At 44.5% G+C, this 70,756-nt stretch overlaps 4 protein-coding genes across 6 annotated transcripts; 1 reads left to right on the top strand and 3 right to left on the bottom strand.

Annotated features, from left to right (window-relative positions):
• The first annotated feature begins 12,615 nt into the window (after positions 1 to 12,615).
• On the top strand, positions 12,616 to 15,898 carry LOC124671499. Its single transcript, XM_047207867.1, has 4 exons — positions 12,616 to 12,688; positions 13,095 to 13,310; positions 13,451 to 13,686; positions 13,790 to 15,898. Exons 1-4 carry the CDS (start codon positions 12,616 to 12,618, stop codon positions 15,896 to 15,898), a joined length of 2,634 nt encoding a protein of 877 aa, XP_047063823.1.
• Positions 15,899 to 19,171: 3,273 nt separating this feature from the next.
• On the bottom strand, positions 19,172 to 42,303 carry LOC124674735 (BEACH domain-containing protein C2-like). 3 transcript variants are annotated; one of them, XM_047210786.1, is made up of 32 exons: positions 42,002 to 42,303; positions 41,273 to 41,938; positions 39,433 to 40,220; positions 37,996 to 38,712; positions 37,513 to 37,647; positions 32,513 to 32,617; positions 32,282 to 32,395; positions 32,065 to 32,141; positions 31,793 to 31,874; positions 30,451 to 30,783; positions 29,044 to 29,666; positions 28,492 to 28,576; positions 28,031 to 28,225; positions 27,132 to 27,683; positions 26,913 to 27,056; positions 26,198 to 26,689; positions 25,084 to 25,232; positions 24,815 to 24,884; positions 24,626 to 24,709; positions 24,489 to 24,545; positions 24,342 to 24,410; positions 24,163 to 24,249; positions 23,970 to 24,086; positions 23,358 to 23,507; positions 23,166 to 23,250; positions 22,966 to 23,086; positions 22,240 to 22,336; positions 22,050 to 22,163; positions 21,144 to 21,510; positions 19,969 to 20,759; positions 19,756 to 19,878; positions 19,172 to 19,606 (listed from the first exon to the last, which is right to left on the bottom strand). In XM_047210786.1, exons 1-32 carry the CDS (start codon positions 42,192 to 42,194, stop codon positions 19,538 to 19,540), a joined length of 7,851 nt encoding a protein of 2,616 aa, XP_047066742.1. In that variant the 5' UTR covers positions 42,195 to 42,303; the 3' UTR covers positions 19,172 to 19,537. The 3 variants fall into 3 exon arrangements, with proteins under 3 accessions (XP_047066742.1, XP_047066739.1, XP_047066740.1); XM_047210783.1 differs by having other exon boundaries at positions 41,273 to 42,303; XM_047210784.1 differs by having other exon boundaries at positions 29,044 to 29,663; positions 41,273 to 42,303.
• A 5,574-nt stretch (positions 42,304 to 47,877) lies between these two features.
• On the bottom strand, positions 47,878 to 51,960 carry LOC124674319. Its single transcript, XM_047210355.1, has 7 exons — positions 51,644 to 51,960; positions 51,094 to 51,238; positions 50,881 to 50,972; positions 50,309 to 50,402; positions 49,376 to 49,473; positions 48,117 to 48,382; positions 47,878 to 48,028 (listed from the first exon to the last, which is right to left on the bottom strand). Exons 1-7 carry the CDS (start codon positions 51,929 to 51,931, stop codon positions 47,878 to 47,880), a joined length of 1,134 nt encoding a protein of 377 aa, XP_047066311.1. The 5' UTR covers positions 51,932 to 51,960.
• Positions 51,961 to 52,491: 531 nt separating this feature from the next.
• LOC124675900 (serine racemase) lies at positions 52,492 to 55,174 on the bottom strand. The gene is made up of 7 exons (XM_047211975.1): positions 55,023 to 55,174; positions 54,382 to 54,574; positions 54,205 to 54,291; positions 53,890 to 54,120; positions 53,349 to 53,422; positions 53,085 to 53,271; positions 52,492 to 52,843 (listed from the first exon to the last, which is right to left on the bottom strand). The coding sequence occupies exons 2-7, from the start codon at positions 54,567 to 54,569 to the stop codon at positions 52,597 to 52,599; spliced, it is 1,014 nt and encodes a 337-aa protein (XP_047067931.1). The 5' UTR covers positions 54,570 to 54,574; positions 55,023 to 55,174; the 3' UTR covers positions 52,492 to 52,596.
• Between the last annotated feature and the right edge of the window lie 15,582 nt (positions 55,175 to 70,756).

Raw genomic sequence — 70,756 nt, 5'->3', positions numbered from 1 at the left:
TAGTAGATTTAGGGAAAGAAAAATAGGACCACCGTAGTAGATTTAGAGAAAGAAGAGCGAGAGGAGGAACACCGAGTCCATGGAGGAACACCGAGTCCATGGAGGAACGCCGAGTCCGTGGGTTAGGGTTAGGGTTTTTGCTTTCTTCATTTCAATTGTTATCCATCTAGCAATCTGTTATATGATCATGACAAGATGAATGAAATATAATTGCTTTCTTAATTTTGTAGTGACATTGAGCTATGGCGGACGGCACCTTCGTCCGAGATGAGGAGGGGGAAGAAGCGGTGCAGAAATTGATATATGAGAGTGCCCGTGGGGCTGATGGAGATGAAACAGATTTTGCCGACTTTCCGAATGATTTCGGCGAGGGACTTGAGTCCGAACAAGTTAGAAGAGACAACGAAGTTTCCATAACAAACTCCGCCGAGGTGTATATTTATGTATCAAGTCTATGTTCATATCACTAGATGCATTCATTTATTTGTATTTCACTTATTAACGAATAATTTTTCTATTAGCCTTCTGGATCATCGAGCAAGTCTGTTAAAACAAAACGAGGCCCGACGCGAGTTCTAAAGGGCGAGGGTAGGTTAGCCCTCACGGCATTTAAGGAAAATGGTGAACCGGTGCATCCCAAAGATCACCGCACCAAATTTACAAGTCAAGCTGGAGTTCTTGTTAGGGACCATGTACCGATCGGCATTCGAGAGTGGCATAAGCCGAAGAAAGCGGAGAATGAAGCTAGTTATGTCAACGACGCGATGAAAAAGTTTCTTTGGGAAACTCTGCGACACGCTTCAGCCTACCGGAAGACATGACGGAAGGCCGGAAGAATAAAGTCAAGGAATGGACTCTCAAGAAGATGGCCATACAATTCCGGACTTGGAAGAAAAATTTATGGGACAAATATAAGAATGAAGATCCAGTATTCGATGATAATCTAGTGAAGATAAAGGATCACTGGCAAGAATTTAAGAGGTATAAGCAATCGTCTACTTTTGTGTCCCGATCGGTCACAAATAAGAAAAATGCTGCAAATAAGACAATTTGGCATCATATGGGGTCAGGTGGCTACAAGACTGCCATTCCGAGGTGGATAGCGTATGAAAATGAACTGATGGCTGCAGGAATCACTCCACGAGACATGGGACTGGCCCGAACGGTCCAAGTTCGGTTGTTCGCGCATGGGGCAGGGTTGGACCCAAAGACAGGGCTGATCGTTGCGAAGGGAAAATGGAAGGAAAAGATTGAGCAAATCGTACCGAAGCTTGTAGCTGCAATTGAACAGGTTCGAAAGGGAGAGTACATTCCCGATAGAGAGAATGACGAGCGACACTCGCTCACGGGGAATCCTGAACACGTTGGACGGGTACGAGCTCGCCCGAGTCTCGCCATGAAGGAAGCGTTCCCAGAGTCCGCTGACACTTATAGAAGCCGTTCGCGGAAGAAGAAGAAGGACGCCGACATTGTAACGGAATTGTAAACTAGGGTGGAGGCGCTTGAGAAAAATCAGAGGCCACCTGACCAGCCGATGTTCCTACAGGATCCTCAAGCCGATGCCGCCCCATCTCAGCGAAGAAGCGAGTGTGGGTTCCACGCATCTTGACGGATGTGGAGGAAGCTACCCCGTGGATTATGTCACGGAGAAGACAGATTGCGAGCTCTATATGTTATTCAGAACCGCGTCTGTTAAGGTGGCGGTCGGTTATGTTTACCCAAGTGAAGAAGGAGCAACGCACCACCATATGCCCATTCCACCTGGCTGTGTTCGTGTTGGGGTGGATGAAGTTGTTCCGGCTTTTGAAACAGTGGAGCTTGATATTCCTAGAGGTGACGATGATAGGACACTTGCCGATGTCAAGCACGGTTTCGCTCTATGGCCCAAGAAACACATCGTCCTTACGCAAAGGCCACCGACTCCTCATAGCAGATCCACATGAGCATCAAAGGCCTTCGACTCCTCCTCCTAGCGGTCCACATGAGCAGCAAAGTCCACACCTACCCGAGAGGGACCCCGGCGTGAGTCCACCACCTCGAGATCCTCCGCGTAAGACAGCGCACTGGTAAGCGGAATGGTACGCCGCCTAAGAAGAGATCTAGAAAGGAGAAACCACTCGCCGCCTATTGAGAAGTTACCTTGGGAAAAAACTCCCGAGGAAAACCAGGAAGCCGTTGAGTCCCAGCTGAGGGCCTTTTTTGCTAAGAAAGAGCCAGAGATACCTTTTGAGAAGACACTAGATCCGGTGAAGGTTCGTCATACAGTAGAGAATCTGTATAACCCTGAACCATCGCCGCCATCTGACTATAGGCGTTCTATTGAAAGGTCGTACGACCAAATGATGGAGGCAAAAAACCCCACTACCAGCTCGGGTATCAGGGAGATAAAAGGGATACACCAAGTCTACCAGCTCGGAGAACAACCCGTTAAATCGGTCCCCCCTCTAAAGGTGTTTGACGAGAAGGCCGTTCAAAGTTCTCGACAAATCTCAACCGATTACGCCATGGCTAAGGTAGTATATCAATATGTTCAAGGGAAAGATTTGGTCGAGAATCTCAGCAAGCTACCAACAAGTATGCGTAACTTGCATACGTGGTACGGTGTTGCCGCAAAGGGAGGGATGGAGACTATCATGGTGCGAGTTAAGGAAGAGCACTACTTCCAAGAATACTCCGTGAGCGTTGACTTCTGCGAGCTTTTCCGGTTATACAATCTTCGGGCCCTCGACAAATCTATCGTCGGTTGCTATTGTACGTAAGTGATTTATTTATATAATTTGAGAAGTCTTTAGCTCAGCTCCTTGATTATCTGCAAATTATAATCTTTTGTGCGCTATGTTATGCAGATTGAAGATGCTCGAATGCAAAAGGGATGAAATCAAGGACATTGGGTTCATTGACCCGGACACAATGCATGTCAAGACCATAGAAGAACCCCTCTATAACAGGGATACACCGGAGACTTTGCTAAGGTTTTTGAAGCGACAACGTGACAAAAAGACAATACTTTGGCCTTACAACTTCCGAGTGAGTGTTACTCTCTTATAACACATTCTATTTTGCTCACTTATATATATGACACTACATATTTAAACGTGCGCAGGTTTCACTTTATTCTTATCGTCATTAAAATGTACGAAGGAGAAGTTGAAGTCTTTGACTCACTAACCAAAGAGCCTATACTATACAAGTCTTGTTTTCTTATGCTCAAAAGGTAATTCAAATTCTTATCGGTTTTTTTGTTAGTTTCCTGATATCAACTGATTGATAACTCTTTTGTGCATTTTCTTTTGTCGGGCAGCGTATGGGAAACTTTTATCAATGAAGATCAGTCCCATGATTGGAAACCGAAGCTGATATGGCGTGCGAACAAAGTAAGTAGTACTACCTAGGTCCACACACCTTTATCATACTTCATTATTGTTTGACTGAATTATATTCTTGTACAGAAATGCGCAAAACAACCACCGGGGACTAATCTATGTGGATACTACGTTTGCGAGTACATCCACAGAATTGTCGACGAGAGAGCGAATAATGAAAGAAATAGAGAGGTACGAAAATAATATTCACAAATTTATTTTCTTACCATAAGTTGTGCTGAGTTTCGAGTAATAATTGTTTGATTTGTGATTTGATATAACACACATAGCTCATGTATTCATCTTATTCTTTTACGGTTGAGAAGAAAGCGGGAGAAGATCGGAATCGAGGAGCGCTTCAAAGCAATCGGCGAGGAATTGGCGGGATTTTTCCTTCGGGAAGTCATACCACCATCCGGAGAGTACCACTATGCATAAAGATCTTCTCCAGCTCCTCGATTGCTTTGTGTGTATATATAGTTTGACTCGGAGTGTACCACTATGGTACATGTGTGTAATAGATCGAACTTCATGCTTGTACTATGGTGCATCGACTTGATTTGCATCGGAGAGTACTACTTATGCAATTACATGTGTGTTATATTATATGCACCAACTTTATATGCATCACCTTGATCTTCATGTACTACGTAAACCCAAACGCATTTCCGGTGCATCGACGCGATATGAAACGCTCCGATACCCCTAAACCCCTGCAGAAACCCTAAACCCTGAATTCTCTGCCGCGGCAGAGATTCATGAATTTTCCTGCCGCGGCAGCCTACCTTTGCCACCGGTTTGTAGTACAAACCGGTACGAAAGGTCCATCGCCGTGCGCTCTCCTGGGCGCCCACGTGGAGGCCCATCTATACCGGTTCGTAAGGAACCGATACGAAAGGGTGGGGGCCTTTTGCACCGGATATTTTATACCGGTTGCTAAACCGGTGCAAATGGCCCTCTGGAACCGGTATTGATAAGCGTTTTTCCACTAGTGGCACCTATTTTCTTCAGTATTAAAAAATATTATTTGAAAATCTTAGAAAAATTAAAATGATTTTTTCATGTACATGTTATGTTGATATTTACTTGTGTAAGTTTTTACGGAAAAATACGATTGTATGTGGCCTTCAGGAAAGTTACAAAATGTTCAAATGACATTATAATGATTGGTTGTGTACTGTTCACGAAATAGAAAATTCTATTTTCACATTTATGTGTAGGTTACACATGGTCTTTCCTATGCCAAAATCTGCGTAAATAAGTGTCAACATCGGATATACATAAAATTTTGAAATAGCATTTTATAAAAAATAATTCATAATGACCTAGGTTCACATCGTTCGCGTGGAAATAGCTGGCAGGGCCTACACCTGGGATAACAACTAGGAAAACTAATCATGTGTAGACTAGATAGGATTTTCTGCGCTACTTATTTTGATTCAAATTTTCCTTTAACTACCGCTGAAGGCTCCTTTGATTCATAGAATTTGTATAGAAATTGTGTTCAATTTTATGGAAAAAAAATTAGAGAAATTGTTTGATTCATAGGAGCATGTTCTATAGGAATTAATTATATAAAAATCTTGTAGTGTAGATTCTATAGAAAAAATAGGTCATGCTGACGTGGACCCACTATTCACTAGTAGAAAACGGCCTTTACTTTCGGTTTGTGAGGGTTTTTAGTCCCGGTTGTCCATCCGAGATAACGCAATTGGGACTAAATGCACACCCCTTTAGTTTTAGTTGTGGACTAAAGGCCCTCCACGTGACCGCGGTGGAACGGTTGGGCTGGAGGACCTCCTACACGTGTTATTGTTGTTCTATTTTTCTGGAGGACCTTTATTCAAAAAATCTATTTTTTCAGAATTTTTAGTGTTTTAGTTATTTGAATAATTTAGTATCTGATTACACTTAATCTTTAGTCAAAGTACTTACTCGTGGTTAAACTTTTCAATCTGTCACCCATCTTCAAACTACTCCAGTCCAAACACGCTTAACTTTTGAGTTCCTTTCGAAAAAGCTTCCAAGTACACCAACACACCATATAGATCATTTGAAAGGATTTTTAATTTTGAACTTTCTATAATTTTTTTTTGTATTTTACAAATCTAAAAAAGGCGATCCATAGAGTGTGGAGCAAAAAAGCCAGGAAGTCTTTAGTCCCGGCTGGAGACACCAATCGGGACTAACTAAAGATTTTTGCACCGGGCCGCAACCTGTCGCAACCCTTTTAATCCCAATTGGTATCTCCAACCGGAACTAAAGGTTCCGTTTGATCCGGGAGTAAAGCTGGCCGCGCCCCGTGCGGCGTCCTAGCCGTTGGAATCGAGACTAGTGCTTACATTAGTTCCGGTTCCAAATGTGTTCGAGACTAATGCTCCGGGCTATTCCGAACGATTTTTCTACTAGCAATTACTGTACCTATTGCAGTACACCTAGAGGCCCATGAAGCCGAGGAAGCATTGGCCAAGCCATTCCTTTCCGGTGTCGACATGCAAGATGAGGAGATAGCCTGAGACTTGAGCTGGCGCATTAGGGCATGTACAATGGGGACGCTTAGATGCAGACGCTAGGATTAGAATCCCGGCCGGCCGGCAGTTACGCCTTCAGATCCTAGCGTCTGGCTTGACATCGGCTCAAAGTTTTGCGGCGAGCGCTTAGCTTTTTCTGTTCAGGATAGAGAAGGAATCGTATGATTTTTACATGCATTCTCCTGCAAGTAAGCGCTGGAACAAGCGCCCCGCGTTGAATGGGTCAGCCCTTAGTACATAATATAATTTCGTTGTCATTATTTTAATTCACTTAAGCGCCTCTCTAAGCAGCTAGCATTGTACATGCCCTTAGGCAGCGACATCGTGTTGGCTTAATTCGAGAAGGGAGCGCCCGCGCGCGACCCCGTGGATGTCCTGATGGCACGGGGACCGGGCCGCATTGGCCATCACTCTTGGGGTTGGAGAGGCACATGTTTTTCTTCCTTTAGATATGTCATTCATTTCTAGCGTTGATGATTTTGGCGAATATACTCATGGAAGATCAGATCGAAACGACGGTTTTCGGTGCACACTTTGGTAGCGGGAGTAGCTCGGTTGTCCAGCTCTGTGTGTCATGTTATCTGCTTACCGGCGTCTTGTATGTCTTGTGGTGTTTTGTGTGGCTTGCCGTTGTTTAGGTTTTCGCTTGGATTTCCTCTAACTAACCAAGTAGTGTGAGTCTCTCGACCATTTTCTATCTGTTCGATGGATTTAGCGGCTCTCTTGCTAACATTAAAAAAGATGTATCAGAGATTTGAGCTCATTCTTAGATATCTAAATAACCTTTGGATCTTAGGAGAAATAAAAGCTAAGAAGAAGTCTAGGGATAGAAATGCAACAGAGGGAGATAGGAACACCGAACACTGCATACTTTCATCATGCAATGGTTAATCAGAGAAGGGGAGAGAAGCTTATTTATGTCTTAGATTGCCCTGACGGACCGGCTACTGAAATAAAAGATATAATTAAAATTGCCTATGGTTATTACTCCCTCTACAATGGTTTATTGGGCTTCCAAGAATAAGCTCCAGGACCAAGGCGGTCGCTGATTGGGGCAGATAATCCCATCCTACGAGTTGTATCTCCTTAATTTTCCCTCGTTAGCTGTGGAGTAGGGGAGTTTGACTCATGCGGCCATAAACCAATGTAATTAAATCACCTATTAATTAGAAAATCTGGCCTAATTTTCTGATATTTTCCTAGTTTTATAATAAGCCCAATAAACCAGTATAGAGGGAGTATAAGGATCTCTTTGGTTTTTAGGAGAAACCTTACATCAATTTGAGGAATGACTTTTTGTATGAAGATGATAAAGTGAGTGTAGAATAAAATATTATATATAGTGTTTTTTTCCTGAAAAAGAGGTTAAGGAAGTCTTTGCCTCGCATGCTTATGGTGCTCGAAGCTGCTGCAAGAGAGAAAACTGGATGGATGTCTCCACGTGAAACAGTGTAATACAGCTGTGAAACCGATGTCCGCAGTCATCCAAACACTACTACTGAGATCGATGTCTCCAAAACCAGATCATCAATTTCTTAACCTGGAAATAACAGGATATCGTTCTATCACGGCACGGCTTCCCCACTACCAGGCCGCGCGCCACTCGTGAGTCGTGAATGTTCTTCTGCGAGCATGGTAGGACACTCACACCGCCACCTTCGTGCTGCAATGATGGCTCGCCGCTGTGGTGGATCGTATCGAAGTCGACCTGATGAACTGAGGGCATCTCCAGCGGCGGCGTGACGCAAATGACTGGAAATATGTCTGGCCCTGCTCTAGCGGGGCGACGCAAAGTGACAGGTCCGTCCGCGGAGACGCAAACCTAGCGGGTTAGGTTTGCGTCTCCGCGCTCGCGCCGAGTGTCCACCGAAAAAGACGTAGGACCCGCGCGTCAGTGGCAGGGAGGCCGATATTATTCCCGCCACTGGCCATTCCCCGCGCGAAAAAGCAAACTAGACTGGCGCTAACAGTCCAGAAGCGATGGACGTCCTCGCCGCCGCAGCCACCACTATGGATGCGGAGCAAACCCTCGCACACGCCGCCGCCCCACACTCCCCCGTAGGCACGACCGTAGCCACAATGGAGGCTCCGGTGGAAGCAAAGCGGGCCGCCACCGGCGGCGGCCGGGAGGCAAAGCCGAAGGCGGCAAAGAAGGTGCTCTCCCCGGAGGAGAAAATGATCGAGGCCGCGAAACGTCGCGGCCGATGCAAGAACCAGAAGATGAAGACTGCCGCGGCCGCCAACCAGCAGGCGATGCAGAGAGGGCTACATGCTCGTCAAGAGAGAGGGGATCGCCGGCGTCGCTCCTCCGGCCTCGTCGGTGAGCTCGGTAAGTTCCCAGCTTCGTCCTGGAACTCATGCTCCCTTCCAGGGCCACCAGGCGTCGCGGTTCGCCTCCGGCCTGCCGCCGTTGAAGTTGACCGGGGCAGCGGAGCAGTTCAACGGGGCGGCGGTTCCCGACCTCAACCGGACGACTAAAAGCGGTGACTCCTGCCCGGGCGCGACACAGAAGACGCGCCAGGTGCCGGAGGAGAGCATGCCACAGCCTTGCATCCTGTTCGACGAAATGGCGCCGCCTGCCCCGACAATGGACGACCCGATACGTGAGCTCTCTCAATGTGTGCTACTGCCGTGTATCATGCGTCTGACGTTCGGTCATTTGTAGGCCTATTGGAAGTGCCGGAATGAATCAGACATCGAGGCCATGATCTTCGGCGGTGGGTTCATTGGCGATGATCGGGCCGGGACAAGCCCGTAGGATGACTGGGCGCCAACGGAAGATGATCGGGCGGAGGACATCGAAACCGCACGCATGTTCGCCACCCAGCAGACGCAGCCAACACCCGTGTCCATCGACGACTTCGACGACGCGTCAACACAGCCTGGCATTGCTAGGAAGAAGAAGGGGGAGAGCCGCATGACACAAGGCTTCGTCGACGACGAGGATAAGTGTTTGTGCGAAGCATGGCTGGCAACGAGCCATGATTGTATTAATGGCGCGCAGCAAAAGGGCAAGGTCTATTGGGCAAAGGTCTTGCAGCAGTACAACAAGACCAGGATGCACCCGCCCTACCATATCACAAGCCCTCGGACGGAAGAGTCCCTCCGAAAAAGATGGAACTACATCAAACAAGAGACAAGCAAGTTTTGCTCGGCGGTCGAACATGCTATTAACAACCCCGTAAGCGGCGCTGGCGTCATGACAGTGGTAAACACGATACAACCATCATCATTCTACACTATTTGCATCATTGTATGTACATCATTGGCGGCCATGATTGCAGGTATCCCGCGCCTTGGAGAAGTTCAGGGCGACGCATAAGAAGGGCTTCCATATGGTCCATTGCTGGGACGTGCTGAAGGACGCCAACAAGTGGATGACAAGCTTTGCGCCGTACAACGAAGCTATGAGAAATGGGACAGCGATCAACCTCGACGGCGAAGGGACGACGATCAAGGCCGTCCAGCCCTTCCACCTCGTCCCCGAGGCCACAAGGCTACCAAGGCCGATCTACAACGGGAGGCGCAGGCCCTTGCGTTCACCCAGAGCATGGAGAAGATGATGGCCGACAATCGTGCCACCTTGGCTGCTAGGGACGAGAAGAGGCGTCTGGAAAAAGAGGCCGCAACTGCCATCTACCACAACCTCACGAAAGAAATAATTGAGGTCCAAAAGGCAGACGCCGATGCCAAATTGCTTGACGCTGAGGCTAGGAGGATGGACGCCCAGGCCAAGATCCTTGCAGAGGACACTAGGATCATGCTAGCCGACTTGAGCAGCGTCGACGATGACACCAGGGCCTGGTTCATGAAGAGGCGCGCCGAAATTCGGGCGCGAGACGCCTGATCGCCGGCGCCATGCGCCCGGAACCTTGGCCTCCTTTTGGACATTTTTATTGATGTTCAGGCTTTTGTGTCCCTTTTGGACTCCACTTTGCGCCGCACGATATGCAAAGTGGGATGAACTTGTTTCAGCCGTCAAATTGCGGCTATTAAATTTCGTGCAAAGTTGACGTTGGTTCCTATTTTTTGAATTCTGGTCTGCGCCGAAAATGCGTCGCCCCGCTGGAGCCAGCCTCAGAAGCAAACGGACGCGCGACAATTTCCGCGTCCATCTGGCGACAGAAACGAACGCCCGCGAATATTTTAGGTGTGAAATGCGTCACGACCCTAGAGATGCCCTGATGTGGTGGATCGTACCTAGGTCGACCTGATGACCTGTGGTGGCACGTACGTTGCCGGCAATCATGCACCAGACGACGAGGCCCGGCCGACGTGCCCCCGGTTCCACGGTGCAGCGATTCGGTCAGCAGGTTTCTCTCGCCGACAACCGGGATGAGGAGACAGCCCGAGACGTGTCTCCAAGGGGGCCGGCGCATCAGGGAGCGACAACGCTCTGGCTGACACCGCGCGGGCGAGAACTCGTAAACAGCGACGCCGTGGATCGAACTGCTTGGACGTGCATGGTTGGAACCTCGTGGAACTAATTATCTTGGGCTAGCGACGAAAAAACTGTGGCAGTAGTACTTTTGTTTCGGAGGTGTTCCCTGCCAAAAAAAAAAGAAGACAAATACTCCTATCAAACAGTTACCAACTATTCTCTCCTTTCTAAATGCGAAAAAAGTACCGCCACTTTGTGTAAATGTGAAAAGTTCTAGCAAACAGATTGAGGGCTCCTTTGATTCATAGAACACAAAAATCGTAGAAATTGAAAAAACATATGATTAGGATATCATACCTAGTTAAATTTTATAGGAAGACGAGTTCGTTTTGATTGTGTCAAAGAAATTTTCCATTAGATAACCTCATGTTTTTTCTATAGGATTTGCACAACAAGATTTTTATAGGATTATTTTCTATATGATATGTTCCTAGGAATTAAACAACTAGTGTAGAAAAAAAATTATAGGATCTAAATCCTACACAATTTCAGTACAAATCCTATGAATCAAATGAGCACTGGAGATCGTCTTGCCTGGCAGCCTAAGATCACATATGAGAATCGAAGTGCATTTGTCCCAGGGGCTAATAACAAACAATGTGGATTTTTATAACGGGATTTATGAAGTCAACGACTGAACCAAGATTGTTTAGCATGGTCTTTTGAATACATGCACTGCGCCAACTTGAGCAGTCTAAAAGAAAATTGGCCGTTATCAAAAGCCTTTTGATATCATAGAGCACCATGCAATGCTGGAGATTATGAAATGCAAAAGGTTTTCCTGGCTATGCAATGGGTCAAAAGAAATTTTTATCTCCATGCTCCTCTTTTGTGCCTTTAAATGGTGTGATGAGGGGAAATTCCATTTAAAAGAGGAGTAAGATAAGAAGATACTTTATCTCCTATCATGTATGTGCTTGGAGGATATTTGTTGCAACAACATTGTGTCTGACTTACTAGGAAGGAAGGCTTAATTTACCAATCCTAGCTGAAGACTATTACACTGTAATTAAGTATGTTGATGATTTTTTCCTCTAAAAATTAATGTGTCCTTTTGAAGAGGATCAGTTGGTTGCTTTCAAGTGGCTTTTAAATCATTTTACAGGTGTTGCCGGTCTAAAGATCCATTATCACAATTCTTCTTTGATTCGCATTAATTTTTCAGAGGGGAAAGGTCATCACCTGGCTCGGGTTTTCGAGTGTCAATAATGGATCCATGCCTTTCACATATTTAGGCCTAGTCGTGGGAACAAAGAAAACATACACAAGTTAGAGAGTTCTCCCAAATTATTTGATAGGATTGAGAGGGGGTTGTCAGCTATTGTCTCTTTTCTATTATATGGGGATAGTTCCATTCTAGTGAACTCAGTCGTGTCATCTTTACCAACTTATATCATATGATTTAACTCTTGTAAACAGATTGCGAATCGTTTTCTAGTTGATGTTCCGCACAATGTGTAAATTGTTAAAGCAATTATTGGTTAGTAATTAAGCCAAAAATACTTTGCATAGAATTATAGTTAGTACTCAAGAAGAAGAAGGCATTTGCTTGCCTTCATATCAAGTGTAAAAATCCCCTCAAAACTTGTCGAGTCGTTTCGAAAGGATCCATCTTGTATTGATGCATATAGTTGGTTAGTTTTCCTTTTTTTACTTCGTATCAACATTTATGTCTACAAATCAACCGTCTCTGGGATTTTAGAATGGAAGAATGTGCCACGCATCTATATTGTTCATGCTAAGATTAGTAGCTATTTATTTATAATTTAGTTTTAAAAAATGTTATTAAAATTTATTTTAACTTTAACATTTATTTTTATATAGGTGAACAATTGTACGATATTGTGAAAAATTTTAAAATACTAAGTTTTTGTTTTCTAAAACATGCACTTCTTTCAAAACATGAACATTATATTTTTTTGCGAAATAAAACATGAACATTATAAACCATGAACATTTTTTACACAGCATAAAAAAATTAGTGCATAATAAATACAACCGAAAATAGAAAAACGTAAAACAAAATAAAAACGAAAAACAAAGAAAGGAAAGATAAAGAAATAAAAACAAGAGGAAAAAAGAATAAAAAGTCGCGCCTCGGCTGGCCCGGTCTATTGGCTCCTGTTTGCCCTTTTTTAGGAGGCCCTGTTTGCTGCTACATTTGCCAGATTTCTTACCCTGGTGGGCGGTGGCTGTATCTCTCGATCTAGAATGCAGCGCAGACATCTCTTTCTCTTCGCTCCGTCGAATCCAGTCTACAGAGAAACCAAACAAAAGAGCAATGGCGGGTGGCGGCGGAAAGAATAGCGGCCTCCTGAAGATGGAGATTGAATGGGATGCGAAGGGAAAGGGTGGTAAATCCGCAAAAGCGAGGAGAGAAAGTCGGATGATCCAGCAGAGCGCTGAGAGAAAATTGGAGACCCAGTCGGCCACGGTGACGGTTTGGGCTGAGATCTACTCCTTTCTCCATCTTATCTCCAAGAACATGAAGCTATAAGCCGAGTCAAGGGCTGGGATCCAGACCGTCGCGGCACAACAGTGCAGAGCAGGGAGATTCCTGGCAAACAGGGGTATGAAGGGGATCCAGCTTAGGACTGATTGACAAGGGCGAATCAGTAGCGGAGACTCTGGCTCCGAGGAACTTCGATTTCCTACTGAAGGGGTTGGATACGGAGAAGGGGTTTCACACCGATTTGGTTCAGATTGTAAAACGTGGCGCCTACTCGTGGAATACCTATCGGTCTTTGAGTTATTCCCCAGAGCCTTATAATAGCAAGAACAAGGTTAGGGATCAGATGTCGTCAAGGATTTCCACTTCTGAATTGGAGATTCAGGAAGCCAAGGTTATGGGAGGTGAAGCCAAGGTGAGGGATGATGAGGTGGGGATGGGAGACGAGCAGTTCTTTGATATCTACTGCCGTGTCCTAAAATCGAATTGGTGCAGATTGTTCAGCCGTTCCAGCACAACAGATAGCAGTGAGTAAACATGCATTCATGCTACTTCTGTCATCTGTCCCCAAGCAAACTGATTCCTTCATCCTAGTATTAAGGAAGAAATTTATTTTACTTGTTGTCACTGAATGAGTTGCCTAAATCTTCATCTTCCATGGCTGCAGCCTCATTGAGTCCTATGCACTTCACACACAGTACAACGGGATGCACCCCTTATGCTGCTTTTGCCGGCAGCACCCTGCAGATGTACTCCATCAAAGTCACTGAAATAAAAGAAGCTCTAGGGTTGCAGTGGCCACTGCATGTGTACGGCATGGTTGCCGCCCGAGATACTGTGGATGACAATCGCAATACTATCTTCCTCCGTGAAAGATACAACTGCCAAATACTCACTCAAGAGGTTATATTCAATATATTCTCCTAAAAAAATTCGCACAGATTCGTTGTGCTTCATTTGGCTTCAATCGTTGTTATTTGTTGATTCTATTTGTTGGGTAATGCAGGATTCTTGTTTGCACTTGACTGGCCCATCTCGTGCAATTGTGGCTACAGGACATGTTGACTTTGATATCGAACTGAAAGTGAGGGGCAGAACAAAATCTAAAGATAGAGTTCTAATGAGTAGAACCTTCAAGTACAGCAGCATTTACAGTTGTCCACCAACCACTCTGTTCGGTGAGTTTTGCCAAATTGAGTTACAGTTTGAGAAACTAGAAAACACGGTCCAAGCAACTATAGTGGGCGTCCGCGTTACTGAACCAAGGAGGACTTGGCCTTTCAAAAATGGTGGTCTTGTTATTTGTGTTGCCAAGGGATTTTCTAAGCCTGGTGATCTTGAAGGTAGAGTGGCTAAGCCAGATGTGCCTAAAGATAAGCATGAACTCTCTAAAGAAGTCGTACTTCAAGATCAAGTGATGGCTAACCACTCAGATGGTTATGTTGATTTGTCGAGGCATGTTGTTTCTGTAGAATTAGGCGGGAAGCTGGAAGTTATCATCACTGAGTGGTCAGAATCTCACGCTTTCATTAAACACAAAGTTCATGTCTTCTTCGAAGCCCAAAAAAGCAAAATAAGTCGGAAAACATGTTATATTGGCCACTCGACGGTGGAGGTTACTGTTGCTTGGTCCTTGCTTCTTCAAGATGAAGGTCAAGCCAAGGAGATGGATGAGCTGTCGCCAAGGATTTTCACTTCTGAATTGGGGACTGAGGAAGCTAAGGAGATGGGCAGTGAAGCCAAGGGCATGGTTCGGTCTGAGCTCTACTCCTTTCTTGATCTTATCTCCAAGAACGTCATGAAGCTAAAAGCCGAGTCGAAGCTGAGGATTAACTCCTATAGCAGGAATGAGATCCAGATCCACATGGATGGCATGCACCGCGAGGTGACGAGTTTGCTGCAGATGATTGAGAATCAGGCTCCAAGGAATGTCGATTTCCAACTGAAGTCAATCTTGAAAAGCTTGAAGCAGATTCACACCATGTTGTTGGATGAGGTATCGTCGACGATTTCAACTTCTGGGTTGGAGATTGAGGAAGCCATGGGGATGGGAGGGGAAGCCAAGGGGAGGGATGAGGTATTGCCCACTTCCGCTAAGACAAAATTGGAGTTGTTGGGAAGGGAAGCCAATATGCACAAGGTACTGACTGAGGAGGAGTCCTTTGATCGGTACCGACGTGGCTGGGTATCAAATTGGTCCGCATTGCATGGTACCTTCACAGAGATGACGACATTGAGTTCTATGCACTTCACACACAGTACACCAGGAGACACTCCATTTGCTGCTTTCGTCTCCAGCACTCTACAGATGTACTCCATCAAAGTCGCTGAAATAAAAGACGCTCTTGAGTTGCAGTGGCCACTGCGAGTGTACGGTGTGGTGGCTGCCAGGGACACTGTCGATCGCAATCGCAACATTCTGTTCTCCCATCGGAGAGATGACTACCAAGAACTGAACCAACATGATCCTTTTCTACGCTTGACTGGCCCGTCTCGTGCAATTGTGGCTGAGGAACCTGTTCATGTGGAAATCGAGCTGAAAGTGAAGGGCAGAACAAAGTCTGAAGATAGAGTGTTGATGAGTAGAGTCTGGTATTACAGCGATAGGTTATGTACTCTATATACTCCTCTTGCCGGGAAGTTTTGCACACTAGTGTTAAGCTCTGAAGAGCTTGAAAATTCAGTCCAAGCCACTATCGTGGGTGTCCGCGTTACTGAAGGGATGCCATGGCCTTTTGAGTATGGAGGCCGAGCTGTTTGCTACTCTCCGCCTCGGAAAGGAATATTGCCTGATTCTAAACACACTACTGCGCCCTCATTTCGTCAAGTTGTGCTTGAAGATGGAGCAATGGCTATGGGTTCAAATGGCTACCTTGCCCTCTCAAGGCAAGTTGTTTCTGTAGAATTACGTGGAAGGCTTGAAGTTTGCATTTATGCCTACTCACAAAGTCAGGATATCGCTGCGCACAGCCGTGTTTCCATCAAGGCTCAAAATTGCAATGTAACTCAGCATAAATGTCGCCTTGGCGACTCTGAGCTGGAGATAACTGTTGCTTGGTCCCGTCTTGTTCAAGACAAGGGGTTTATCTCAAACGAAGTAAGTGTCAAACTTTGATGGTTTCTGGCGTTCAGTCTTTCCACTGAATGGGTTGATTGATGGTTTCTGGCGTTCAGTCTTCCCACTGAATGGATCGTACCTTTACAATACTCAGCTCTGTTCTGAAAAGAACACCTATAAGTTTCTTCTAGTCAGATACTGTAAATCAGACTAGTCCGGAAACGTTGGTTTCTCTCACCATCCGACGCCTCATCCTTCTAGCCATCTCTTTCCTTGTTAACCATCATTTTTTTCCGTGATTGTTTAACTATCCTGAAATAACGCGACGAGATCCATGCCTTGATACACAGTTTCATTGGGAATAAACTTGTACTAGATCGTAACAATTTTGAGTTTTTTTTTCCTATAATACGCAATGAAAGATGTATCAATCATATAATATGTACTATAAAAGTGCCAAAAGCAAGTTTTACAACATCGTTTACGCAGCTTTTCTCACTGCCACAAAAGGTAGCAGCTCACCAATAGAAAAAGGACTACTCATCTACCATCCACCGCTCGGGCATCAGCGGAGGAAAGTCAAACGCCTCTCGACAAAGCAAAGGTGCTCCTCACCGAGTTCAAGTAGCATAAACCGGTGCTAGCCCTATTACTGGTATTACTTAGTTTTTTTTAAACGGAGGCAAAAACTTTACCTCATCCATTCATTAAGCATTAAGCAAAAGGTGTCCGGTTTTTAGAAGAAATCCGGACAAAAATCAACAACAACAGTGCCAAAGCACACCCATAACTACACACACTCCGGCACAAGAGCACACCCAGCCACCATGGCTACCCACAAAAGCTAAGAAGTTTAAGCCGGCCTATGCCAAACAGATGGCTCTTCGAGTAGAGACCGGCAGCTCCGCTTTTAACGACGAACCTCGGAAAGGAGACGTGCAAGACAAGCGCCTAATAGGACCTTCACTGGATCGCCCCTCGAAGGTCATCGTACACCGCCCGAGGGTGGCTTCGACTTCACAGCAAGAAGAGACCACCACAAAGACATTAAAACACGCCGGAACGGAGCCGACTAACATGACCTTGCCGCAACCAAACCTTGGTCGCCACCATCGTCGTTGCCTCTCAAGCCTTCACCCAGAACACCCGCACTCCGGTTTACCTCCTGCCAACCCAGATGCCATGTGCGTCGAGGCCGCCGGAGGGCGCGAAGGGGATCACCAACTTCAAGACGACGCCCTCAAGAGGGGACACGACAAAGAATCGATGCCGTCGTCCGATCCCGCGGGATCTAGGCTTTCACCTGAAGATGTGAACCCGAGGCCGCGAAGGTCATAGAACTCCACGACCGTCCCCAAGAAGGACGGTGACATCCGCAGACGCCGCGCGGTCAGGCTTTTGCCTGGAGCAAACGAGCCACCACACCCTCACGCGGCCGGACAGCGAGACGAAGACCGAAAACGCTGCCAGCCTACACTCCGCAGACACACCTCATGTGCAGAAGCGGCGCCACCGCCGCATACAAGCCACCACCGCCACCACAACCAGACCAAGGAGCTCCGCGAGCTCCGCTGCCACCACCCGCATCGCGCGGGGTTGAAGAGCCGGGTCGCACCAATACTGCCGACCAAGCTCATCGAGAAGAGCTCCGTGGGCGCCGCCAACCGCCACAGAGAGGGAGCTTCGACGGACGCCAACACGGGGGGTCCAAGGCCGAGCCGTCGGCCGCAGCTCGAGCTCCCCGGTCCAGCCATCCTCGCAGCCACAACAGCCATCAAGCCACCCAGAGCACAGGGTCCAACCATCAAGCCAACAGCCATCAACCCACAACACGCGCAGGGCCGCCGCCCCGCCATCCAGCACCGCTCCCGCCCCTGCATCCTCGCCGGTGAAGACCAGGAAGGAGGGCAGCGCCTCAGCCCCTGCATCCACTGGCCGAGCCAGCACGACCTGGGGCAATCATGTGCCGCGCCCGACGAGTTCCCTCTCTCCAGGGGAGGCGGGAGGGGAAGAAACCGCCCTGCCGCCACCTTCCCCAGGGTGCGCGCGGCTTTGTCGGCCCCACTCCGGCGGCGGCGAAGCGGGGAGGAGAGGTGGGAGGGGGCTACAGGCGGCGGCGGCTAGAGTTCCCCCTTGTCGCCAGAGGAGGGCGACGCGGGGGAGAGGGGGGCTTGTGAAACTGAGTGAATCATCTCTGGAATATGGAGTTCTCCCTAACATTACTTTTTTTTTAACAGGGATAGGGTCCGAAGACCCTAGAAGCTGCTTATATTATCGAGGCGGTGAGTACATATTACGGAAAAGTCCCTACAGAACAGGAGGATTCTGGATAAGGACTGAGATTTTACATCAAAGACCCTACAAAGATTATGGGAAAAGCAATCAGGTCCTTGCAGCTCTACACCGCGTCTGATGGAGGTCGCTGTCGATTTGCTCCGCCACCGAATGGACACCGGCGCCGGGGACGAACCACTTGGTCCGACGTCGTGGCTGAAGCGGTAGATCTCCCTCGGACTTCTTGGTGAGGAGGGTCGCCTTTCGACCATAAGATGCAGAGGCAGGGCGGTGGTAGCCGCCGGCTTCGGTCCTCCGCTGAAGAGCTCCTGGGACGAGAGCTAGAAGCTCTCCGGCGCAGCAGATGTTCCCCGCTGTCTCCAAGCCACAGCTCCCTGGACAGCCTCAACTCCCCATCCCCCCTCGCCTCCACGGCCGGCCAGGGAAAGGAGATAGACCACCCAGAGCAGCTTGTGCTTGGCACAAGATAAGGGCCCTTTATTGATGGAGTCGCCCGCCGCCCAGATCTTCACCGCATCCGACTCAGACCGCCGGAGTAACTCGTCGGAGAAGAAGGTCGCAGGCCAGCTACAGATCTCGGCCAAGCGATCTAGCAGCCAACTCCCGGCATAGTGCCAAACACTCCGGTGGGAGACTCTCAGATACTGTAGCGAGAGGAGAGAGGGGAAGGGGGGGGGGGGGATGAGCGGCTTTTCCCTGACATTACTTAGTAGCAACGAAACAAATGTGCTCGTCGCCAAATCTCATACTCTAACCTAAAACAAAGGGATTTTTTCTAAAAGAGAACCGACAAAGAAAGTTTATCGATCATAATAGTAGAAAAATAGGGAATGTCTATTTAGAGTTAATTTTGGACTTGCTTTTAATGAATGGAATCTCTCAGCTTCGAATCAAAACATAAAAATAAGGGAGACGAGGCAAGGTAAAGGAGTCCCTCCAGCACTCCACTCTAGTCGATGTCTGGCCAATGCTCCCTTTGACGGGTAGCTGGTATTATTCAGAGCTGGCAGCAACATAATGATTCACAAACAAATATGTGTTGTTCATCGCAATTGTATAAAGACTAGTAATAACAGAATTGTATGAAACGACCATTGCTATGAGATGCCACATAACTATTACTTACTCTACAAAAAAAAAACAACGTTGACTTTTACAAGGCAAAACTGATGCCAAAAAAAAAGTGTGCTGTTCCTCAGCAAGTCTGCTCGTTACCTTCTCTCTGACTAAAATGACCTGATGCAGTATACGGCCTAGTCTAACTAGTAATGCCTATTATTTTTCCATTTTGTACAGATGGCATATTCCACACCAAAATTGCTCGTTGCCCTGCTCCTAGCTATACTAATGAATGGGCATCGTCGATCTTTACGCGAGTAATGACTTATCATCAATGTTTCCTCAGGACCGAAGAAGTCCATCACCTTCCCAACCAAGGCGCAGCATCTGATCCACTACCTTCAGGCTCAACTGTAACATTACCAACTCTATCAGAAAGAAAGTTCAAGGAACACAAAACTGTCAAACTTTCATGCAGCTGGCAACACTCTAATTAGGTTAGGTACACGTAAAAATTGGACCACACTAATGCAAAATTTGTACTGATATAGGATACTCACAGCAGGATCAGTGAAGACCATTAGATGCTTATCAGCAGTAGAAACTAGAAGATTTGTGTTCTCTTTGTTTAGAGCAATTGCTGTGATGTCTTGGCCCTTTCCCAACTCCAGCTTATGAAAAACCTAACAAGAAAATGTCTCTGTAAGACTTCCACAAAACGACAAACAGGGTAAATAGATAACTTTAAAAAAAAAAATCTTTCATTTATTTACCTCAAGTTTATGAAGGTCAACAAAGCAGATAGAAGGCACATGAACAGATTGCTCAGTTTCCGTTTGTTCAGATATATAATTCTTGCCACTCGGTTTGTCGGTCTCATGATCCGCTGAATCAATATCATCCTCACACTTGTAGTTGCTAGACGAATGGGTTCCAATTAGGGCAAAATGACCATCCATAGAAATCTCAATGCAACTAACTCGCCCAGTAAAAGGTGATAGAACTGAAGTAGCAATAGGGAGTCCATTGACAGTGAAGCTGGATAATCTTTTTATTGATTCGCTCCAAACCAAAATGATTCCCTGAGAAGATAAAGATACAACATGTGCCTCCGCAACATGAATCTTCCGTATCAGCCGACCTGTCCGCAAAGAATGTAGCAGCACACCTGATCTGTCTGACAAAGATACAACAAGTCCCAAGTCTGAACTTACTGAACAGCTAATTATTTCTCCAAGGTGTCCTCTTAATACGTGCATAGGACCTTCAATTCGACACTTCCTGGTTTCCAAGAGGTTGCTTATGTTACTAGGACTGCTGGGAAGAGGGCTGTGTGGTGTCCTTGGTGTTGACGGTGGAGGTTCAGATTGATTTTTCTTATGTATGGAACCTGCATGATGAATCCGCCAGAGTATAACTGTGCTATCTCGAGACCCTGTCACAAGGTAATTACTATCAGTGGAAAGTGCAAGGCAGGTCACAGGAGCAATATGCCCAGAAGCACTTTCAACTGTCTTTGCTCCGTCCGGGGAGATCAACTTTACCGAACCATCCGCATGCCCACCTATTGTTGAACAAAATGGCATTAGAAATAGATAAGCAGCTCCATGGAAATAACACAAAATACTAGAAGCTGCTAAAAAGTACCATAGCAGAATTAATAAAGAAACATAATTTTGGAATGCCACTATTATGGGTGTGCACTGTGGCCTAAGATTCTTCCAAAAAATTCTTAAATTAATTTAGATAGAGGAATGGTATCCTACATCTAAACTACAAAAAAGATTCAGTTCCAAAGACACTCAAGATTTAATCCTGGATGCCATTTCTTTTGCATCTTCTGTAGGTGAGTCTGAATTTGAGATGTTGTAATGACAGTGTTAGTGAATGTGTCCAACAAGTATACTAATAATAAATCTAAGGGGAAAATAGTGAGAAACATAATCACCAGTGATAATGTCTTTGTCACATGTGACAGCAACGATAGCGGAACTACGGATTGCAGAAGCAGCAAATGCTATAGCTCTTGGGAACTCATTATCTTCTCCGGAACTAGTGGATCCTTTGAACATGCGCATGAATGCACCACTTGTTGAACTCGCAGCATTTCTGCCATGATTAAAAAGGAAAGGTGTCCCTTGGCCATCTGGAGTATTTGGTTGCCAATGGTGAAGTGCCACATGCGCAGCTGGCACATTTAAATCTACAACTACAACAGAATCATTTGATACAAACATGGTACTTGCAGGGACATTGCAGCGATCTGGATTAGGCAGTGCATAAGATTTAAGTTCACTTGGATTCCGGAAGATGGTCTGCACAGTAGATCACGGGGTCAGGTCATGTAAAAAAGCCAGTAAGACAGGTCATTACAATCACGCAATGGAAAACTATGTATGGTATATGAATATATGGAAATGCACTTTTGATCTTGGGTGCATATGCTCCTGCCACCGAAAAAACATTTTAAAATATCAAAAAAATTCTGAACAAAAAATTCCGTGTGTGTATGTCGACACTCTATGTGCGCATTTTACTTACTTAAGCAGAACAATAGCTAATAAGAGTGGTCGTCTATTGTATTATTAATTATGCAGGGATGGTGGTGCTTGTCTTTTTTTTTTTGGAGAAAACACATGATAACAAAAATGGAGAATACTAAATTCAAAAACACCTACATTTCTGTAATCAAGAACTATGGCAGACTTTTTTATATTAGTTCTTTATTTGGCAACACATTTCCAGTTCCAACATGGGAAAAGGCAAAAAGCAATTGCCCACATAGCTAATTGTAGTTAAACAGCAAAAATTCATGAACTAGGGAGTCATGCATGAATCAGCTAATATGAAGTACCTGTAGTTGTAAGACATCTGTCAATGGCTTTCTCTTCATGTGTGGGGCAGTCAGCAATTGAGATGGTGTTTGTCCAAAGTAGGCTATCTGATCTTGCATGGCTCGCCGTTGCACCTTCAGCATTTTTATTAAAATATCAGCAGCCAAATGGAAGTGCTACAAAACCAATTTGTAAATGCATACTACTTACTGGATCTGCAATTTTGTCAATATCAACAGTTCCCTCATATGTGATGTAGAAGAACACATTGTTAGCCATTACTGCTTCTTTACCTCTCTGCTTATATCTGCAAGAAGGAAGTTTCCATGATAAAACGGTGGTGCATAGACATTGTACAGACAAAACATGAGGATATTTATAAAGCAACTAACCAGATGCCCTACCTCATTCATGGATGTCAATAAATTCTATATATTACTTCATATATGTAACATGATCATTCTAAGTAAAAGATAAGCATAAAACATGAAGCCCGAACTTTGCTAACACTGAAAATCCAGATCCTTCATCTTGCTACAGTACTTTTTTTTTTAACTGATAACAGCATGCTCCCAGCTAGATAGTTTTGTGTTTTAAGGATCGTTATAAAGTCAAGTTATATTGATGGGAAAAAGAAAACCTACTAATGGTGAAAAAGATGCAATGCTCGAAAAGAAACAGGAAGCCGTCAAAGGTACAAGCATTATATCGAGTTTTGCATATTAGTCCATCAGCAAGATACAAAAGAGAGTTATGGGTCAGAAAGACCAAACCTACCAGGTGGGCCATATAAGCATGGTCAATCTACATACATATATAACATATAACAACCTCCGCCAAATTATTTTGTGTGTGTGCACACACCACAGACGAACATTACATCAAAAAAAAAGTTGCAGAAGTGATAGAAATATAATATAACAGAAGAGAGTGTACCCAAATATTAGATCAATCCACTCATGCAGATGAGTGGAGACATGCTCACTCTCAAGAGCCTTCCGGTGTTTGTGAACAAAATCAACAGGGTTCTCAGCCCAACGAGGTAATTCTACAGAATCTGCAATGCCATTCAGAATTACATAACTCTGCATTTATGCATTCTGCTACATACTTTACATAGGGCAAAATGGATTTACCTAGCTTTCCTCCAAGTTGAGTGGTCCCAAAGTCGATAGAATTTATGTTAGTAAATACCTCAGGGAGGTAAAACATCTCTGGTACCTACATATATATCACCATATAATAACATTGCATCAAAGACCTTGAATGGATTTTGGGATCACCCAATCAACATCTGGGAAAACATATTGAAGACACTAGCAACTTACTAGCTCCTTTACATCACTCATGTCTTCCAGAACACTATCCCATGTGCCAGAAAGGTCAGAAAACATGCGATCAGCATGATCAAATTTGCCACCTTGCAGCTGTATAGAGAGTGTGGTGAAAGGCTCCATTCTGAAAAGGTAATACAAGACCTGCAACGAATATAAGTGATCAGTACAAGAAAATCAATTGTTTTTTAACCAAAAATGAATTGAGCTACAGACAAAAAATTGCGGGCAACCAGTAATCAAGTATTGGAGGTTATGTCCTCTAACCATATGAACAATATCAACAAAAGAAGACTGCGCATACAGCTAAAACTATACAGGAGGGTGAACCTGTTAACAATCAAAATACTAAGACGGTTTACATGCAAAGTTTTCACCAATCCATGCAAAACCATGCACAAGTATAGGATGTAGGCTCTTCTATGGTAATTCAGATATCATATTTCCGTCTGCCTATGACGAAATAACCGAGCTAAAATTAATTGAGAAACCTGTTCAGTGTGCAGAGACCCAGAGTCGAATTTGATCGAAAATCTTTCAGCAGTAATATGCCTAGCTGACATTATAGGTAAACATTTGGTTCAGCTATACAAGGAAGACACATACCGTGCCAGCACTGGAGTAGTGTGAACCATAATGAAACTTAGGGATGATTGGATCCTCAAATGTAGAGTACCGTTCTTGGAACTTCTTTAGTCGTTCCGGGTTTAGTGCTCCAATTGGCTGCATTAAGTAATATCCACTGCGGTTAGCAATTTAACCAATTGGTGAAAAGACAGAAGCAATAGCAGAGATCCACCTTTGAAAGATCACGGTATGTAGAAGGATCATCCAGATTCAACACTTCAGACTGGTAATCAGCTATTATCCAGGGGAAAACAGGATACTGCACATGCATATAGATATAGGATAATTTGAATAATAGGTTGACCTTATCAGACATTAAGACTTGAATTGCATTTTGTGAATTAAATTAACCTGAGTTATGTCATTATAACTGCGCCCAGCAAGAGTGTTCAGTTCCATCAAGTACTCAAAATTGCTAATCTGAAGAAAACGGATATACTTAGATCTTGAAACTATCAACCAAAATAAAATAACATAACATATTTAGTGTTTGTGTACCTCCCAGTTAGCCCAGCGCTCCATCAACTGAGTTCTTTTAAGAATTTGCTCAGCTCTCTGAATGAAATATTACATATTACAATCACTATGGCATGTTGACAATTCTGGAGATTAGGATTTAAACACTTTGCACTAACCTGAGTAGCAAGAAAAATGTCATTCATATAAGGTGGTTTGGTGTGAATGATTGCCCGATAAGCATTTTTGCGTGCTTCCATATCCTAGATCAAGTATCAGAATTTCAGACACGTAAATTTAAGAAAGTTATTCTGCTCTTCATCCATGGACTTAAAAGTACAGTGGGTTGAGTTTCATAAAGGTCATACCCCGAAATCAAAAAAGAAGTTTGACCTATCTACCATAAATAATTCCAATGCACTTCGTCGTAACAAGTACCTGCAACAAGTCATTGAATCATCAACTGCCTATATTGAAAACAAAAATTAAACTATATGGTGGTGATTCACAGATACTGTGTCCAGTTATTCACTCCAAAAGCACAAAATAGACACTTTTGTTTGAGATATATGCATTCTAGAAGTGTATACGGAATCAACTTCTAACAATTGAACCAGATCGGAAAACAAATATTTACCGCCTGCTATATATCTGATGTAGAGAAGAGATCAACCAGCTCCTATCTTTATCTTGCTGATAACATTGGCCACTAGTGGATGCATGATCATCCATGTTACTGTCACTTGCATGATCAACAATTATAAAATTAATCCTCTTTGATGTTACCTGGAAACGAAATTACAGGAGCAAATGATATCAACAGCTAAAGTAGGAATTGAAAACTGGAGAGTAATTCTGTCATACAAACTCTTGTGATTCCATCAGCATAGTCTGATATGACAAAGGTATGTAGTTAAGCAGTGAATTTGGTGCACCCCTACACATATTTATATCATATTTTCTATAAAAAAATAATTAAATATTTTGTTTTTCATGTATACGTCTACTAGAACACACAAGGAGTGCAATAGTCAGGGGCGAAGCCAGCCTAGAATAGCATTGGGGTCATCTATATTTCGTTGGGGTCATTTCCTTCTAATGAGTAATATTTTAACACTAATTTAGCAAGGATTTTCATTAAAACATTGGGGTCAATTGACCCCACAAATTGCACCTAGCTCCGCCCCTGGCAATAGTGCATGATTCGAACAATACTAATATCAACACAGCAGATGTCATCGCAGGGGGGTAGCTGATTCCTCTAGAAAATACGTAAATCAGAAGAAACAGGAAGCTATCTTAATCATTGCTACTAAGTATTAACGAGGTTTCTCAAATTCTCAATAGCATTCATTCAAACAGAACTGTCAACAGTCTGTAACCTACCAAGCTTAAGGAAAAAAAGAACCTCTTGTATCTGCTAGTCGCTGCATATGGAATCCTACAAATAGATTTCACTTAAGAAAAAATTTGAAATTTCTAATACTAGGATGGACTGCAATTGAAGGCATAAGTCATTTTGTTGCACTAGTTAATGAAATGGTACAGAAATAAAACAGTTGGCACAATATTATGTTAGATCAGTGCAACACATATTGGTAGTAGCTGCAATATGCATGTGCTATACTAGAGCTGAATCATTTATTTGCTAATCTTAAGACAATGAACAACATAAATTTTAAAATTCACAGTTCTCGATGAGACATATAATAGATTAAAGATGGCAAGTAGTGACATTTCTCAGTGCTTACTTGGAATGTTCCACACACTACTTTCAATGGCCGCACCATCAATGATGGAAGTTCAACGATAATTCTCTCGTCAGCTTCAGTCGGCACATATCCAGGTGCAACAACTGTGGATCGAACCAAATTGCGATCAGCAGAAAGGCTAGAACCTCTTGAATCTACTGATCCTTTCATGGGTTGATCCACTGATGAGGAATGCCGAAGTTGATCGACACTGCTGTGAGTAGCATCGGATTCTAACTGCTCGTTGTCCTCATTTCTTTCATCCATAGACATGGCCTCAGCCATTATCACTGACGCAGTTGATGGAATAGTGTCTGTTAGTGAAGAATCTGCACCCTCGAGGTTGCATTCATTTGATTGCACAGCAGAACTTAGAAGTTTTCGATCATCATAATCGGCAGCTGCACCCAAATGATCAGATCCCTTGTAGTTCCTTTTAATAAATCTTCTCATTCTTGAAGAACTTTCAGTAAAATCTAATTTCCAGAAAATCTGCAAAATGCAGGAGTGAAAAGAGATCTCAGGATTTGTCATAGTGCCTTTTTCTTCTCTTTTTGACAGAGTGCTTCTTTCTCATGCAGGCGTAAAGATAGTTACATGGAAACAACTCGCTATTCCAAGATGTACTGGTCAACAAAGTGTGTCTTGATAAAGAAGTAAAAAACAGGGAAGGAAAAAAGGAGATAAAATAAATAAAATTAGTAGCTGTACATACACGGTCGGGAGAACACAAGGGTTCGTCAAAAGGTGCATATAGTCTTCCCATCTCTGTCAGGCAGTGAAGAAGATGCCGCCATGCTCGAACTCCAGTTGATGCACGATGCCGATTCAACACATCAGCTTGTGTTTGCCTCTCCATCTGCATGATCCAAAGTTTATAGGATGTATGATAAATTCTAAGCAACGAAAATGAAAATGTTACAGGTGGGTTTACCTCAAGTCGCTGTAAATTTCGTGCTAAGGCAAAACCAGAAACAAGAATTGCAACATATTTGTATGAAAGGGCTGAAAAATCTCTTCCTGAAACAGGCTTCGAATCAGCTGATTGCAGGCACTCCATCCAAGCAGCACTCATAGCTTCAGATGTATTCCACCTCCTTACACGCTCTATATCACTTGCACTCCTCCTCTGTCCCGATGTTGCCATTGCTACGGCACTAAGACCCCTTCCTGAACCAATCTTAGCAGTCCGTTCGAGATCACGTGTAGCAGCTAATGCCGCAGCTTTAGCTCCTGCTTTGTCCTTTGGGGTGGAACTAGGCGTGTTGGGTGCAGTTTCAACCGGCTTCTGGAAACTTGAGAAGGTCTGAAGTCTTGCTACTGCTTTACGCTCCGGCAAAGACGTGTCACGCCGACTCAAGGTATTCCTTCGAGGTGTTACTATTTCTGTCCCGGAGGCACCAGCAGCCATCATGGCTAATGCCATTGCAACTGGTGGTGAGGCAAAAGCAGCAGCCCATCCAGGCGATATCATCAAAAGAGCAGCCTGAGCCCAAGAAAAAAAGGAGAAAAGACCCATAAATTGATTTCCTATGAATGAAAAGCCATGACAACATCTGATAGATAGCTTTAAACCAGCCAAGACTAACATCTTTTCCTCAAAGTGTCCACTATAAAAATACTAAGCAATTGTCAAATAAGAAAAAAAAACAGACAATAGATTGACATAGGGAAAGTGAGGGAGAGAGAATAAAACAAACAAAATAGAGATCACCATCCAGGATTTACAACATACATTAGTAGTGCAATATGTCACTGACGCAGAATTCAGCATTAACACGATGTTATTTCACTGCTGAACTAAGGTTGGTTTTACAGAGAGTCAGATAGTACCTCAATGGGCAGTGCATCAGCTGCCAAAGCACGGTCATCGGCAATCAGTGGATTCCTTCCATCATAAGAGGTAAGCTCATGAACACCAGCCAGAAGTGGCCGCCACCTTCGTAGGATGGCTATAAATGGTGGTAAAATTAGTTCAATGAACTGTTTCCTTAGGGGGGTTCTGTCCCTATCAATAGCATGCCATACCTGCATCATGAGCAAGATAGCATAGAACCTTATATGATTTGTACTCTACCTAATAAATAAAACAGTACAGAAAGTCTAAAATGAGCATGTCATTTATTTACTAAGTTATCACAGATCATAAATCAGAGTAGCTTTACAGATTTGCGCATAGGTTTTTGTTCGGAATCAGAGTCATAGACAAAGTAGAGCATGATAATCAGAGTTGACTTCAGAGTCGGGGTATGGCACGCTTAAGTGCAGAATGCAAAGCAAAGTTACATACTCACCTCAGAATAGAGAATAGAGGAAGCAACCAACACCCTCTGTCTCTTCGACTCGGTAATTGGCATATTTAGGATGGGGCCAAGCACACTGTACAATTATAAGAGTTCCAATTAAATAACAATTGACATAATAGTCCTCCAGAATAGACTGGCTGACCACTTACCACGTAAAATATTAAGACAACTGTTCTTCCATCAAAGTTCTGGTTGTAGTTAACTAATGGCAACACAGTTCGAAAAAGAAATTTTTTCAAGTAGAGAAATGTACATCTAAGAAAATTAGCATGAAAGACTATTTCAATGCATTTTGCATACAAATGTTCAGCTCCTATCAGAGATCATTAGCACAAGACTCTGCTATGTTAAATGGACATTCCCTACGATTTTTAGTTCAAAAATGCTAAATGCATTTTGGGTTTTGTTAACGTTTTCCTCTCAGAATTTATTGTACTAGTTCAATGGAAAAGCATAGTTTGTAAATCACATTTTTTTCAGCAGATGAAAATGTACTAAATCCAATTTGATTGTTCATACTTGATGGTGCATAGTGCATACCTCCAAAGGAGTGCAGGCCGAGGTTTTCTTGTAGATGAACTGTTGCCATCAATTGGCATTAAGCTTCCAGCCTGATGGCCCATCCCTTCTGATATGACATCCTTTATGCTCGTATTCTTTAAAAGAGCATCACCTTCACCATTGTCATCCTCCCTCATCGAAACAAGCGTCATTCTGAGCATGCAAAGAAATGGCTGGTCACTATCTAGCAATTGATAAAGTGCAGCCATAACCCCCATACCAGGGCCAGACCCCCCTCCAATACCAAGACCACCGCCAAGTCCTGAATCATCTAACAAGAGTGCCTGCAGCACTTCGAGTGATTTCTTCACAAGTGGAAGCTCAACCCAATTCCCATTTGAGTCCTTCTCTAGAACAGATCTCCAAGATTCCGAGTCACTTCCACCGCCACCAAACAAATCAGATTTGGATGGAATGCCTACACCATACCATAAGCGGCTTCTGTACTTCCAGCTTTCCGCAAGATCAACAATGCAGCTCCCATAAGACGCAAATGCATGCTTGACAGTTTCATATGGCTCGGCTGCCGCTGCTGCTGTAAGGCGCTCCATCACGGCAGCAGAAATTTGTCCATTTGCATCAGCCATAGAAGTAAGCACCTGCTTTGGTCGCATAGTAATCAGGAACAAATGCAGCATTCATATGAACAAATATTTAAACAACTAATATGCCACTCTACCAGCAATATCTAAGACTAAGCATAAGGAATGAAGGAACACTGGATTGTATGCAGGATGATTAAACAAAATTATAGGTAAATCTGAAATAAGGAATCGAACTTCCAGTAGTGCTTATCAACTTATAGGTATTTCATGCTGACATGTGTGCATGATTGTGCACAGCAGTAGGCAGACATCAAGAAATATAGACATAATCTCCTATAGTCCTATTGTACAACTTCTTCACAGCTTTCTTGCAGAACTTATCTCTAATATGTTAAACAAACAACTTAGAAATCTACATTCTTTATGGGAAATACCCTAGCGTTCACCATGCAATCAATTGGTCCTGTCATGTATGATTAACTACCGATGCAGGACAAGGTGCGCAAGGTGACAAAGTAAAAAAAAAATGCATTTTTGAAATATCTAGCCATTAGGACTAGATAGCTATTATACAAAGTTAATGTTGATATGCCAGCATTCCATGAGCACGCTTCAAGTATGAAATCACCCTAAAATTCTAAACCTAGGTTAAACAATCATGATTTGCAACAACATGGCACATCATCTTGAAGGAAACATATATATGCAAGATGACTATCATGCATACAAAGATAAACGTAGACATACTCAAAACTTTAAGCCCTTTTAGAAACAATATACATTTGATCAGAATCATGCCAATAAAGAACGAATATAATGGTCTGCACTTCTTAGTTCTTACATCTAGTGGAAGGCCGCCAGCATCACTGGACAAAGATGACCGCCTAGAGAGCCCAGCATCCATATGTTCACTACCAGTTCTGTCCAATGAAGTTGTCCGACTGGGAGCAGACGAAGCAATGGAGGAAGAAGATAAAAAACTATTGAGTACACGGGACGTGCAAAAATGTTGACCTTGTGACCTCAGATGGTCTTCTACAAGCATGAGGATAACTATTGCATTTTCAGCTAGTGCTACTGAGAGATGAGCAGCATTTTCTGCTTGTACTTTTGCTTCTTCAGGAGACAAGCCCTCGGCAGCAACACCAGCAGCAGCTGCTGCAATTACTTCAGTCTGTTGTAGACACAAGCAAAAGACATTATAGACTGAGAAATATGAAAGCATAAAACAGTATCCTGGTAAAAAAAATGCCAAACTGCGAGAACTAGCACTATCATGAATGCACAGCGTTCAGAGTTAAAGTTTAGCTTTCTTGTTCAATAGTGGAAATGTCAAGCTACCAGATGTAGTGCTTTACTATTTCAACCTTGTGTGTCCCCATAATTCGTCTAGATTTACGCTGGCCTTTCCCCACAGCTTGACAACATCTAAGGTCATCTTTGGATTGTAGAATTCCAATTCTACAAAACCTTTCCTACAGAACCTGTTAAATCAGAGGAAAATGCTATCTGATTTCTAGGGCTGTTTCCATATGCCCCTTATTCCGTAGGAATTTTCACATTCACTCCAACCACTTTTTCCACTGATTTGTGTAGTATCGAGACACTTTTTCTGTGTTCTATCCAAACGACTATTCCTGTTTTTAGCAATATTGTGTACTTGTGTTTTCACTTGAATTCCTGCCATTACTCCGTGTAAAGGCCTCACCTCCGCCACCCTCCTCATGCCGTAGATGATCTGGAAGCACCGTAATGAATGCATTTTTGAGGGTGCACAGCCTTCAGTGAGCACTCCAGTTGCTAAGATCAAAGACAAGGCTGTGTGCTGTGCAAGAGCTGGCGCCTGTGGGCTGAGGGTCATCCTACCATCAACCTGGGATGTGCACTAGATCCCCTGTAACTAAGATGTAATCTGCCTCCTCGGACGACTGTACCTAAACTCCATCTTTTCAATGAAATGAAACGCAAAGGTCCTTCGCATTTTCTCCATAATTACTGCGGTTCTTGTTTTCCATTTCTGTGATACAAAGAGGGCTAAAGCAGGAACAGGACCAAACAAATTCAACACATGACAGAAAAAATTAACTATAGAAAGGAGTAACAGCAAAGGATGTAAGAAACAAAAGATCTTGCACACATACATAAAGCACCTATGTTTAAACTGAAAAGAAAATCTTGTCTACCTGAACCTGAAGCTCCCTGGCAGAGAAATCAAGCAGATCGCCTAATAATCTCCTTCTGAAAATTGGTAATGACTCTTCGCGCCTTAGAAGAACGAAAGGAGTCGGTTGTTAAAAATGTACATTTAGACGACAAGAAAAAAGAAGGGCAAGCGGTAGGCGGGAGCAGAGAAAAGAAAAGAAATTCTTGGACTAGCTAGACCAATCGGCTAGTTCAACTATGTACATATACACACTAACAGAGAGAGAGAGAGAGAGAGAGAGAGAGAGAGTACCTGATCCGTTTGTCTCCAGTTCCAGATCCTCCAACCATTGAAAGCCACTCTGCACAATGAATAGTAGCCTCCACATCCTATATTGTCACAGCAATAGCAAAAAATTACATGTTAAGAGCAGAGCGGGTAGTGATACAACCAGCCCAGACACTCAGAAAGAAGGTTGCGCAACTCTAAAGCAAAAGGGTTTCTGAATAAAATTATCTGATGCTCTTACCCTCCACCCATCTTTTTGTCGCATCGAATGCTCCAACATGATAATCAGGAAATTGTGTATGAGGTCTTCAATCTCACTAATGCTTACACCATCGACATTATTTTTACTGCCCATCTGTAATTAGAAACTTCTGAATTATAGCACAGTACAAAATGTAGTCTCTGAAACTAGTGCATCCTATATAATTCTCATTACAGTATGTCATGCTGTTAGAAAGTTTGCAGTACATACCTCATAATTATAAATCAAAACCTCTAAAATCCACTCTGGCCATTCTGCAATTGAGGTCATTGTGGTTCTATTTTCAGGATGACTGCAAGCCAAAAACAGAATATCCTGAAACGATACAAAGAAAAAAAATACACCATAAGAAATTAAGCAGGTAAGTTGGCAAACAAGGAAACAGAAAAAGAAAGAATCGATTAGAGCAAACATAATTAACACAACTACGTGCAGGTGTTTGGCGATATGGCATCATCAATGTACCTACCCCTATGAAAATAAATTAATAAAACAGATATGTGGATTGCTCTTTTGAGTTTTTCGTTGAATTGTACTGTTGATATTGACAGCTGCCAGTTATGGATCTCATGGAGATGTATAGGCATTCAGATCTAAGCCACATACGCCTGTGGTTTGACTGAGAATGGTTTGCATAATGTCAATGAAGCTGACCAATACCTTATAACCTAATACTGAAAGTCGATTCCAAAACCTGAGGGCGTGATTAGATCCCATGAAGTATAGTACTCCCTCCATTCCAATGAATAAAGGCTTATATATTTTTTGATGAAAAGTTAAGCCAAATAAAGTTTGACCAAACTTTCAGAAAAAACCATCAACTATTAAAATATTATATAGATATCACATCATAATATATTTCATGATGCATCTAGAGATATTAATTGTGTATTGTACATGTTAATGTTTTTCTATAAACTCGGTCAAACTTTACATAGTTTGACTTTTAGAAGAAAAAAAAACTTTATCCTTTGGAACGGATGTAGTAGTTGCTAAAAATATGCAGCATTTATTTGGAAATAATTTGTGGACCAACATGATAAATATTTAGCGTTAGCAATAACCTTGCCCACATGATGGAGCCAACTGAGTCTCCTCAGTCGCCTCGACAGATTCTTCTGCACCACGGACTGGGACGACAGCCACGGCGAATGTCACCTGCGCTGCCTCGCGTCCGTCGTCTCTGACCACTGCCCGCTGCTCCTCGACTGCTCTCCCATGCCGCCGGGCCACCGGAGATTCCGCCTCGAGGAGTTTTGGTTACGCATGGAGGGCTTCCAGGACACGGTCACCGCCGCTTGGGGTTCGGTGCACCACGATGACCCGTTCCTTCGCCTTTGGCTTCGCCTACAGGCCACGGCTCGGTGCCTCACCAGTTGGAGTGCCAAAACCGTTGGCAACGTCAAGCTTCGCATGGCCGTGGCTCGGGAGTTCATCCTGCGCTTCGACAAGGCCCAGGAGCACAGGAATCTTTCGCCGGAGGAGGCTTGGCTGCACAAGCAGCTCAAGGTCGCTTACCTTGGGCTCGCCTCGCTCGACCGCACCATGGCGCGGCAGCGCGCACGGATCGCTTGCCTCCGGGATGGCGACGCCAACACGCCGTTCTTCCATCAGCACTGCACCTACCGCAGGCAGAAGAACCGCATCCACGCCATCCACGTCGACGGGCGGACGTTGTCGGATCACGCTGACATTGCGGAGGCGGCTTTCATGCACTTTGACGGCCTGCTGGGCACCGCTGAATCTCGCGACTGCACGCTTGACTTCGCCCAGCTGATTGAGCCCGCCGCCGATCTTGATTCCCTCGAGGCCCCCTTCTCCGCCGAAGAGATCTGGAGCGCTGTCAAGCGTATGCCGGCCCGCAAGGCGCCCGGACCCGATGGATTCACCGCGGATTTTCTCCGTGCCTGCTGGGGCACCGTCAGGCAGGACGTCGTCGACGTCTTCCAGCAGCTTTACGAGCTGCGCGGAAGAGGCTTCCACCGCCTCAACCAGGCCTTGATGACGCTGTTGCCCAAGCGTGCGGACGCGACCTCCCTTGGCGACTATAGGCCCATCAGCCTTATTCACCTCGTTGCCAAGCTCTTCGCCAAGACGCTTTCGCTGCGCCTGGCACCGCGCCTTGACGAGCTGGTTAGCGCCAACCAAAACGCGTTCATCTCCGGCCGCAGCCTGCACGACAACTTCATCTTGGTGAAGCAATCTGCCCGCCTCCTCCACCAGCTCGGAGAGCCCCGCATCCTCCTCAAGCTTGACCTGGCAAAAGCCTTCGATTCTATCTCGTGGCCGTTCCTCCTCGAAGCCCTGCGCCAATACGGTTTTGGCGATCGCTTCCTGGGCTGGCTTGCGATCCTGCTCACTTCTGCCAGCACGCGGGTCCTAGTCAACGGCGAGCCCGGCCCACCCATCTGGCACCGGAGAGGTTTACGGCAGGGCGATCCCCTCTCGCCGCAGCTCTTCGTCCTGGGCGTCGACGCCCTCGGCCGCCTAGTCCAGCGCGCGATCAGCGAGGGCATCCTGCAACGCCTACACCCACGGCGGCACATCCCGGCGTTTTCGCTGTATGCCGATGACGTGGTGCTGTTCTGTTGCCCCACGATAGAAGACGTGACCGCCGTGCGCGAGATCCTGCGGCTTTTTGGCCGCGCGTCCGGGCTCCAGGTCAACTACGCTAAGAGCTCGGCCACCCTCATTCGCTGTGACGAGGGAACCGTCGCGCCGGTGCTGCACGAACTTGGCTGCCCCACGGCCGGCCTGCCGCTCACCTACCTCGGCATTCCGCTGACTTTGCGGAGACCAACGGCTGCGCAGCTGCAACCCCTGGTTGAACGCGCCGCTGCTGGCCTCCCCACTTGGAAGGCGAAACTCATGACCAAGGCTGGGCGCGCAACGCTGGTCAAGGCGGTGATCAGCGCCATTCCCATCCACCAGCAGTTGGTGCTTGGACTCCCCAAGAAGACGCTGAAACTCATTGACAAGATCAAAAGGGGTTTCCTGTGGGAGGGAAAGATGGAGGCTAAAGGTGGAAACTGCCACGTCAACTGGAGCCGCGTCTGCAGGCCTATCTCGTACGGCGGTCTGGGCATACCGGATTTGGAGCGGACAGGCCTTGCGCTGCGGCTACGCTGGCTTTGGCTCTCCCGCACGGACGATCGACGTGCGTGGAGCGACCTCGACCTGCAGTTCACGCCTGAGGAACGAGCGCTGTTCTTCGCCTCCACCACCATGACGGTCGGGAACAGCCGCGACGCGCTATTCTGGGAAGACAGGTGGATCGACGGCCGCGCCGTCCGTGAGATTGCGCCAAGCCTCTACGAGTGCATCCCTAAGCGTCGGCGCAAGGTCAGGACCGTCGCCCAAGGGCTGCTTGGAAACGCCTGGGCTCAGGACATCCACGGCCTCCTCGGCGTGCACGAGATTGGCCAGTACCTAGCGCTATGGGCGGCCGTCTCGCGCACCACCCTTGGCACTGAGCCCGACAGGCTGATCTGGAAGTGGACTGCCAGCGGCACTTACACCGCCAAGTCTTGCTACCTTGCGCAATTCCATGGCTCCACTGCCTCCAGCTCTTGGAAGCTCACTTGGAAGACGTGGGCGCCGCCACGGGTCAAGTTTTTCACTTGGCTGGCCTGCATGGATCGCTGCTGGACCGCCCAACGCCTCGCCAGGCGAGGCCTCCAGCACCATCCCCGCTGCCTCCTCTGTGACCAGGTGCCTGAGACCATGCACCACCTCATCCTCGCCTGTCCATTCTCGCGACAGGTTTGGCACGAGGTGCTGGCTCGCCTCCGCATGACCTGTCAGCCGCCGGACAGCAACGACGCCTCCCTCGACGAGTGGTGGCGCAAGGCCAGGCAGATGATCTCTAAGCCTATGCGCAAAGGGCTGGACTCCTTCACCCTGTTGACGCCTTGGATGCTCTGGAAGCACCGTAACTCTTGTGTGTTTGACAGAACTCAGCCCTCGGTGCGCGACTTGCTTCAGGAGATCTTTGCTGAGGCTCATCTTTGGGCCAGGGCCGGCGCTAAGGGCATTAGGGTTGTGCTTCCGACGACCTGGGATGTGCACTGACTCACCTCTTGTACTTGTATCCCGCCTCCTAGGAGGCTTGTAAAACTATCTATCTTTTCAATGAAATGAAACGCAAAAGTCTTTTGCGTTTTCTCGAAAAAAAAAAGTTTTTACTTGCCTATATGGGCAAGGGTGCTCGGAAAAGAAGGTTTCTGGGGTCTAATAAAGAACACATCCTTGCAAGGCAACGCTATATGGCAATTTCTTGGCCTACCAAGGGAGCTAACCAAGCCCTGAATTAACCAACAACCCTCCAAGTTCATTTCAATAAACTGTACCATAATGCCACCCATCATCCAAATTGCCATCACCATAGCACAGAAGATCAATCTCTACCACCATGAGTCATTCAAGTAGCCAAGATGATAGATAGTGCAGGTCTAGACATAATGTGAACAGGATGGTAACAACACTATGTCGTGGAAAGCATATGAAATTTAGGAATCTTAATATATAGTAACACGCTGCCTATAAATTCTGGACAAAAGAACTATCTAAAGGAAATGCTAGTTTCTATTAAGACGAGGGAAACATCAAGTACTGTATCATGATAGCACAAAGGTGGACCACAATTGAAACCGCGTGCCCAGTTTAACGAACCCAAGTCAGACTAAGCCATAATGTAAAATTTGAAAGGAGGTAAAAATAGACTGAGGTAGTCCAGAAGCAAAAATTTATTTTGTTTATAAACTGATTAATGCAGGAAACAATTAGCTAACTATTCTCACTATAAACAGAAAAAATACATAAACTCTCTTCAATTGCTCACATTGGCAGCGGACCTGAAATCCAATCTCTAAGTAGTATACATCCGTATCTAGACAAAGTTGAGTCACTTATTTCCGAACGGAGGGAGTACTTAACAAGTAACAGCACACCTACTGCATAGAACTATTTAAAATGTAGCATTTGTTCTAAAAGGAGATCTTTAATCCCTACACAGCGACATCATTATCATTTTCATTGAGATGTAAAGAGAACTTGTTCAGTGCAGTCGGGATACTCGAAATCACGAAGTTATAAGGCAAACCTGATCTATCTTTTACTGTAATAAATGGCAGTCCAAAACTATCACAAAGCAGAACAGCTAAAATCTTCGGCATGACAATTGAAACTATGTAAAATAACAAAACGCACACCTGTATAGCACGAGCTTGGAATGACCTTGATGCATATGGAAGTGTGCGGAGAAGCACTAACAAAAGTTGAATGTATTCAAAACGGTGGCCAGAATCATATAGGTTCAAATTTTCATCAACTGAAGAAACATTAATCTGCATTCAAGACAAACAACAACAACATCAAAGGTAGAAACTTCAGATGAAACACTTTGGGCAATAATTTGATCAGCATGTTAAAAAAAACTAAACCATATCATCAAACTTTATTGACATGAAAGAACCAACGAAAATTGATACCATAAATGCACAATATGTAATATGTCATTTGCTTCCATATTTATCTGAAAGTGTGTATTTTCTTTGGATTTGTGTTAAGGAAAATTATCTATCAGAGAGGTGACAAGAGAGAACCAGCAGACAATTAAGTCATTTGATCACAAAAATCCATTTAGCCGAGTCAAAAACATATCTAGTTATCTAGACAATTAACAAGCATCATACCGCAGCAGAAATTAAAGCCATATAGACATTTGCAGTCATAAGCCTCCTTGGGGCTGCTTGGAATGCTTTCTGCAACGCAAAAAGTAATAGCGATACTCTGTCTTCTAATGTAGTATTTCCTTCTTGATGAACTGTTGTCAGAAGACCACCGGGCAAATTTGGATTTGAAGCACTTGAGGCAAATTTTAAGTGACCTGACGCAACTAGAGCACCCAGAATGTGAATGATTCCAACAACAGTTCCATCACCTTTGTCAACATTGTATACATTATTCCGGACATTATCAGCAGTAATTGAGAAGTTGATGCCACCCAAATTCTTTAGTAGCTGATTCTCAGAGTTGGAAATCTTTCTTCCTATATTTGCTCCCAACATCTTAAAAGAAGCACTGTTTGTGTTTGTAGCTTCCTGTCCAGCGTCTTCTTCATGAACAATGGATTCATGTTGTTCAGCTGATTCAATTTCATCATCCTGCTGATATACTTCACCACTGGTGGCTCTTGTGTCAGAACCCCCATTACTCCGTACATCAAATTCACTTAAAGTTGCCCCAGGGTTGTCCAAAATATGGTTATTACCAGCTTTAGCTTCGCGCTGTAAAAGAACTAGAAGTGCTTCTACACCACCACTAGATATGAATGACTGTGCAAACATGTTGGCTCTAGAAATGTTAGGCTGCACAATCAGCCTATAGATGAGGTGAAGCAACCTTGCTACCTGCACAACAAGCACATCAATAGGATCATAAGAAACAGCTTCGTAGTAGATTGTCAATTAAGCCAGATAAGGTGAACCTACACATATACTTTGTTACGACTTTCATATGATCATACTTCCTCCTATCCAAAATGTAGGCCTTTTAGGACATTCAGTCTTCAAGGTGATAGTTTGACCATCAAGTTCTGTTTAGACATGTTGCCACGCCTTAAAAGTAATTAAATGTTTTAAAAGGAATATTTCATGATAATTTAGTATTCCCTCCAACCCAATAACACCCATGAATGTTGGTATTTATAGATGGCCAAACTTAGAAATATTTGACTGGGAACAATGCTACAGTAGCGGAATAGCCTACATTTTGGACCGGAGGTAGTACATAATATATCACACAAAAAAAGTATTGCACAACCACATGTAATCTTTAAAAACAAACAGCCATTGTGCCGCCTAATTTGCCACAAGTCCTTATTGGTATGACCTGCTTCTCCTTATTATGTATATGAACATATGTATCAGGTTTTGAAGTAACAACAAGGGCTTCCACTTTCCAATACATGTCATGTGTGTGCATCACTGGATACCATCCATTATGAATAACTTAATTCAACAACAATTTGTATATAAGATATGTAGAGTTGAAACTTGAAACTCATACCTCAGTAAGAAACAAGAGAAGCACAAATGAAAAGATTTCTAGTAATGTCAGGCGCCACTTACCTGATTAGGCTGTGGGCAGTCAACAATAAATCCAATCAAAGAGCGAACATCATCCGAAGCCGCAGTGGAAGATGCTGCTCCAAGAAGAAGTTCGATGACAACCAAAAGTTCATCAATCAGAGCATTCACTTCACCCAAGGATCTCTTTGTTCCGGTAAGTGGTAAGTTATCGACTGAATCTGGTTCCTGGATTGCCCAATAACACCTTCTGCAGCCATCAAGAAGCATTTGCAACGCATTTGCATCTCGCATGCAAACAGACTCTGTAAATACCATGTCTGCAAGTGAGGACAGAAGCTTCTTCTGTAAACCATAGTTGCATGAACTCCACATCTTCAAGTCCAACAGCAAAGTGCTGAAAAGCTGCACCTTAAGCTCATGATTGTTTCTTTGAGACTGGCACAAAGATACAATTGCGGCAACTAGCTCCTCATTAGTCACTGCCTCTTCTTCTCCACTTCCCAGCTTTGAAAGCGCTTGCAACAGATAATGTAAAACACGTGACAAAAGCTCAGGCGCACATGTCCGGCATAATTCTTCATTATTGCCAGGATGTTGAATAGCCAGGGAAATAATCCTGAAAACTGGGGCAGAAAGGGATGCAGTGCCAAGTGACAGCGACAATTCACCAAGTGCAGGTTCAAGACTATCCATCTGCACACTGCTTATAGTCAATGGAAGTAAAGCCATTGGGCCCCCATAAGCTAAGGCCCACAAAGATTCGGCAGGCCGCACACGAGATGAAACATGAACCAACCCAAGAACCTCTGCGGGCCTTCGATGAGTGCCTAAAATTCAGCAGAAGAGAGTATCAATAAAATCACGTATAAAACAGCACATGGCTCTGAAAGTTCAGAGGTAGCTAAAAAATTCAATATTCAACTATCCCTCGTTCTTACTACAAAAAGGTTTGACAATCTGGTATCATATCAGCAGTAACAAAAACAATGTATGGAAATGATTATTCAATAGCTTTGCACACAGAAAATGGTATAGATGACTTAAGACACTGTAATCCTGCCTCAGTGATTTTTCAACAATTGGTAGCAAATGGTAGGATGAAATACTGATTCATCAGTAAATTACTAATTTCTTTGTACAGTGAACACCTTGCTGATATAAATTCTAATACTTTATCTCCTTTCTTCCGATATGGCACTTCTTCTGTTTTGCTATGGCAGTGTCTTAGTTTAGGTCCTTCAACTTTAGGCTACAGTATGCAGACGGACTAAACTTTCAAAGGATGCGACCAAAATGAGAAAGTTGGTGGACTAAGACGGGTCATTTACAATGGTTTAGGGTTAAGATAGTAACTCCCTATAGTTTCTCCCTTAGAGAAAAAAAAAACAGAGCCCAAAATTGATGGGTTAAGATAGTAGCTCTCCCTTGTGCAAATGATTGAGGCCACCTCTTTATATGGATAAAACGTAACAACATGCTTTGCTAAAAACAACTTGCAGTTTTGCTGATTCTCAATCGCCTGAATTTTTTTTGTAAAAATCTCAGTTACCTAGAATTGCAAACCATTTACCAAAAATTGTGTTTCTGAAAATATGAGATCTTGCTAAAGTTACTGTGATTTTTAGGCTTTAGCTTATACATTTAGTGAGTCGAGATGAGGATAGTTGGATGTTGATCCAAAGGCCTAAAAATGTGACTGATATTTAGCAAAATTGCAGCATGAGTTTCCAAGTTAAAAATGTGTTTCACTATCTGCATAGCTACTCCACTTGGCCAAATTAGACCACAATTTAATTCTCTAAAAACAAAAAAAATGCACTGCTGATAAAGGAAAAGGGTCATATTTAAATTAATAAAAAGGTAGGGAAATAAGACGGACCTGCTGAACCAGAGGGGGAAGCATCTGGACAAAAACGGCCACTGAGAAGACTAGGGTGATAAAGAAGATGCAAACAGCCTCCTATCTCATGGTTGAGTGCAAAGCTCTCTTCTGCCATGTTCTTAATCTGGCCGTTTGTTGCCTTCCATGGCAAACCCGCACCATTTCCAAAACTGGGAAGTATATCTCCGCCCCGGAATGCCAGTCGACTCATTCTGTCTGGCCCTATTGGCTCCCGGAAGATGTAGATGGGGCCCATTTCGGCAAACAACGGGCATTGCCGCCGGCGCCTCTGCAGGCCTGCAATAGTCGGTGGTGGATTTGTCCCGATGCAGCAAAACGCCAGTGGTTTCGATATGCGCGGGAAATCAAAAGCACGGCTCTCATGCAGACTACCGTTGACATACAAGCTCAATTCACTGTCTCCCTTTCCAAGCAAACCATGCCTGTTTGTGTGCTCTAGCCCAACAAAGTACCAGCGCTGAGGCTTGAATGCATAGGTGAAGTGCAGAGAAGCCTTCTTACCTCTCCCACCCCCACTCTCCACCACCAAGAACTGGCCATGGAAGTAAGCCTCCACACCCTGGTTATCCGACGAGAGAAAGCTGAAAAGCCGTGGCATGTGTGTTGTGCCTTCTCCAGCAAGGGCGCTGGCTGCTGCAGCTGCTGACATTGCTGATGATTTACCAGATGTTGCGGCAGCAGCAGCAGCAATGGCAGCTGCAGCTGTTGCAGTGCTAAGTGTGTCGGAGAAGGATTCTATATAAATCCAAGTAGCAAACCCGTAGCCATTCGAGAAGGGCCACCTGCTATCACCAGGAGCAAGCAGACCAGAGCTCTCCCCATCAAACTCGAACGTCGCAGCAGGACCTCTTGCTTCCTCACTACCCATAGCCTTCTCAAGCGCCAGCATCAGCGGCATGGCCCAGCTCGTCCCGAGCGCCTTCTTAACCAACCCAAGCCAGGAATGCAGGTCCTTCACGCTAAGTGAGTGCCCACCCAAGAGCTGGATGCACCGAAGCAGCGGTGTCGCATCCCAGCTACTGGCGCTGCTCGCACCCGTTCCAACAAACAGCTTCTCCGCAGACTCAAGGAGCACGGCCAGGAGGCCCGACAAGGAGCACATGGCGCGGTTGCGTGTGCAGGCCCGGAGCGCGGCGTGCAGGCCCGCGGCCATACGAGTGCGCGGCGACGGCTCCTCGCCGCAGGGGAGGTGAGGCAGGAGCTCGGCAGCAGCGACGGCGGCACGCGAGTTGGACATGATGCTGGGCGGAGCGCCGGTGCCGGTGGCGTCGCTAACCTCGTCGTCCACGCCGCCCATGGTCTTGAGCAGCACGTCCACGACATAGTGCGGCGAGTCGCCATGCTCGTCAGAAACCAGGTCGCGGAGGCAGTCCACCACGCCCCCGCGGCTGCCCGTGATAGCCGCGTCCACGGCCCGCGCCACCTCCTTGGGCGCCTCGGCCGGCACTCCCGGAGGCCGGTGCCTGCTCCTCCGCGGCGGGGCGATGTCAGCCGGTGTCGTCGGTGTGCTTTTGCTCGCCTTCGGACTTGATGCCCCCTTCTCGACGCCCGCCAGCTCGTCGGTGGGCGAAACGGCCGCGGGCTGCTCCGCGGAGCCCTGCTCCTCCTGAGGCATCGGCGGCGGAGCAGGCGCGCCCGTGCTCGTCTCCTGGCCCGTGACGCCCTCCTCCGAGACCACCTCATCGGTGAGCGGGACCGCCGCGAGCTGCTCTGCGGAGCCCTGCTCCCGAGGCACCGGCGTGCTCGTGCTTGTCCCCGGACTCGACGGGCCCACCTCGTCGGTGAGCGTCCTCGGCGGAGACGGCAGCGGCGAGGAATCGCCCATCTCGTGGGCGTGCTCGGCCATTACAGCATCAAAACCAAACCCGAATAAAGCCTCGGAATAAAAATGCGGTCAACGGTAGTGGAAGGAGCGAAGGGGAGAGTGGCGGCGGCGGTGGGGGGGATCGGAGCTAAACCGCGGCGCGCAATGTGGGCGGGGATTAGATCTAGTGTGTGTAGGTGGTCAGGGGAATGGCTGCGAGGAGGTGGGATCAGTCGCGATGCATCACGAGATCCGGGAGGCTCGCGCCGGCGTCCGCCACCCAGAGAGCGGCGGATGAGAGAGGCCGGGAGGCGGCGGCGGCGCTGGAACGGCGTGGAGATGAATCGCGGTGAGCCAGGGGGAGGAGGAGGTCTCTGTTCCGTTCCTCCGTCTCTTTCCCTCTCTCGCGCTCCGCGCAGCAACCCAGCAGGTCAGGTGACAAATCGGTTCGACCGGGACCGGGCAGCACAGAAACGACCGGAGGCCATTCTCTGACGCATGGGCCTGCAAATAAGAGGAAAATAAAATTGGTATTTAGTCTAGTAAAATAAATGCTGCCAACCTCATTTTAACTTTCATCTGAGAAGTCAAATGCACCTATGCTCTATCTCTTTACTTTCATGGGCACCATTCAAAGACACTTCTTATTATTATTATATTAGTACCGTTGTATTTAAAAATCATGTGTTTTCCTATTTCTATTTTCTAGTTTAGAAAATCTTACAATCCAGAGAGACTCTAGGTTGAAATGTGAACAATTTCATACCAATGTACTTCTGAGTTATGGGTATGAGCTTATAACCATTAAGGAAATATGCTAGAACCGTGTTGACAACAACAACAAAACAGTTGGGAACAAAGTCAAATGGCGGCTAACTTGTGGGAACTACCATCGCGGTCACTTCCATCAACCTCCGGCGAAGTTGGAAGGATGTTGTCAGAACCGCCGCCGCCTCACATCACTTATTTCCTCACCTCCTCCTGTCACATGCCTCTTCTCCGTCCCCGCAAGACGTCGTCGGTCGCACTGGTTTCCTTCCCACTCGTGCTCAACGCGTTGGTGCGACACTTCACTATCCCACCCTGCCTCTGTCGCCTCCTTTGTAAGTTTTTCGCCCCCAGCCATACCTCTAGGCCCTAGGAACGATCGTTTTCTTCTCCTGGCAACGGCATGCCACCCCCTGTGATATCCTAGGCCAATCCTCGCCTACGCCACAACCATCACGGTTTGGTCTTGTTCTAGGCCGCATTCACGGCGGTGGCCATCCACAACGTCACCACCTCTAGCTTGGGTGGTGGCGAGAGATATGAGAGAGTAGATCAGCCTTGGTGACGCGCGCAGAGAAGAAAACGAGAGGATAAGGGAGAGAGGCAAGAAGAAGGAAGGGACTAGAAAAGATGAGATGTAGGTGGAGACCACGCGTGCGAATAATCGTTGCCACGGTAAACAGCCATAGAGTTATTTGGTAAGCCAATTAGTGATGACTTGACCACAACACCAATTAATGGCAACGTAAATAATGCCTCAAAAAGATGAAAAGAGAAAATACATAAAATGGTTTTGGATATATTGTAAGCATTATAAGTGTATTTTGTCCCTCTAAATAAAGTTTATGGTCCATTACAACCTTTAAAAGGTACTCCCTCAATTAAAAAAAGTGTCGTAGCATTGTATATATAAGGATGTATCTACACATTATAATACATCTAGACATATTTGTATCTTTTAAAACTGTGACACTTATTTTGAAACCGAGGTAGTACCCAGCTTTGATAGATTCGAATAAACAAAGGTTAATGTCTGGATTAATTAATGGGATTTGCTGGTTCTAGGGTTAGCAAGTTGAGAACTAACTTTGTGCTCAATTAAGTTATAAATTATTTTATTTGCATTGTAATTTATGCTAGTTATGAGTTGCAACTAAGATTTAATAATATCATCAGACTGAGTACAAAGTTTATTCTTAGTCGACTAAGCTTAATTAATTGACACAGGGAGAAGGAGTAAGAGAGCAAAACCAGGCGACTGAAGAAATACGGAGTACTAGGAACGGGCAACCACTCGATTGGTCCCAGCAATAACTTGCAAACGAAGGAAAGGTGCGTCGCATCCAACAGCTATTAGCACGACCGTGACTTACAAACAGAGCAACCATCTGAGTAACTCGTCCTGCTCCTGGCTCGCTTCCGGCAGAGGACCGGCGGTGATTGTTTCCGCCGTTCGTCTGCCGTGTGCCGTGTCGATCACGTCGTCTCTCCTCGTAGGCTTAAGGGTCTAGTTTATGGACTTAGATTTGGTGCAAATGGTCACCAGCGGTTCTGTTTTTTTAATAAAAAAATCATATTTTTGAGTTTCAAAAAATTCTGAAAATAAATCCGTATATAGTCAACGCTGTATTCCACAAACCTGTAAAAAATCAACTTGAAATACTTTATATTCTGATCTACACAAAAATGACAAAAGTGTAGATCTGAGTAGTAATTTTCAAATGTCCTAAACATATTAGATTTTTTCATTTTTATCTAGCACAAAATAAAACGAATTTCGGGTTAAGATTTTGCATGACTATGAGATGTATCATTGGCAATCCCCAAAATTATTTTCAGATTTTTTAGTAACTTGTAAAAATATCTTTTATTTTTTTAAATGGCAGGAGCACTGGAGCTCGGGAGCCCAAAACACTTTCCGCTAGTTTATCCACGTGTTTCTAACGTCTAGTACATGAACGAAGCAAACGGAAATTTCTCGCGACACGAGTTGATGCCATGTCCAGAAAGGGAGATGGGCCGGAGTACCTGCGCATTGCAAACGGGTCATGGGCCATAAAAGACGTGTCGTCAGGTTCAAGCAATTCCTAGCTAATGGAGAGATATGAGAGCACCTCCCAAAATCAACAGATCATGAAGCACTAAGCAGGAAACTGGTTGCGTAGCTAGGTCCTAAACGAGGTCGCCCTCTTCCATGGTTGTAGCTGACGGTACTCGGTATACTCTTCTTCGTTGTCTGCAATGGAGTTGATTGCCCTGACCAGCAAGTTAGGTTGATACATCTGCGCCTTGCAGACAAAACGGGGTGTGAAGATCGTCTTCATCTGATCGAGCATAGTTTGTGATTGGGATGCTAACGTACTCACGGTGCCTCGGGTAGCGTTGCAATTCAAAAGGAACAAGTGTTAGTGCGGATGGCAATGACATACTTTTAGATGTATGAAGGAACTCAATGAAGCTTACTACCTTCATGTACTCATGCATCTTCTCTTCATCAGCAGCATAGAAACAACAACTATCTTCGCTCCAGTCGAGAGTGCGATCAGATTTGATCTTGCTCTAGTCGAAAGCTAGAAAAAAACTAGAGCTCCATGTGTAGACTCCCTGCACTCTCGCCCCATGTGAAGTTGACCTACCGTCTAGCAGATAGGGAAAAACTCCCCTTAAAGTTTAGAGAGGAGAGAACTGTTTGCGGATTTAACCAGTTATGTAATGCACAGAAAATCCATGTTGGATTATGATTGTATGTCTGGAAATTTCTTAATGAACAAAGTTCGATTTACCGCCCAAAATTTGCACATGCCTCATGTTTCCTCCCAAAATTTACTTGGCTCACTAAATCCCTAAACTAAGAACAATGGTCCATTTAACCCTTATTTGGTCGGAATAAAAATATGGGTGCACGCGACCGAATACCGCCCGATTCAGCAAACTCCAGGCAAAAGATGCACTGTTCAATTCGCCGGAGGAGCTTTCCGGAACATCTCTCCCTCCGGTAGATCTTCGTCTTCGCTTGTGAGAAACCCGAGGACCGCCACCAAAAATAAATCAAGACCAGCAGCCTTCACGCCGCCAGTCCCTCCTGCCGGATCACCAGGGAAGAGGACGACGGCGTGGATCATGCGTACCACCACCGAACCGTCGCCGGGGGCGGATGCCGCCACTGGTCCACCGAATCCTCCATGACTACCGACGAAGAGCATCAGGGCCCGGCCAAATAGCCATGCCGCGCCCGGCTTATATGTTACACGGCTAGATCGTCTCAGAATGGAACGAGATTAATTATAGACAAAGACACGACGGACAGAGCTGAGGTAGAAACCAAAAGAATGCACAGTATCATGCGTACAATTTCCACTGTAGATTAGTCAAGTCAACTGCGTGTTATCACGAGGAGCATTCAAGTCGCAGAGGAAACGGAGGTGGATCAATTGATTTTCTCCGGATGCTCTTGGTATGTGTAGTAAAACTTCTGTTTACTCCCCCCAAGTTCAAGGAAGTGGTCAGATCGAATCTCAAACTAGCACTAGAAAATTAACCAGGAGCCCTTGGTTAATTTATCCATTCATCGGTCGAGCAAAACCAAGCCTGGCAGCGGCGTGCAGAAAATTGAACCACAATCTTTGCTACTACGAGTAGTATATTCTTTTTGTTTTCGTGATGAAATGCCCATTGTCTGCCTGCTTGGAGTCAATCGCTCACACAGCAGGCACGGGCACATGAATACGTACACGCACTGCCTCAGCAACAGCAGGAAATTAAGATCGACATATGCCGTCTAAAATCTTGCAACATACGGGAAAGAAAGACATGATCGAGACCATCTATCAGCTTTACAAGGGGGCATACGGTAGGGCGCGTGCAGGAACTGACGCAGAAAAGGAGCCTTGTTGTTCCTGCATGCGTGCGGGAGCATGTACGTGTACGTACGTATGTAGCTAGATCGATCCAGGTGGTGTTACTGTCGGGAACGAAAGGGTCGGATTTTGTTGAGTCAGATCAGATCAGATCAGAGGGCTCTGGACTTGACAATGTCCATGCTCATCTCGCTGGGGTCGGTGGCCTGCAGCTCCACCTGGATGCCGTCCAGCTCCCTCTTGAACCGGTCCTTGGAGCTGGCGTACAGCATCTTGCTCCTCGTCTTCGAGGTGTCCGGGGACCTGCAGCCACCCAGCTTCAGTGTACTTGTCGAGAGGAAGAAAGAAGAGAACAATCAATGGGGGAATGGTGGCGGTGAAGTCGGCGTACCAGGAGATGAAGAAGATCTTGCTCTTCTGGCAGTTCTCGTCGGTGACGAAGTCGAAGTCAAAGACGGCGTAGCGGCACTCGCCCTCGGGCATGGTGGCGGCGAAGTCGGCGTAGGTGTCGCCGGGCTGCCCCAGCTTGTCCACCACCACCTGCTGCGTATGTTCGTTGATCTTGAACGTGATGAACCGGAAGCTCCGCTTCGCCTTGAGCTCCTGGAACTTGAGCTTGCACTCGTCACTCACCGCCATCCCCGACGCAGAGTTCGCCTTGCAACAAACAAACAAACAAACAACAACCACAGTTCATTATCTTCGCATTGCATCCACACGCGGCATCCATCGCCATTGACATCATCGCCGCCCTCACCATGGCTGACGGCGGGTTCTATCTTCTTTCGGCAGCCGGACAATGGCAACGGTCGTCAGGCGGGCGAGATTCTCAAGGCCCGGAAGGGAGGAGGGGGCAGGTGAAATATAGGGGAACCGGAGGCTTGCATGCCATCCTTCGTGAGAACCGGAGCCCGCCTCGTTCTTCGGAGGAGAAAGAGGGGCGTTTGACCAAGCAGGTCCCCTCCTTCGTGAATCGTGAGAGCCGTCAGCCATTAGAGATCGAGAGGTGCTCCATCAACATAGGCTCCACCGCCCATCCATCTCTCCCTGGAGTTCCAAAATAAGTGAAGTTTTAGGATTGTGCTAAGTTAAACTTCTCTAAGTTTGACCTAATTTCTAGAAAAATGTGTCAAATATCAATAACAACAAATCAATATTGTGTGATGTATCTAATTAAATTTAATTGCCATTGTACACGTTCATATATTATTCTACGAATTTGGTCAAACTTGAGGTAGTTTGACTAAGGAAAACCCAATAAAGTCAAGTATTAGGAATGACGGGAGTAGTAATTTTGACAACAAAGCAGCATTCTTCAGGGGGCCTTGCTGCAACACTGCTAACTTCAAGCGGTTAGAACGAGCCTAATAAGTGCGCTGAAGGACCATCAGATATCTCAAAAGACTGCCTTCTCGAACACCACATAGTGAACAAACAACAATCACTGTAAGTTACATGGTTGTGATCCCGCCAAAAAAGTTCTGTCCAGGAAGATCATATGTATCACATAAACTACAAAAACGCCATTGTTCAACCAAAGAATTTTACAACTTTCGGTGCTTGTTTTCCTTTCGCCTTTGCACTGGCATTCTTCTCACCATTGCCCGTAGCTGAGTCCGAACTAGGTAGCTTGGCTTTCTTTGCTTTGGCGGGTTTTGGTTCTTCTTCGTCGATGAAATCATCTTCAAGATCATCTCCACCCCGCAGAGCATGGTCTTCCTGGTGGACTCCCTCCGTGTTCACCATACCTAAAACAAGAATAATGACAAATGAGCAAATAGGAATTCCTGTAACGAACAACTACAACAGAAGATATGTTGCCCCGGCTTGCACACAGCCTCAACATATAAAACAGCAGAATCTGTCGAAGATATTAGAGTTCGCACAGTTTCTATCATAGGCATCTAAAGCTCGGAAAATACATACATGCTCATGCAAGCACCTCATACATGTAAAGAAAAAAAACAGTAATTCAAAAAAAGGTAAAAAATTCCGAATCCTTTTGGGAACCATAGAGGATCAAGTATTGTACTTGTATAAAAATATTTTGCGAGGAAATTACTATCATTGTATCCTGGGTAAAAAAGATAAAATCGAACAAGCCCCATGCCCATGTACTATTCACGCTATATTCGCCATAAATTTGTCTTTTTTGCCCAGGATACCATGGGAATCATTTCGAGCCCATGAATTTTTATACGAGTACAATACTTGATCATCTTTTGTTTCTAGGAGAATTCAGAGTTTTTTTCAATATTTAAAATTACCACGAATTTTAGGGTTTATGGGGTGCATAGCACCCATGTGCCAAAAATTCGCGTCTCTAAAGCTCATGTTATGTAACAACACTGAAGAAGTCTTCAAATAGTTGTATAATATGAACTCTCTAAATTCAGCCAGCATTCTTATAAATGAGTATTACACTTCTACATTTTTTTGCCAAGTATAAATGATGATAACAGGTAACTGAAGATTGATTGCAAGCACATCCCACACAAGTGGGCGTTCCAAATGTTGAGAATGAATGCACGGTAGTTATGAGATGTCAAAGATATGTCAAGGGAATAGTTCCAGTTTGTTTACCATCATCCATAGAGGAAGTGAAGTCATGTTGCCGTTTGTTTGGACAATGCCTGGCCAAATGTGTAACTTCACCACATATCTTACAGCAACCACCCTACAATTTTATAGAGTTCAAATAAAAGCACAAGGAATCAATGACTCCATAAAGTAAACATACCAAGGTAGAGCAGTCTTAACAGTAACAAAAAGTAAGAAGCTAAAGCTACAACAAGCTGGTTATGTATCAGAGAGCTCAGACAAATAAGGCCTATGAACAATTCAAGTATGAACTTATCATTTATCAAATGGAAGTTTTTATTTGCTCTCAACCCTTATCTACCAATTTGTTTGCATAAGGTGTCATTAACTCAAGGAGAAAAACAGTGAACTGTCTCTCAAACCACATGCAATTTAAACTCATAAAAAGTAATTACGTAACAATCGTGAGCCAGAACCATTTTCCATCAGGCGTGATATGTTTGTCCGCATTAAAACTCCCAATGAAAGTACAAGTGCATCAATTTCAACATCTTACGTCTATCAGGCATGAGTATCATGATTGATGAGAAGCGACAATGAAGCATGTGCAATACCTTTGGATAGATGCCATGCTTGTTTTCAGGACAATCTTTGCTCAAATGTCCCTGCTGTTTGCAGACAAAGCAGCTCGCAAAATTCGTACCGCCTGCATAATACAAAACGATGTTAAACACATGAGGAAGCCTCATGTTACAAGGAACCAAAGGATAATATTACTGGCAGCACTAGAAACTAGCAGCTGTATAAGATAGATGGATGAGGAGTACCATTTTCAATGGGCAGGGTGCACTTGGAAAGGGAATGTCCAGATTCACCACAGTTATAGCAGAATTTCTTCAAATTCAAATTCCCATCACTTTTCTCAGGGCAGTTCTTCAGACTATGCCCCCGTTCCCTGCAGTGCAAGCAGATCTGAAAAGAACATAGCAATATTATTACTTTGGTATACTGAACCTGAGTTCCTGCAACTGGAAAATTCAGACATTAAGCTAACAGATGTTTGGATCAAACACCATGTAGCTATACAGAACATTTTTCAAAAACACCACGAATTCATGTGACAGTAAGGACTCGGTGACAATCTCATCCAGCAAGGTCAAGCTAAGGGAACATCATCATCACTTCTGCCACTCCACGTTTGTACCAACCCCGAACAATTAGAACTACACTGCTATAAACGAACTCTTCCGGTCATTAACATCATCCATTGCTCTTAGGTTCGTGGAATCTCAGTAAAGTAGCAATTCTACGGCGAGCAAACTATCCTCGCAAGTTTCTGGATACAGCAATTATGGCCGAGCAATGGTGGGTTTGTACCTTATTCCTGTCCCAGAGGGACTTCTCGGGGCAGTTCTTGGCCGCGTGGTCGGTGGACTTGCAGATGAAGCACTGCTCCCCGGGCCGCATCCCGGGAACCCGCAGCGGGTGCTTCGACCTCCCTGATCCGCCGCGTCCAGCGTCCGGCTTCTTCACTTTCTTGAACATGCTCTTCTTGCTCTTCTTCTTCTTGGTGCCATCGGCGGCAGGGGCGGGCGCCGGCGGACAGAGGCCGGGATTCGCCTCGCGGAAGCGCTTCTTCGCCTCCCTCTGACGCTTGTTCGGCATCGCTTGCTACAGACGAGCCGCCGCACTCTATCCCGCGAGCGCGCCCGGCAGTATCTTTCTTTGCGGCGGCGGCGGCGGCGGCGGAGGAGGAAGAGGGGCGTGGGACGTGTACTGGCCCGACTCGAGCGTAGCAAGGGGTTTGGTTTGTTTTGGGTGGGAAGGGTGCTTTGAGATTCGTGCTCACACGGAGATGGGTTCTGGTGAATTTTTGTAGTGGTAGTAGTAGCACTGCTATCTCCGGCAACTCGAGGAAAAACAGTGGTATTTCCTTTTTTTTGTAGTCTTACTTCAGACTTTCAGAATATATCAGATTAATTCATCGACTTGCCAAACAACATGTTAACCAACCTGGGATCAGTAAAAAGGTACTATGTTGTTTCTGATTCGACGTTACCTATTCATACTGCTTCAGTTGTGTATTCTAGAAAATATTGCTTCTTTTTTTGTAACATGAAAATATTGCTTCAATTGCCACTGTCACCCTAAACTGAAAACATATTAAAATTTTCGCAGAAAACCATGGAATTGATAAAGCGTGTGGTAATATGTTTTGCACCCAGTAAAGCAACAGACAGTTTCCAGTAGAAATCAGTGGGGTTTACAAGTCTGCAGAGCAAATCTTCTGGTGCATTTCAGTTTCGATACAAAGTTATATGGCCCAGTCATCATTTATACAGAGAATCCCATAGCACACGGAGATCCACATTCCCTCCAGAAACAATGATCCCTATCTTGCTGCTCTCATGATAAGCAGAGCTTTGCTTGAACTCGTCAGAGAGCACAGCGGCAAGGCCAATGGCTCCGCTAGGCTCCACAGCCACCTTCAGCGTCTCGTAGCACATTTTCATGGCATCCACAATTGCATTGTCATCCACGACGATGATATCATCCACCAAGTCACGCACCACCGGCCTAGAATATAAAAATTAAATGTAAACATGTCTTGAATCACATCCAATACAAACCATTTCAGGATTTTCACATGAAAACACTTTTTAAGATTTTTTTTTATCAAACTAGCATTTACTGTCTCATGGAAATCTTTGAAATGAAAGCAAAAGGGTCAATAATTTAGTATGGTACCAACCTAAAGGATAATAATGCAAGTGCAAAAGATGATGCAAACGTGCTCAATCAATGCACATTGCTTTACCATGTCAAGTCACCGAGAAAAGCTCGTAGTCCATCAGCAATCGTGTTGGTTGTAGCTAGTTTGATGATCCGTCCGGCAGCTTTGGACTGGGCTGAATCATCAGCACCCTTTGGTTCTGCTGCTAGAATACGTATTGAAGGATTTATGGCCTTTGCAGCCAGTGCCACACCAGATATCAAACCACCGCCTGTAGTTTAGACGTTTAACAAGTGTCAAATTAGAAAGGACCACTTACATTAGAGAAGAAGCTAAGAGAGTACAAACCACTAATTGGAACGATTATCGTGTCGATCTCAGGGACTTGCTCCAAAAGTTCAAGGGATACTGTACCCTGACCACTGAAACAAAAGCAAATTAAATTTCCATATTTCATGGGAAATTCTATGCACTTAGAGCCAACACTGCCAAAACAGCAAGGCGCAAAAGAAACTACGAGGATTTTGAATGTATGTTGCATAAAATATATCACTCTTTTGTGACAAAACGGGTTGATATTCCTTAAGTCTAGAATGGTCCTACATGAGAAGTGCAAAAGGTTGTAGTTGTTGGGTGAAACAAGCTACTAAGACTAAAAGAGTCAGGCAACTATACATGCCAAGGTTAGTTTCAAGTAATTATATATACTTGTGATTGTTTCACTGGAAGAAAAGTTGTCAGCGCTGAGTAAGCATGTGATTAATTTTTTTGCCTACCCTCCATTCCAAATTCAAACTAACCTTTTGCATCAAAGGTTTTTTTGCCTAGATATTAGAACTATCAAGTAAAGAACAGAGGACAATAAAAGATTCGGGTGGCAAAAGATAACCTGATAGTGTACTTATCATTGAATGGATGAACAAGAACAGCACCAGTCTCCTCCTGGACTCTTCTAGCGATAGATTCTCTTGATTCCATATTGGCATCACTCCAGATAACTTGACCACCATAACGATTAACGTTTTCAACCTTACACGCTGGTGCATTTTTGGGTATGACAATGTAAGCAGGAATGCCACGCAACTTTGCAGCTAGAGCCACAGCAGCAGCATGATTCCCACTGAGGAAAAGAACATATTATCAGTATCTTAATTTCTTCAGACCTTGGAACAAACCCCCAAGAAACTCCGGAATTAGTATCAACCTGCTATGTGTCACGACACCCTTTGATGCCTGGTCATCATCAAGGGCAAATATTGAATTGGATGCCCCTCGGATCTTGAATGCCCCTCTACACAGAAGAATGTATGCTTACAGCAGTTAGCACCATGTACTGTAAAACATTGCAGAGGCAAATAGCACACGAGGCAGTAACTCTCACGCCTTCTGGAAGCATTCACACTTAAAGAACAACTGCTTCCCGGCAATGGCATCGATAGATGTCGACGACAGAATGGGTGTCTTGTGCACGTATGGGGCGATGCGGGCCTGCGCCTCTCTGATGGAATTGATGTCCGCAGCATAGCCCTGGCCTTCGGTGATCTGACTATCGTCATCTTTGCTCCCCATTAGGCCTAGCAAGTATTGACTACATTAATTCGCTGAAGTGTCCTTGGCTCAGTGAAACACTTATAACGATACACACCAGTTCAGTGATTCAAGATATTGCGTGTTAAACTGCATACAAAGCATAACTAGTACTGGTAAGTACTAAGTAGACCACACTATCAGAGTGAACTGCATATCTCGCGTACATAAAAAGCATCAAATAAAAATAGAAAAAAAGGATTTCAGTTCAGTGACTCGCAGTTCTCGTTTCTTGGCTGTACGGTGATGTACTGATGTGGTGAAAGAGAAAGAAATGGAGAACCGTATCTACTCCTACTATGCTAATCCAACTGCCTGATCAAGGAAACCATCAACAAGATAGGAAAGCGATAGCAATAATATAATCGTCAAACTGATTGATTCAAGCAAAGTTGGTACAGGCAAGTTAGATTCGACAGTAGAAGTAGACGTTACCGCAGAAATCAAGAGGAACCACTATGCTGAAAGAAGATTTGGACGAGGAGACGCAGGAATCTTGCGCGAAGAGGAATCTTAACGATGAGCCGGGGGAATCTCGTGGACCTTGCAAGTGACTGAGGGGACTTGGGGATGGGGATTCGGAGGCGGATTCTGCCGAAGTGGAAAAGGTAAGGATCGTTCCCAAGAACAAAATCCAAGAACGAGATGGGCCTCGCGCTGTGCTGCTGTACAAGCCAGAGCCCAATCGATGACCTTGGGCTTTTCATGTGTTACGGGCCCACATTGGGGTTCAGGATGGCCCGTGTTTCTGCAAAATCACTAGAAACATGTCTGTCTCTTGAAAAGGCAGTTTGCTCTATACACAAGCGTCTAGTGCGTATCTAAAAAAAAGTGTCTAGTAGTGCGTAGTGAGAGAGTTTTGAAGAGATTTCCCTCCCGATGCGGACGGCTGTGGTATTCTATGTTCAATTTTTTTGTGATTCAAAATTCCAAACAAATATTTTTGGAATTGTCTGCCTGAATTAAGAAAGGTTTGCACCGTTGCCTTTCTCGTGCCAAGATCCTTAAAATTAGATTCCTGCTGATAATACTGACATTTTTTTCGTACCGCTGAAAGTATTATATGTGCACTTTGTTGAGTATTTTCGGTTTTATACACATTTCATGTTGTTACTGTACATGTACATGTACATGTGCCGTGATGGCAGTTTTGCATGTCTTCATTTATATGTTTTCTCGATGCATAAGCTTTACTAGTCGACTTATGCTATAGTACAACATGTACTGGTTGGGTTAGCTAACAAATTGAACTTTATTTTTATGGATTCTTTTTCTCCGTACCATATAACTCTTTATTGCCGCAAAGATTTTTAGAAATACCGAGTAAAAGAGGTATGCACAATGCAGTCACATGATGCCTAACGGAAAACAAATTGAGGGCACGAGCATTAAGGTTGTTGAGGCATCGGCGGTATCTAGGTACCGACATTTTACTAGTCCAGTCTACCGCTGGAAGTTTAAATTGTAAGAGCGATGACTAATGTAGCAAATTTTATTTTATTTTAAGGGACACATGACATGTTAGTAGTCTTGTGTACCGATGGAAGTTTAATCTGCAAGATCTATGACTAACGGTGCAAATTTTGTTTTGTTTCAAGGGAGACAAGACATGTTAGCAGTCTAGTCTACCATCGAAAGCTTAATTTGCAAGAGCGATGACTAATGGCGCAAATTTTGTTTTGTTTAAAGGGGACAAGGACTTGTACCAGAAATTTACTACACATCCGTCGCAATAAAAAAATCACTACACATCAGGAGTGAACATAGCTAGCTAATCTAGATGCGGCAATAACCACCGAATACCAAGCTTGATCCCTTCAACGCCTGACATTTGACAATAGTGGATAGGTCTTCCGTGGACGCCATGACGTACGGCATAAAAGAGATGAGTTCAAATTTGCCGGCAAGTCGGCAACGTCGGAGTTCAATATGAATCTGAACTTTTGACAGTACGCAATTACCCAATTGATTTCGTCATTAATGGCTGACGTTTTTGCCATGCACTATGCTGCCTTTGGAAGAACTTGAACCCACGGGTCCTGTGTAAGAGATTGGTTTAGGTTCTCGTTGATTAGTTTCGTTTGGGGGTAGGTTGCTTCTGAGGATCAATAGCTCCATTAGTCACTCTTACAGATTAAACTAGGGGTAGCTAGGTTGCTTCTGAGGATCAATAGCTCCATTAGTCACTCTTACAGATTAAACTAATCAACGACAACCTAAACCAATCAAACAAGTGTTCAACACATCAGTCAAAGTCGTTTGCTTTTGAGGTTAATCAGTTATCTAACGATGCCGACCGGGTGGTATAAAAATGAAATCCTAAATTACCACCCGACCCCTCTCGGAGTGCCTCGCAAAATAAGTACCTCGCGTTGACGCCACCAACTTATGTGAATGTGGCATCGAAAGCAAGTGGTTTAACTTACATTGTTCAAAAACTAGCAGTTGCACACTTTGCACGTTACCTCTTTAAGTGTTTCTATCTCATCTACAAGTAGTCTTATCATAATGAATGTAGTAGGAGAAGAAAACTGACTCCCGCACCCCACCCCAACCCTAACCTCTCCTGCATCCCACCCTCCGCCGCCGCCGGTAGCGCCGCCGGGGCAAAGTCCCTCGGGGCGTGGCGGCGGCGGGGGCCTTCCTCGTCGCTGCGTGGAGAACGGCGGCCGGATCCCACCTCCTCGATGCATGGCGGAGCAGGCGCGCGTGGGATGGGCGACGATGGCCCTCCTCCCGTTGGCTGTCCCCTGGCGGACCGGCCGGCGCGGTTGGAATGGGCGGCGCTGCGGTCTCCCTCATCACGTCGGCTTCCCGCAGCACTCCGGCAGGGGCTGGTGGTGGGCGGCGGCCAGGCCCTTGGCATGCGCCATGCCATCCACCCCCGCCTCTCGTCGGTGCGTGGAGGCGATCTCGGGCTTCTTCCGCGACACGAGGGCGCCCGGGGCAGCAGCCTTGGGTTCGACGGAGGAGGTGGCCTCTTCTTCGCCGGAGAGGGTCGGCCTGCGGTTGGTGGTGGTGGATCTTTGATCTATCACCGCCATCCGGCGATGAGATGGAGGAGCTTGGAAGCCGGCGATGGTGTCGCCGGTGGAGGGTTGGGTTGGCCAGCCCGGGATGGTCGCCGATGTGGGGGTCCGACCTGAATAAAGGCGGCGGTCCTAGGGCCTCTCTTGCGTGAAGAGGAGGACCTACCGGAGGCCTGGACTCGTGATCTGGCCGGAGGGTTGAGTTCCGGAAGGCTCCGCCGGCGAATGCAACAGTGCTTTGCCTGGAGTTTGCTGGATCGGAGGTATTCGGTCGTGCGCACCCAAGCGTTTATTCCGACCGTTTGGTTCTGGAGGGAGCGGCGCGAAGCTTTTTTTCTGTGTTGACATCAAGTGACTATGGATCCATGATGAAAGTCGGAAGAAGAGAATTTTATGAAGGCCGGAGGGGAGGACTAGCTAAGGGAGGTTCAAGTCTCCGCGCTGTTGAGGGGCTTGCTTGGTGTCTGGGCTTCACGGCAGCGGTATGACAGTGGGGGCGACAACACAGGTGAAGCGCAGAGTCCTACCTTTCAGGGTAAAAACCCAAGGTCTGGCCTTAATCGGTTGCCATGCAGCGGTGACCTTGGTGGAGGCATTGTTTTGAGAGCGGGGACTATCTTCAGGGTGAAAACCTAAGATCTTTGATCGGGCGACGACGGTGTTTGAGCATTGTTTCCTTCTTGGAGGCGTCGTTTTTTGGAGAGTCTGTAATTCAAGTGTTGTCATGGCGGTGGATATATTACTGTTGTTAGGCCCGAGATACTGTAGCGGGACTTTTGTTTCTTAGTTTTGTTTTTCTTTTTTTTGCCTGTGTGCATCCGTAGTGCCATTAGGGTGGTGCGTTATTGCAGAGGCTGGATGTAATTGGTATCTCTTAATATTAATATATTCCTTTTATCGAAAAAAAATCTCATATACAAGTTGAAGAAAAACTGAAGAAAACATGACTGCGATCATTAAGCATATGATGAATCATGATCCAGAAGCATGCAATCTGTGAGGTACTCCGTCGTCCTTATCAATTCGTGAGTTGATGATAAAAATTTAGGGCTAACATTTGACAGTGTTCACATCTTTTCTCAATGTATAATTTTAAAAATGGGTTAACATCTCCCACGCTTCTTGCTGCGTGAACCCCTGACATTTGACAAGCTACTTTCCTGCATTCGAAGACTGGATTTGAACCCAAGAGCTGCTACTTAATACACCTCAAGAGCAACTTATTCCTAAGAAGTCGTTTGGTATCCATCATTTGGGTATGGAATCCTGGAATTCATTTGAGAATTTCATAGGTGGGTTGTTTAGTTGCCACAGAATTGGGTCGTCGTTTCATTTATGAAATCCAGCAAAATGACACCATGGGTAAACATGATTCCAAGTTGAGACCTGTCATTTGCGTTTTTCTATGGAAACCATTTACAAATTAAATATTGAATTCTGCTGTCAATAGGGATGGCAATGGGCCCCGTTCCCCGTAAACCCACGGGAAATTCATCTATTAGGGCACGGGTATGGGAAACTTTGATCCCCACTATCTAAAATGGGGATGGAGATTAAAAGGTATCCCCATCCCCGTTCCCCGTTATCCCCCGCTATAATTGTATATACATATAAGTTGGTATATTATATATTGTAATATTGTGTTTGGTGTAGTATATTTCAATAATATTTAATATATGATACTAATTTATCGTCATTTTACCAACTATATATTACAAAAGTTTCTTACTATTGTGTGTCAAAAATATAAGATCGTGAAATTATGAGAAGATCATTTAAATTTCACTTCTTGACGGGGAACCCGATCCCCGCCCCGAACCCGATGGGGATGGGGATGAGAAAAAAGCCTCCCCGATTGTTAAAATGGGGATGGGGATGAGAAGGCACTCTCCGGTGGGGAGCAGACCTGTTGCCATTCAGAGCTGTCATTTGCAATTCCTGTGGCAACCAAATAAGTGTCTATTTCTGAAATTACAATGTAATAAAATGAATACATGTATTCATTTCAAAATGCAACAAATGAAAGAAAAGTCTAGCTTCCAAACCACTTCTAAGTGAATATTTTGTTTAAGAAAACGAGAACCCCACTCTTTGCATCGACTTATGCACACAACCATCCATAATGCACACAATCATGCATAAGTTATTTAATTGGCAGGACAATGTTAGCTGGAGAGAAAAAATTACACTTTCTAAATTTACCACTCAGTCCCTCTTGTAGGGACATGTGTGATGTGTCCCATGATATTCGGCGTCAGAAGGTTGCTAGCATGTGGGGCCCACATCAGGTGTCCCCATAGTGTCCAAAGTCATGCAGGGCTACATCAGATGATCCCCTTGGCACTGTAGTGGTCATATGCATGGATTATCTCCGGATAGCGTTGTTGCGCGTTGTTTGTTTGGTAAGCAAAAATGGGGGATTTCAATATGAATTTTTAAATTTTAAAAAGAATAGATAAGTATGCTTAAAAAATATTCTTGTGTCCATCATCATGGAGAGTTTCCACCTAATTGTTTAGAGGGGCTCATCCAGCTCATGCTTTTTGAGAATACACATGTAACATCCCAAAATTTTCCAAATCAGTAACACCAATTCCCAAGCTATTTCAAACATTTTTGAAATTATTCAAATGCAAACATGAGAATTTGAGTATTTTAATTATAGATGCATTTCCTTAATTATCCTAAACAAGATTCTTCTGCTAAAGTGAAGCCTGTAGTCAAGTCCAACTACCAAAATCATTTAAACACATTCATCATGTCCCATGATCACATCTCTCCAAATCATATTATCCTAGGCCATGTTATTCAAATAACAATTGAGTTAATTGAGTAAATTGTGGCATGTCATATTTTAGACTTTTACCTTACTCTGGTGGGTTGGAGATACTATATCCCATATCACATGTGTCGAACCCTTGTTATCCATTAGGATCCTCGAATCCAATCCCAATATCTATCATGCCTAACGAACCTCAGTTAGACCCATTGACCTAAAATAAAACTATTCAACTTACAAATGAGTAATTTGAGTAATCCCATGTATCATTATTTCATACCCAAATCTATGTGTGTATTTGTGCTACTTTGCTAAGTGTTTTCACACTATGTCAAGTTGCATTTTGAATTGCACTTGCGATGCTTGTGAGAATTTCTAAACACAAGCATCATTATAATTATCCATCCTTGAGTAGCAAACAACCATTGACCATAGGTTCTTACCAATCATTTTTCTTCTGAGCACTTGACTTAGATAATCACTTTCTTTCCAAGTATTTGATCCATCCATTCAATATCTCAAATTCATATCTTGCAAGCCATGCCTCATGCCATATCTCCTTGTCCTTTGAGCACTAAGATAAATAAAGAATAAAAAAAATGAATAACAAACCATTCTAAATTGTTTCCTTGCTTGATTATGTTGTTGTTGAATGGTGTGTTTATGTTGTGCCATATTTTATCTTATAGTTTGTACGGAGAGGCACGTATCTTGATTGAGAGAAGTGAACGCACTTCAACTACCAAAAAGGCGAGTGACATTCAAATCTCACCTTATTTTATACTATGCATTAGAGTTTTAAGTAGTATGCATGATAGGATTTTGTTTTCAAAAGTAAAGTATATATGCAATGCTTAGCAATCCTAGTAGTGTGTAGCTACCCTTAAACCCCTTCTAGGATATTTACAACATCAAATGCCAACGTTGTTTCATTACTTGGTTGTGAGTGTTTGAAAAATTGAAAATTAACAACCTTAATGAAACACCTGGGTGGAATGGTATTGAATGGTGGTGTGGTTACTCAGGAGAATTATGTGGTGGTTATCACCTGAGGGTTCACTGAAGTTGAGTGGCTACTCAGGGTCACATACCTGCGGTTTAAGCATGGGTGTGGTGGTTATCACCTGAGGGTTCACTTGTGGTAGGCCACCAAGGAACAAAGAGATTACCAAGTCGTCCATGTTTTAGATAGCTTCCAGTGCAACCTTATGGTATTATGGGCTCTGCCAGGATTAGTTAGGTTGTGATGGTTCATCCTGTTGCTAGACATTCAGATGTGGCCAAGTGGGAACGGTTCTAGCTGGTATGGTTGAATTCCTCCTTCTGAAAGATATTGTCTAATTCTTCTCTCTGGGTGGAATGGGTCTTAAGGTGAAAGTGCACAACCTCTCGAGAGTTAAAAACTAAGATCTTAGCCGTGTCCCCGATTATGGACAATTTGAGCTCCTGGACATGGAATGTACGGAAGAATCTCCTCACTTTTTCTGAATGAGATAAAACTTGTGTAGCAACTTTATAAAACTCATTGTTGAGGGTACTCCTCGGAAATGCCCTCCGTTTGGGGCTTAGGGTAGATGGAATCCTGTAGGCTGACACGAGACATCAGTTATCAAACAAGCGAGGGGAGCGATTTACCCAGGTTCGGGGCCCTCGATGAGGTAAAACCCTTACGTCTGATCTTGATTACTGAAATTATCGGGTTATAATGGGGTAGTCGAAGGCTTCGACTACGATCTCGTCGAGAGGCTAAGTTCTACGATGACCTAGCTCTAGACTTGCGGTGGTTATGGCTATGATGATTGTGTGTCCCTCGGCAGATCCTCTCCTGGCCCTTATATTGGGAGCCAGGTCTCGAGAGTTCTATCTGGGTCCGACTGGTTTACAAAGAGTTCTACATCTAAGCTTTCCTTGTTTCTTCGTCTTCTTGCCTTGCTCGTCAATACTCCTTCCTTGGAACCGACATAGCGGCCCACCCTGGTCGATGGATGTTCTTCATGGGCCCCTGGTTGGGCCGTAAGAAGTAGCACAATACTAGTTACCCGAAGGTTAATGCCCACATCAGTAGCCCCCGAGTGACTGGCCGAAGAAGCTTCGGGCAGGGACTAGAAATTGTCTTCTATCGAATGTTTATAATTACCAGGAGATCTTGACTCCTTTGTAATAGTAACGCCTTTTATATCGGGTGCGCGTTCAGCGCTCCCGATGGGAGTATCCCCCGAGTCTAGGCACGGATGCATGCAACCGCGCGTAGACTCAAGTTGTACTACTCGAATGTTTTTCTTCTGCCGATGTTTTCTTCAAATCTGTCGTGGTCATCCTATATTTTTCTATATCGGGTCTTCAATATCTTCAAGTAAGGTTATGCTTGTTGGTAATATGTAAAGGATGTTGAGTAATGTGCCCAACTTTACTCGATAAATCGATGCAGGTTAACTGTTGATGGCAAAACAACGTTACCCTACTCAGAATCAAGTCCCCGGGCATGATCGTGGGCCGTGCGAAGTGTTTGAGTCCACAATTTTTTATCGGGTGCGCGTTCAGCGCTCCCGATAGGAGTAGCCCCCGATTCTAGACACGGATGCTCGCAATCGTGTGTAGACTTAAGCCAAACCACTCGATTGTTTCAGTTTACTTCGGATGCTTCACGTGGAGTCGATATTTCTTATGACATTATTGATGACGTAGCCACTGCGGTGGTCTGACTAACAGGACATGACCTGACGGGCCCACCCTAATTATGCGCGGTTAGTTAGGAAATGATTAGTGCTTGTGCATTGACCGAGGGGCCTCCTCGATTTCCGCGCGTAGTGGGAGTAATGGGCCGCCGGTTTCATCTCCCTTACTTGGACACGTGTACGACTGGATCCTCGCCCATCTTCCCACGATCACCAGAGTTACGGCCACGATTTCCAAGCACTCCTCGTTATAAATAAGGAACCCTTTTCTGTTTTCACTTTTTACACCTCTATACTGCTCATGTTCATCCCTGCTTCCTCCTCGCCGTTGCTTCCGCTTCCAAGAGTTTAGCCACCATGGGCAAGAAGAAGAGAACCGCTGGCCCGAGCGCTACCGCAGACGCGGCCAAGGTTGGACTCGATTGGTCCGCGTCCACCATCTCCAAGCACGAGGAGAAGAAGTTGAGGTCGCTCGGCCTCATCTCGTCTGCCGAATCCGACTTCCTTCATCTAGGTTCTTCCTCCCGCCCAAGGCGTCCAAAAGGTTTCACTGTCATGTTTGCCGCTTTTCTATTCCATGGGCTGTCTCTTCCTGCCCACGAGTTCCTTCGCTCTCTTCTCTTCTTCTACGGGATTCAGCTCTGGCAGCTAACTCCCAATTCCACTCTCCACCTTTCCATTTTCGTTACCCTGTGCGAGGCCTTCCTCGGCATTGACCCCCAATGGGGCTTGTGGAGGAAGATCTTCTACGTCAAACTCCACAACGGCAATGACGGTCCTCCAATCGTTAGCGGCGTCGGCTTCGTTGTCAGGAAGAAGGTCAACTACTTCGACTACCCGATGAAAGAGTCAGTTGAGGGCTGGTGATACGTCTCCAACGTATCTATAATTTCTTATGTTCCATGCTAGTTTTATGACAATACCTACATGTTTTGTTCACACTTTATATCATTTTTATGCATTTTATGGAACTAACCTATTAACAAGATGCCACAGTGCCAGTTCCTGTTTCTGCTGTTTTTTATTTCAGAAAAGTTAGTTTACAAATATTCTCGGAATTGGACGAAACAAAAGCCCACGGCCCTATTTTCCACGTAGTCTTCCAGAACACCGAAGAGGAGTCGAGGAAGGGCAGCAGGGGGCCCACACCATATGGCGGCGCGGGTGGCCCCCTGGCTGCGCGGACCTATGGGGAGGGAGCCCCCTGGCTCCCCCGACGCTGCCCTTCCGCCTATATATTCTACCAGAAGTAAAAACCCTAAGGGCATCGGTCTTCCTCCACGAAAAGTTACGTAGCCGCTGCCATCGCGAAGCAAAGTTCGGGGGACAGAAGTCTCTGTTCTGGCACGCCGCCGGGACGAGGAAGTGCCCCCGGAATCCATCTCCATCGACACCACCGCCATCTTCATCGTCCTTGCTGTCTCCCATGATGAGGAGGGAGTAGTTATCCCCCGAGGCTGAGGGCTCTACCGGTAGCTATGTGGTTCATCTCACTCTCCCATGGTGTGATCTTTATGTGATCATGAGCTTTGTAATCTAGTTGAATATGTAGATGTTACTCTTGTCTATTATGCACTCTAGAGGTTACTTTAATATGAACTCCGGAGTCACTCTCCATGTTGTGATGGTGACAATGTGCGCATCGTGTGACGTGTGTGATTCCTTTATGAAGTTGTGGAGCTTGTTTACTCTGGCTTGAGGTGCTCTTGTAGCCCTACACAATGAATGGTGTTTGTTATCCAACAAGAGAGTGTTTTAGAGTAGCATTTATTTATTCAATTATGTGATCATTGTTGAGAGTGTCCAGTAGTGAAAGTATGATCCCTAGGCCTTGTTTCTAAGCATTGAAACACCGTTTCCAACAAGTTACGCTACATGTTCGCTTGCTGCCATTTTTATTTCAGATTGCAATTACTACTTATAATCATCCATATTACTTGTATTTCACTATCTCTTCGCCGAACTAGTGCACCTATACATCTTACAAGTGTATTAGGTGTGTTGGGGACACAAGAGACTTCTTGTATCTTAAATGCAGGGTTGCTTGAGAGGGATATCTTTGACCTCTACCTCCCTGATTTCGATAAACCTTGGGTGATTCACTTAAGGGAAACTTGCTGATGTTCTACAAACCTCTGCTCTTGGAGGCCCAACACCGTTGATACGTCTCCAACGTATCGATAATTTCTTATGTTCCATGCTACTTTATTGATGATACCTACATGTTTTATGCACATTATATGTCGTATTTACGCATTTTACGGAACTAACCTATTAACAAGATGCCGAAGAGCCGATTCGTTGTTTTCTGCTGTTTTTGGTTTCAGAAATCCTAGTAAGGAAATATTCTCGGAATTGGACGAAATCACCGCCCAGGGTCCTATTTTTGCACGAAGCTTCCAGAAGACCGAAGAGGAGTCGAAGTGGGGCCACGAGGGGCCGACACCATAGGGCGGCGCGGCCCAGGCCTTGGCCGCACCGACCTATGGTGTGGGGCCCTCGTGTGGCCCCCCACGTTGCCCTTTCGCCTACTTAAAGCCTCCGTCGCGAAACCCCCGATGCGAGAGCCATGATACGGAAAACCTTCCGGAGACGCCGCCGCCGCGAATCCCATCTCGGGGGATTCAGGAGATCGCCTCCGGCACCCTGCCGGAGAGGGGATTCATCTCCCGGAGGACTCTACACCGCCATGGTCGCCTCCGGAGTGATGAGTGGGTAGTTCACCCCTGGACTATGGGTCCATAGCAGTAGCTAGATGGTCGTCTTCTCCTAATTGTGCTTCATTGTTGGATCTTGTGAGCTGCCTAACATGATCAAGATCATCTATCTGTAATACTATATGTTGTGTTTGTCGGGATCCGATGGATAGAGAATACTATGTTATGATGATTATCAATCTATTGTTTATGTGTTGTTTATGATCTTGCATGCTCTCCGTTATTAGTAGAGGCTCTGGCCAAGTTTTTACTCTTAACTCCAAGAGGGAGTATTTATGCTCGATAGTGGGTTCATGCCTTCATTGACACCTGGGACGAGTGACGAGAAAGTTCTAAGGTTGTGATGTGCTTGTTGCCACTAGGGATAAAACATTGATTCTATGTCTAAGGATGTAGTTGTCGATTACATTACGCACCATACTTAATGCAATTGTCCGTTGCTTTGCAACTTAATGCTGAATGGGGTTCGGATGATAACTCTGAAGGTGGACTTTTTAGGCATAGATGCGGTTGGATGGCGGTCTATGTACTTTGTCGTAATGCCCGGATTAAATCTCACTATATTTATCATATCATGTATATGCATTGTTATGCTCTTCTCTATTTGTCAATTGCCCGACTGTAATTTGTTCACCCAACATGCTTTTATCTTATGGGAGAGACACCTCTAGTGAACTGTGGACCCGGTCCTATTCTTTACATAGCATACAATCTATCGCAATACTTGTTTTCTTGTTTTCTTGCAAACAATCATCTTCCACACAATACGGTTAATCCTTTGTTACGAGCAAGCCGGTGAGATTGACAACCTCACTTGTTTCGTTGGGGCAAAGTACTTGGGTTGTGTTGTGCGGGTTCCACGTTGGCGCCGGAATCCCTGTTGTTGCGCCGCATCACATTTCGCCACCATCAACCTTCAACGTGCTTCTTGGCTCCTACTTGGTTCGATTAAACCTTGGTTTCATGCTGAGGAAACTTGCTTCTATACGCATCATACCTTCCACTTGGGGTTCCCAACGGACGTGTGCATCTACGCGTATCAAGCTAAATTTATGGCGCCGTTGCCGGGGAGATCAAGACACGCTGCAAGGGGAGTCTCCACTTCTCAATCTCTTTACTTTGTTTTTGTCTTGCTTTATTTTATTTACTACTTTGTTTGCTGCACCTAAACAAAACACAAAAAAATTAGTTGCTAGTTTTACTTTATTTACTGTCTTGCTCTCCATATCAAAAACACAAAAAATTAGTTACTTGCATTTACTTTATCTAGTTTGTTTTATTTACCGTTGCTAAAATGAATACCCCTGAAAATACTAAGTTGTGTGACTTCACAAATGCAAATAATAATGATTTCCTATGCACACCTATTGCTCCACATGCTACTATAGCAGAATTTTTTGAAATTAAACCTGCTTTACTGAACCTGGTTATGAGAGATCAATTTTCTGGTGTTAGTTCTGATGATGCTGCTGCCCATCTCAATAATTTTGTTGAACTTTGTGAAATGCAAAAGTATAAGGATGTAGATGGTGATATATTAAATTGAAAGTGTTTCCTTTCTCATTAAGAGGAAGAGCTAAAGATTGGTTGCTATCTTTGCCTAAGAATAGTATTGATTCATGGACTAAATGTAAGGATGCTTTTATTGGTAGATATTATCCTCCCGCTAAAATTATATCTTTGAGAAGTAGCATAATGAATTTTAAGCAATTAGATACTGAACATGTTGCTCAAGCATGGGAGAGAATGAAAACTTTGGTAAAGAATTGCCCAACCCATGGACTGACTACTTGGATGATCATGCAAACCTTCTATGCAGGACTAAATTTTTCTTCGCGGAATTTATTGGATTCAGCTGCTGGGGGTACCTTTATGTCCATCACATTGGGGGCAGCTACAAAACTTCTTGATGATATGATGATAAATTACTCTGAATGGCACACGGAAAGAGCTCCACAAGGTAAGAAGGTAAATTCTGTTGAAGAAACCTCTTCCTTGAGTGATAAGATTGATGTGATTATGTCTATGCTTGTGAATGGTAGATCTAATGTTGATCCAAATAATGTTCCTTTAGCTTCATTGGTTGCTCAAGAAGAAAATGTTGATGTGAATTTCATTAAAAATAATAATTTCAACAACAATGCTTATAGGAACAACTCTGGTAATAACTATAGGCCATATCCTTCTGCTAATGGTAATGGTTATGGTAATTCTTATGGGAATTATTACAATAATAATAGGAGTGTACCCTCTGGTCTTGAAGCCATGCTTAAAGAATTTATTAGTACACAAACTGCTTTTAACAAATCTGTTGAGGAAAAGCTTGATAAAATTGATATTATTGCTTCTAGAGTTGATAGACTTGCCTCCGATGTTAATCTTTTAAAATTGAAAGTTATGCCTAATGATGATATTGATAATAAGATTACTACTACAGCAAATGCCATCCAAGTTAGAATTAATGAGAATATAAGATTAATGGCTGAATTGCGTGCTAGGTGGGATAGAGAAGAAAATGAAAAACTAGCTAAAGAGAATAATGTAGCTAAAGTTTGGACTATTACCACCATTAGTAATGATAATGATTCACATGTTGCTGCACCTCCTACTATCAATGGTAAAATAATTGGTGTTGGCAATGTTTCTACTCTTAGTGCAAAGCGTACAAAACTGCCTGAAATTGCTAAAACTGCTGAAACTGCTTGTGATAAAACTGCTGAAATTTTTTCCAACCTTGGGAACAATGATCCCATTGCTGTAGCTCATAATGATTTAGATTTTGATGATTGCCACATCTCTGAAGTTATAAAGTTCTTACAAAAACTTGCTAAAAGTCCTAATTCTAGTGCTATAAATTTAGCCTTTACAAAACATATTACAAATGCTCTCATAAAAGCTAGAGAAGAGAAACTAAAACTTGAAACTTCTATTCCTAGAAAGTTAGAAGATGGTTGGGAGCCCATCATTAAAATGAAATTCAATGACTTTGAATGTAATGCTTTATGTGATCTTGGTGCAAGTATTTCGTTATGCCTAAAAAGATTTATGATATGCTTGACTTGCCACCATTGAAGAATTGTTATTTGGATGTTAATCTTGCCGATAATGTTAAAAAGAAACCTTTGGGGAGGATTGATAATGTGCGCATTACGGTTAACAATAACCTTGTCCCCGTTGATTTTGTTGTCTTGGATATCGAATGCAATGCATCTTGTCCTATTGTGTTGGGAAGACCTTTTCTTCGAACCGTTGGTGCTGTTATTGATATGAGGGAAGGTAATTTTAAATATCAATTTCCTCTCAAGAAAGGTATGGAACACTTCCCTAGAAAGAGAATGAAGTTGCCTTTTGATTCTATTATTAGAACAAGTTATGATGTTGACGCTTCTACTCTCGATGTTACTTGATTTGCACTTTCTGCGCCTAGCTGAAAGGCGTTAAAGAAAAGCGCTTATGGGAGACAACCCATGTTTTTACTACAGTACTTTATTTTATATTTGAGTCTTGGAAGTTGTTTACTACTGTAGCAACCTCTCCATATCATGTTTTTGTGCCAAGTAAAGTTTCTATGTTAAAGTTGATGTTATATTTGGGATCGCTGCGCAGAAACAGCATTGCTGTCTGTCACGAATCTGGGCACAAGTCTCTGTAGAAAATTCGAAAAAATCTTCCAATTTACGAGCGTGATCCTCAGATATGTACGCAACTTTCATTAGTTTTGAGTTTTTCCATTTGAGCAAGTCTGGTGCCATTTTAAAATTCGTCTTTACGGACTGTTATTTTTTGACAGATTCTGCCTTTTATTTCGCATTGCCTCTTTTGCTATGTTGGATGAATTTCTTTGATCCATTAATGTCCAGTAGCTTTATGCAATGTCCATAAGTGAAAAGAATGATTGTGTCACCTCTGAATGTGTGAATTATTAATTGTGCACTAACCCTCTAATGAGTTTGCTTGAAGTTTGGTGTGAAGGAAGTTTTCAAGGGTCAAGAGAGGAGTATGATATACTATGATCAAGAGGACTGAAAGCTCTAAGTTTGGGGATGCCCCCGTGGTTCATCCCTGCATATTTTAAGAAGACTCAAGCGTCTAAGCTTGGGGATGCCCAAGGCATCCCCTTCTTCATCGACAACATCATCGAGTTCCTCCCCTGAAACTATATTTTTATTCAATCACATCTTGTGTTCTTTACTTGGAGCGTCGGTTTGTTTTTTTTTTGTTTTTGTTTGAATAAAATGGATCCTAGCATTCACTTTGTGGGAGAGAGACACGCTCCGCTGTTTCATATGGACAAATATGTCCTTAGGCTTTACTCATAATATTCAAGGCGAAGTTTCTTCTTCGTTAAATTGTTATATGGTTGGAATTGGAAAATGCTACATGTAGTAATTCTAAAATGTCTTGGATAATGTGATACTTGGCAATTGTTGTGCTCATGTTTAAGCTCTTGCATCATATACTTTGCACCCATTAATGAAGAAATACATATAGCTTGCTAAAATTTGATTTGCATATTTGGTCTCTCTAAGGTCTAGATAATATCTAGTATTGAGTTTTGAACAACAAGGAAGACGGTGTAGAGTCTTATAATGTTTACAATATGTCTTTTATGTGAGTTTTGCTGCACCGGTTCATCCTTGAGTTTGCTTCAAATAACCTTGCTAGCCTAAACCTTGTATCGAGAGGGAATACTTCTCATGCATCCAAAATCCTTGAGCCAACTACTATGCCATTTGTGTCCACCATACCTACCTACTACATGGTATTTCTCCGCCATTCCAAAGTAAATTGCTTGAGTGCTACCTTTAAAATTCCATCATTCACCTTTGCAATATATAGCTCATGGGACAAAATAGCCTTAAAAACTATCGTAATATTGAATATGTACTTATGCACTTTATCTTTTATTAAGTTGCTTGTTGTGCGATAACCATGCTTCTGGGAACGCCATCAACTATTGTTGAATATC

Source organism: Lolium rigidum, chromosome 7 (assembly GCF_022539505.1).
Source record: "Lolium rigidum isolate FL_2022 chromosome 7, APGP_CSIRO_Lrig_0.1, whole genome shotgun sequence".
Lineage (NCBI taxonomy): Eukaryota > Viridiplantae > Streptophyta > Magnoliopsida > Poales > Poaceae > Lolium > Lolium rigidum.
Note: the sequence above shows the minus strand (reverse complement) of the source record. Positions and strands in the feature narration are given on the sequence as shown.

What these genes read in the sequence shown, in the direction of transcription:
- LOC124674319 (XM_047210355.1), bottom strand. Translation starts at nt 51,931, where the DNA reads ATGCCGAACAAGCGTCAGAGGGAGGCGAAGAAGCGCTTCCGCGAGGCG. An exon ending in CACTTCCTCTATGGATGATG is followed by an intron (nt 49,474 to 50,308) that starts GTAAACAAACTG and finishes TTCTTGTTTTAG; the next exon opens with GTATGGTGAACACGGAGGGA. An exon ending in ACGAAGAAGAACCAAAACCC is followed by an intron (nt 48,383 to 49,375) that starts GCCAAAGCAAAG and finishes GTTTGTTGCAAG; the next exon opens with GCGAACTCTGCGTCGGGGAT.
- LOC124674735 (XM_047210783.1), bottom strand. Translation starts at nt 42,194, where the DNA reads ATGCCGCTGATGCTGGCGCTTGAGAAGGCTATGGGTAGTGAGGAAGCA. An exon ending in TCCAAGCTCGTGCTATACAG is followed by an intron (nt 32,618 to 37,512) that starts GTGTGCGTTTTG and finishes GTATCGTTTCAG; the next exon opens with GATATTCTGTTTTTGGCTTG. An exon ending in CATCAGATATATAGCAGGCG is followed by an intron (nt 24,885 to 25,083) that starts GTAAATATTTGT and finishes GACTTGTTGCAG; the next exon opens with GTACTTGTTACGACGAAGTG.
- LOC124671499 (XM_047207867.1), top strand. Translation starts at nt 12,616, where the DNA reads ATGGCGGGTGGCGGCGGAAAGAATAGCGGCCTCCTGAAGATGGAGATT. An exon ending in GGATGCGAAGGGAAAGGGTG is followed by an intron (nt 12,689 to 13,094) that starts GTAAATCCGCAA and finishes GTTATTCCCCAG; the next exon opens with AGCCTTATAATAGCAAGAAC. An exon ending in TTCCAGCACAACAGATAGCA is followed by an intron (nt 13,311 to 13,450) that starts GTGAGTAAACAT and finishes CCATGGCTGCAG; the next exon opens with CCTCATTGAGTCCTATGCAC.
- LOC124675900 (XM_047211975.1), bottom strand. Translation starts at nt 54,569, where the DNA reads ATGGGGAGCAAAGATGACGATAGTCAGATCACCGAAGGCCAGGGCTAT. An exon ending in TGTGAATGCTTCCAGAAGGC is followed by an intron (nt 54,292 to 54,381) that starts GTGAGAGTTACT and finishes TCTTCTGTGTAG; the next exon opens with AGGGGCATTCAAGATCCGAG. An exon ending in GGTGTCGTGACACATAGCAG is followed by an intron (nt 54,121 to 54,204) that starts GTTGATACTAAT and finishes TCTTTTCCTCAG; the next exon opens with TGGGAATCATGCTGCTGCTG.